At 37.6% G+C, this 55,003-nt stretch overlaps 5 protein-coding genes and 1 long non-coding RNA gene across 6 annotated transcripts; 2 read left to right on the top strand and 4 right to left on the bottom strand.

Moving 5' to 3' along the window:
- The first annotated feature begins 7,625 nt into the window (after nucleotides 1-7,625).
- LOC125236838 (chymotrypsin-1-like) lies at nucleotides 7,626-13,580 on the top strand. Its single transcript, XM_048143774.1, has 5 exons — nucleotides 7,626-7,697; nucleotides 8,732-8,912; nucleotides 11,189-11,441; nucleotides 11,985-12,095; nucleotides 13,400-13,580. Exons 1-5 carry the CDS (start codon nucleotides 7,643-7,645, stop codon nucleotides 13,544-13,546), a joined length of 747 nt encoding a protein of 248 aa, XP_047999731.1. The 5' UTR covers nucleotides 7,626-7,642; the 3' UTR covers nucleotides 13,547-13,580.
- Nucleotides 13,581-15,691: 2,111 nt separating this feature from the next.
- On the top strand, nucleotides 15,692-21,239 carry LOC125236839 (chymotrypsin-2-like). Its single transcript, XM_048143775.1, has 5 exons — nucleotides 15,692-15,748; nucleotides 16,357-16,537; nucleotides 18,053-18,305; nucleotides 19,401-19,511; nucleotides 21,083-21,239. The coding sequence occupies exons 1-5, from the start codon at nucleotides 15,700-15,702 to the stop codon at nucleotides 21,230-21,232; spliced, it is 744 nt and encodes a 247-aa protein (XP_047999732.1). The 5' UTR covers nucleotides 15,692-15,699; the 3' UTR covers nucleotides 21,233-21,239.
- Nucleotides 21,240-24,092: 2,853 nt separating this feature from the next.
- On the bottom strand, nucleotides 24,093-28,241 carry LOC125236834 (chymotrypsin-2-like). Its single transcript, XM_048143770.1, has 5 exons — nucleotides 28,115-28,241; nucleotides 27,227-27,392; nucleotides 26,470-26,737; nucleotides 25,119-25,250; nucleotides 24,093-24,278 (listed from the first exon to the last, which is right to left on the bottom strand). The coding sequence occupies exons 1-5, from the start codon at nucleotides 28,176-28,178 to the stop codon at nucleotides 24,126-24,128; spliced, it is 783 nt and encodes a 260-aa protein (XP_047999727.1). The 5' UTR covers nucleotides 28,179-28,241; the 3' UTR covers nucleotides 24,093-24,125.
- Nucleotides 28,242-35,815: 7,574 nt separating this feature from the next.
- LOC125236836 (chymotrypsin-2-like) lies at nucleotides 35,816-41,494 on the bottom strand. The gene is made up of 5 exons (XM_048143773.1): nucleotides 41,413-41,494; nucleotides 40,064-40,226; nucleotides 39,582-39,852; nucleotides 38,412-38,522; nucleotides 35,816-36,296 (listed from the first exon to the last, which is right to left on the bottom strand). The coding sequence occupies exons 1-5, from the start codon at nucleotides 41,471-41,473 to the stop codon at nucleotides 36,135-36,137; spliced, it is 768 nt and encodes a 255-aa protein (XP_047999730.1). The 5' UTR covers nucleotides 41,474-41,494; the 3' UTR covers nucleotides 35,816-36,134.
- A 3,416-nt stretch (nucleotides 41,495-44,910) lies between these two features.
- LOC125236781 lies at nucleotides 44,911-45,324 on the bottom strand. The gene has a single exon (XM_048143706.1). It carries the CDS (start codon nucleotides 45,322-45,324, stop codon nucleotides 44,911-44,913), a length of 414 nt encoding a protein of 137 aa, XP_047999663.1.
- A 1,256-nt stretch (nucleotides 45,325-46,580) lies between these two features.
- On the bottom strand, nucleotides 46,581-50,638 carry LOC125236840. Its single transcript, XR_007178236.1, has 4 exons — nucleotides 49,485-50,638; nucleotides 48,907-49,036; nucleotides 48,318-48,455; nucleotides 46,581-47,865 (listed from the first exon to the last, which is right to left on the bottom strand). It is a non-coding gene; the product is annotated as an uncharacterized LOC125236840 (long non-coding RNA).
- Nucleotides 50,639-55,003: the final 4,365 nt, after the last annotated feature.

Below are 55,003 nucleotides of genomic sequence, written 5' to 3' on the forward strand. Positions count from 1 at the left end.
TTATCAGAGCGGGAAGCCACCGGATTCGTATGCAAGGCGTGCGTTGACATGATTCCGTAACACAATTCATCTTGGTCAGTAACGTTAGCAGCAATTTAATTTTCTAAATTATTTTCTGGTCCGTCTTTATTTGGAATTTTTACAGTTAAAACGACTTTATCTAACAAAAATGTTTATATAAACACATAAAGGCATTTAGGAGACTTGAAAAATTCACACGTGGCTTAGTTGGCAGAAGTTACTGGACTAACATTCCAAGTGTTTTAGTCATGTAGGAGGTGTATTTTTCTTGTATTTTTGCTTTAATAAAAATATAAATATTGGTGGTGTCTTAGGACTCAACCATTTGGGATAACTTTTTCTGGGGAACTAATTAATTCTACTTATATGTAAAAATTAAATATCAAACTGGATATCCTCTCTTCTTCTTCATCGGATCGAAAGTCGCACGCTCTTACCGCTAGGCCACAAGCGCTTACAACACGCCATTATCTTCTAGAACATTACCTGAAATTTTACCTAGCACCCTTACACATCATGATCGGCGCGAGAGTGTATCGTCGTGAGATAGATCACACGTCTTCTTCTAATCGTATTAACAACATGATACTCGTATAACGGTGCTGTTACACGGGCAACACAATTGCCAGTTTGTTCAATACACACCAACTAACTATGGAGCAAACGCGGCAATGGTATGTAAATTGCTGGTAATTAATTGTGTTGCCCGTGTGACAGCACCTTAAGGACGGATTGTCTATCTCTACATACTCTCGCGCCAATCATTTCATATTATCCGATCCGATATCGGATGTAGGACCGATATCCCATATATTTGAGCCGCCATCTTTGATTTTTGTCTTTGAAATCCTTCTTACATCCGACATCGGGTCGGATAATGTGAAAACGCACTAACCCTGCTGGTTGAAGAAATCAGCAAGAAATAAAACTACTTCCTCCAACGAATGCTATGGACTTTGACAGATGACAGCCCGCTAACCCTGAGTTAACCGGTTGCTGCAAGTGGGCCTTAGCCCCACTTGCACCAACCACTTAACCCAGGGTTAGTGGGCTGTCATCTGTCAAATTCCATATAAAATGGTGGGTTAACGCTCGAGTTAACCCTCCATTTTCGTTGGTGCAAGTGGCCCTAGAGGTCTATTTAGATTGCCTGAGTTATTTTGCTGACGCTACAGCAATGTCCAAGCCTTAGGTTGCAAAGTTTCAATCCCGTTTCCCGACTCGAGGCTTTCGTATACGACACGTCGTATGAATATTTTATGAATATGAATATATTACAATATAATACTCGTACTGTGAATAGGCGAGACGACTAAAAAAAAACTAATTAGTCCGTCAGTTAGATTATCAAAGAGTTTAAGACACGTTTTTTTTTTTCTTTTTTCTCATAAACGAAAAACGTCTGTACAGAGCGTTGAAGTTTCGCGTGACGTCACGCCTAGGTACAATTTTGGCTTAGAAGTGACGTCACAAGCTCCCACTCCGGAACTTTGATGCTTATATCTTTGTATTTTTTCATTAATTAGAAAAAGTATTTTCGGACGATCTACCTGACGGACTAAACAGAATGCCATTTTTTTTTATATAGTCGTCATCTCATGTCACTCATCGTCTTTTTTTGTCATTCAAAATGTACATATTTAGGGGTCAGCTTGACCACTCAAACCTCGAATATTTTGTTTATTTTTCCCCTCACTAGCTCGGAAACACGTGTTTTGTCCTTTAATACCAGCGGGTAAAAACGCATTTTATCCACTAGTGGGTAAAGTAATTTGACCTTGAATAAAGCCAAATTAACTGCTTTAAAATTGATAAAAGTAGGTGAATCTAGTAATAAAGATGATTTACCACCTGCGGAACTACTGCAAGCAGTGGTAAACGCATTTTTTGCGTTGTACTTTCCTCGCTATAGTGAGGGGAAAAGTTTTGTGTTACACTCGGGTGCAAATGTATTTTACTTCTCGACACAACTTTACCCCCTTGTATAACAAATAACTATTACCCTTTTCTTCAAATAATGTGTTTTGGGAATTTAGTGACTTTTACTGCCGGTCATTCAATTATTATATTTCAGTAATATTATTATGAAATATACAAAGTATAAGTTTATCTTATTTCTTTTACTAAGTGATTAAAATGTATGCGTCGAGTTTGCGACAAAAAGGTTTTAAACTTCCAAAAAACGTTTTATCTGTTCTCGGGATTTTTTCGGTCAGTGTCTTTGCTTATTTTATCTGTTCCATATATATTTCCATTTTGTCTGTTCTCGGGAGAATTTCGGTCAGTGTCTTTGCTTTCAACTCGCACACTCGCCAGTGAGACAGCGCCCTATATAATAAAGCCAGTGAATTACTGCTAATAACAGTCGCACTGCAGTACTGTAAATAGTAGATGAGGACCAAATTACGGCGCCAACCTAATGTAGGCGCTGTCAAAATTAGGCCCATACTCGAGTTAGTTAGCAGACCTGACGTTACGGCATAGATTAAAATATATAAGATCATACCATCCCATACATTAAAATGCGACCGCATAACGCGCAATGTACACTACAAAACACATAGATGGCGCCACAAAAAATGTCTTGTAGCTTTCGATTATACTTGTAGATGGCGTTAAGTGTCACTTTTGACCACAGTATAATAAAGAGTACTATTGTACAGTATGGCCACTCCCGCTCCCCGCTGAAAGTGCCGCCCACCCCCTCTCGGTTACCTCACAGTTACCGCCTGTCAAAAACGAACAGTCGACTTGTCATATTTCACTCATACAACTAAAGTACGCGTTCACCTACAAGAGCTTAGACTGTGTGCTAGGAACGCGCCTCTTTCATATATTTGATCGGCAGTGTCCGAGGTGTGCTTTTGACATAGATTTATGGCTAGAAAGTGACACTTAACGCCAATCTACAAATAATCGATGGCAACAAGGCATTTTTTGTGGCGCCATCTATGTGTGGTGTAGTGTATGTGCGTTCTTAGGCGGTCGCATTTTAATGTATGGGATGGTATGATCTTATTATATTTAATCTATGTTTACAGCTTACAGACAATTGTAATTTGTATGTTTTCCCCTCACTAGCTCGGAAACACGTGTTTTGTCATTTAATCAGGTGGTGGTGGTTATCAGGTGGACGTCGTGTACACAGATTATTCCAAGGCGTTTGATAAAATATCCCACTCTCTACTATTACAAAAATTGGAGTCCGTTGGATTGCATGGAGACCTCCTGCGCTGGGTTACTTCTTACCTCCGCGACCGAAGTCAAGCAGTGGCGGTTAAAGGCTTTTGTTCCAGTTTTATCCCTGTATCTTCTGGCGTCCCTCAAGGCTCGCATTTGGGACCTTTGTTTTTCAACATTTTTATAAACGACGTTACTTCAGTCTTTAAATCATCTACCTGCCTACTTTATGCTGACGATAAAAAAATTATGAAATTAGTGAGGAATATCGATGACTGTCATGCATTGCAGGAAGATTTGACAAGGTTGTACACCTATTGCCAAAAAAATTATTTACATTTAAACACAAAAAAATGTCACATTATAACTTTTACCAGAAAAAGACAGGTCATATACTTCAACTACCATTTAAATAATGAAGAAATACGTAGAGTCTCTGATGTTAAAGATTTAGGCATACACTTAGACAGCAAATTATCTTTTAGTAACCACATAGAGAACATAACAAGTAGGGCATACAGGCTACTTGGCTTTGTTTTGAGAACCACTAAAGAATTTAAGGAAGCTGATACTTTACAAATGCTGTTTAACTCTTTAGTCAGGCCAATTCTTGAATATGGGTCATCCGTTTGGAACCCTAGTTATAAATGCTACATCAAAAGCATAGAAGCTATACAAAATAAACTTACGAAACATTTAAATTATAAAGCCTCTAAATCCAGCCAGCCGCATAACGTCCGAAAATTGGTTTCGCTCGAAGGTCGACGCACGCTAAAGGATCAAACTTTTCTATATAAAATCGTAAACAATTGTATTGACTCCCCTTATTTAATAAGTAAAATTTGTTTTAGAACTCCTCGTTTGAACACACGACATCACAAACTCTTTCACATTCCCTTTACACGAAAAAGGTATAAATCCAATTCCTTCATTAATAAAGCGTGTAAGTTCAATAATAATCTTTTCTCACACATAGACATGTTTAACATTCCGTTAGGTAAGTTTAAGTATATGGTACTTAGTGTTTTGAATGAATAGCTTGTAATTCTTGTAATGTAATGTTAGTTTGTTTCTTTCTATCCGTAAGCAATTTTCTTGTATGTTTGAATTTATTCATATTGCCGACAAATGTTTGTTATCTAGATGTAGTTGTTATTTCGTTCCGATTTCGTACACGTAAATGCATTAGCAACTTGTGGCATCTTCATTGGTTTTTGTATTAACTGATAACATTATTTTATAAGATAAATTGTACCGTTTGTGCCCTAATAAACATTAAACATTAAACATTAAACATTAATACCAGCGGGTAAAAACGCATTTTATCCACAAGTGGGTAAAGTAATTTGACCTTGACTAAAGTCTAATTAACTGCTTTAAAATTGATAAAAGTAGGTGAATCAAGTAATAAAGATGATTTACTACCTGTGAAACTACTGGAAGCAGTGATAGACGCATTTTTTGCGTTGTAGTTTCCTCGCTATAGTGAAGGGAAAATTTTTGTGTTACACACGAGTGCAAATATATTTTACTTCTCGTGTGTTGAAAAACTCGCAAGCTCAGGATTCTATTCTCGAACCACTCGCTTCGCTCGTGGTTCTTTGGTGGTTCCGTGGTGACTCCTTTCGCTTGCTCGTTTTTCAATTCCACACTCGGCGTTAAAATACAACTTTGCACTCTTGTATAACAAATAACTATTACGTAATTGAACTGTTACAAAACCTAATTTAAACTGCAAAAAAATAGCGCAGGTGATACGATATCCATACTAATATTATAAATGGGAAAGTGTGTGTGTCTATTTGTTTGTCCGGAAAACGGAGCGACAAATTGACGTGATTTTTCAAGTGGAGATAGTTGAAGGGATGGAGAGTGACATAGGCTACTTTCTCTCTCTTTCTAACGCGAGCGAAGCCGCGGGCAAAAGCTAGTAGTCTATATTTTTGATAATATGCATATAACAAATAAGTGTAAGACAGAGACATCTTTGCCTTTAGGGCTAAAGTTAAGGCTAAAATAAATATCAGGCATCAAGCGAGTTAATCCGTCAATCTATTCTAAATGTTGATACAGACATACGGACTGCAATCTAACTGCATCTTGACTGGCAACTGCATGCCGACATTACAAAAATTAAGATAATTACTTAACACGTATGTGACAGCCTTTACCAATTTCTAATGTTATTTGTTTTGACATGTGCCGTCAATCACTTGACACTAGCTTGAATGTAACGGTTAAGGGTCTCTCACACTAATAAATTCATTTATTATGTATGAAAACGATGAATTTTTTTTGCGAATTTAACTAAAAGTGATATACAGGATGGTTCCTGATAATGAACCTAACGACGTGTCGAATTTAACGGAAAACACAAAAAAAACACGATTTTCTTTATGTCGGTTTTCTAACCCCCTTTGCTAATAAAGTTCATAAAATATGACAGCCAACTCTGCAGTCAAATTTGACAGCGGTACACTCCTTCATTAGTGCGGCTCGTAATTTTAGCCTCATCTACTATTTAACGTACTGCAGTCCCATTCGGGTAAATGTTAGCCTTGTCTTGCTTTAGACGATTATTCAATTATCTTCAAGTTGCAAAGAGGTTGCTTTAAATCTTGTATTATTTATTTTCTTGTATTTGCCCGGTAAGGGCATTTATTTGTGTGATGAGCACAGATATTTGTTCCTGCGTCATGGATGTTTTCTATGTATATAAGTATTTATATATCATATATATCGTTGTCTGAGTACCCACAACACAAGCCTTCTTGAGCTTACCGTGGGCCTCAGTCAATCTGTGTAAGAATGTCCTATATTTATTATTTATTTATTTATTTAGTTAGATGTGCTACTAATAGGTACGACATTTTCGCGAGAACAATCACCAAAAATATTATTTTTTCTAAGGTAGGTAAATTTTATGTTTGTCCTACTCAGAATCACGAGCCCTTTCGATCTAGCACAAAAAACAAGAGACAAAAATTGGTCCCAAAATTTTCTATTATTTTGCATACTTTTTCTACTTTGTAACCGCTGTACAAAGTGTTTAAAAAATGGTAACGAAGTTGAAAATTAAATTTGGGACGATTTTTTTCCTAGTAGGATTCTGAGTAGGAAAAACATTAAATTTACCTAAATAAATAATAAATAAATAAATAAGTATTGGGGACACCTTACACAGATCAACTTAGCCCCAAACTAAGCAAAGCTTGTACTATGGGTGCTAAGCGACGATATACATACTTAAATAGATAAATACATACTTATATATGTATATAGAAAACATAAATGACTCGGGAACAAATAACTGTGCTTATCACACAAATAAATCCCTCACCGGGATTCGAACCCAGGACCGCCGCTCAGCAGGCAGGCTCACTACCGACTGAGCCAGATCTATTTTAGAAAAAAAAAGTTTTTGATTCTTTTTTCGCGAAAATGCTCAACCGGGAAAGATAATGAACTTAAATTGTGTAACTTTGTTAAGATCGAAAAGCTTAATATCTAAAAAACTTTTTGAAATAAGTAGGTACATAATAATTATAGAAGATAAGATAGATCGACTGCAACGCCGGGCAGTGCTCGTTGACATTACCATCCCCCATGATGAGAATCTCGTGAAAGCCGAGAAGGACAAGTCCAGTAAGTACCTAGACTTGGCTCACGAGATAACCGCCATGTGGGATGTTGAATCAACGATCATTGTTCCGATAGTCGTTTCAGCGAACGGTCTCATAGCGAAGAGTCTCGACCAACATCTTAAGAGACTCTCGCTAGGTGGCTGGATCAAGGGCCAGATGCAGAAGGCGGTGATCTTGGACACAGCGCGTATAGTCCGACGGTTCCTCTCTCTGCAGCCCTAACCACCGGCAGCTTGGGCCCTGCCCCGCTGCTGGCGGCACCCTAGGTTAGGTTTTTTATAATGTGTTTATATATTTTGTATTGTTTTGTATGTGGTTTTGTATTTTACTTTTATAATCATATTATAAAACCTAGCCTAAGAATTAAAATGAATAAATAGAAGATAAACTTTCATGACGCATACTTGAAACTAGATTTTTCCCGCGGCTTCGCCCACGTATTTAAAAGTAATCTTATTCAAACGTTGAACTTTGGACTCCCATTTCACCCCCTTAAGATGTGAATTTTGAAAACTCCTTTCTTAGTGCTCCTCTACACCTTATAAGGAATCTACGTGCCTAATTTGGAATCTCTAGAACCAGCGGTTTCGGCTGTGCGTTGATATCTCAGTCAGTCAGTTTTTTCTTTTATATATTAGGTATTTAGATATCTGCGTTTTACTAATTACATATTCGTACCTACAATTATCAAAAAAATGACTATATTTAGCAATCAATACTGTTATCATTATTACAATCAAGTTCAAAATTTAATTTAAATTTATATCAGTGGCAGTTTTTATCACGCAAGTTTAGCGATGGCTGTACTGTGGGTCGTCGTTTTGTGGGTGTTACCAATGATATGGGGTTCTGGTGAGTAAATTAGCTAATATAGACGGTCAACCATATCTTGTCACTACTCAGCTTTGAAAATGCAGAGCGAAGGTTTATCGTGACATAGAAAATTTCGCGCCTTTATTTTAATGACAAGATTTGCTTGAATTTACTTCTTTATTATTTGTAAAGCAAGGCATGCGCTTGTAAAATAACTGATAATGCCAGTATCCAGTCATCAGCGGCGATTTCAGTGTTATGTAGAATTAGCACTGTGCTTTAAATGATTCACGATTAAAGTCGCCGTTAATAGAATTTGTGAACAATGTAAACAAACCTTGTAGTCAAAATTTCTTTAATTTCCATTCTAACTCATCAGATACTGGCTAAATCCGTGTGTTATTTATCAATTCATCTCACATTATGATCCACAACCTTTAAAACAATAAACTTGTGCTAGAATATTGATATTTTATAGAATGGTTTGTTTACATTGTTGACAATTTCTATTGACGGCGATTTTAGTTTCATTAGACTTATATTGACCGGTATACAGACCGTGATTACCTTTTTAATTTTTATTGAGCTTCCGATATTTCGACATTTTCGACGCAGTTGCATGCATCATGATCACGGGAAACTGAAGACGGCAAGTTCAAAGTTGCTTTGACATAGACGGCGCGCGATCTACTTACCTACATTCGCGCGCGTCGGCTGCGTTTACTCTCAGCGTTACCACTGGTCATGTTCAATGTTCAACACACCACTTTGACATCCACCCGCTGTCTTCAGTTTCACGTGATCATGATGCATGCAAATGCGGCGAAATACCGGGACCTCAATGAAAACCAAAAAGGTAATAGCGGTCTATATTATCCCGGTCAATATATGTAAGTCTAATGCAATTATATTCTTTGTGACTTTGTGAGTATTATATTCCTTGGTCTAGTAGCACTGTGCTTGTCTAACTTCTTAGATTCGTTGACACTTTGGGCCGATATTACATCCTCCCAGAGCTGGGTCTAAGCTTTTACTCCTTTCATTTACTTTAATTTGTTTTATAATATTTTCAGGTTTAGAATCGAATACCGTCAATAATTATGGTATCTACGGTGGGCATGAGATCCCTATCGAAGATGCCCCCTATATGGTGGGAGTATACGCCAGTACTTTCCTGTATTGGGTGTTCAGATTCAAATGCGGAGGTTCTATTATTCATGAGAAGTTTGTTTTGACGGCTGCTCATTGTGCTGTGTGAGTACTTATTAATATATATTTAGGGAGTATTTTTGTGTGGATTTTTTCTATGTATTAGGTCAGCAATTCCCGAAAAGTTGTTGTTGGCAACCACGTCTTTGCCTCGACGAGTTCGGTTCGTGGCCATAAGTAAGCCCATTTATACCTGAGCAATTCCCGAAAAGGTTGTACATTTGGATCACGTCTTTGATTTTGATAAAAATTGGCGGGCTGATGTCCTAGGTAGTTTGTATGAAACCTTATATTTTTGTTACCAGATTTCTATACATTTTCGGTAACACATTTTGGGAAACTTAGTGGATCTTGCTCAGCATCATGGACTCTATCAGCCTAACGCCGTGTTTTGCGTGGGCGACGGCGATGCGACGCATACGAAATCAAACCTTATCGATATGGAAGTATGAGACGCGACGGCGACGGTCGCGCGACCGTCGCCCACGCAAGACACGGCGTAAATTTTTTTATCAAAATCAAAGACGTGATCCAAATGTACAACCTTTTCGGGAATTGCTCAGGTACAAATGAGCTTACTTATGGCCACGAATCGAACTCGTCGAAGCAAAGACGTGGTGGCCAACGATGGAGCTCGCTCAGGTGGAGAGGAATAAGCTCTTGAGCACAATCCCCGAAGTGCAACCTGTAAAATACCGACAAACTGAAAAACAGCTTTTATAATAATTTGGTGAATTAAAGTAAACTTATGTGATAAAAATAACTTTTTTTAAGGCTCGGCGGGTTGACCGTCCCCACGCGCTGAGTACGGAAAGATCGTCTAGTGCTCGTTGTCGCGTAATTTCATATGGAAATAAGTATCAAATTATACCTTTTTGAATTAAAAATGCATACGAGTATAATAGGATCTAAAATCGACTTCAAAGCTTTTTGTCGTCATAAAGAAAATTCATTTGAAAATCTAATTAACGATGTGCTAATGAGCAAACAAAGTTTGTTGACAAAATTAAGAGGATACGGTAGCGAAAATGCTAAAATGGAAAGGAGCCCCTTTCAACTTAGGAATTGTAGTTAAATATACAAGTGTTATTAACTAGATTTATCGAAAAAAAATTGTCCATTAAGAACAACTCAGTCATAAGATATTTCAAAAAAATCTTTAAAATCCAGGTTCCGCTCTCGTCTCTTTCCTCCTTCAAAACTTAATCAATCGGAACGAAATTTGAGAATCTGAATAACAATGAAATATTCTATGTCGGACCGTTTAGCTTTTTTGGTTAATTGTTACCAATCTTGAGTATCACACCTTTTTTTGCGCCACAATGAAAAAGGCCGTTTTTAGAAATTTTTGATTGGCTCTAGAGTCTTTAAAAAGCAGAATATCAAAAAAATCAAAACGGTCCGACACAGATAAAAATAATAACAATCTGTGTTGAAAAAATCATTGCTCTATCTTCAAAAACCAAGGAGGAAATAGTCGAGAGCGTTTGTATGGAGAATTGACCCCTACCGTATCGTCTTAAATCTTCTTGACCCCTACCGTATCGTCTTAAATCTTCTTGACCCCTACCGTATCGACTTCTGTTTCTGGCGTGTGCCATTGTTTTTATTATTTATGTATGTTTTTCTTTCTGTTTAATCAAACAAACCTACGTCGGAAAGGGACAATAGTACATTGTGCAACAAGGGGAGGAACTTGAATATTACTAACGACATACTCCCCGAGTTACACACAATGTTTTTCATCACACTTGCAATATAAAAATATGTAAAAATAAAAAAAAAGTTAAATACGGTACTAGAAATTTCATAACTCCCTTGGGAGAACGATTTTTCTATAACTCACGCTCCGTCTGCGTGTAAAATCATATTTAATGTGCGAGTGTGATGAAAACAAACTTTATCAGCTTGATAACTTTAGAGTACGTTTATGAATGAGCAATTCTTTTTTTTCTGCCACTTTTATGAAGTGTGATATTTTTGACAAAAAAATATGCTATTTCTACTCAGAATTACTAGCTTTTTCAATCCTAGTAGTCAAAAAAAATGTCACATACGATTTTTTCTTTTCCGTACATGTTGTATGGGGTAACAAAAGAGGAAAGTAATAAAAATGTATAGAAATTCTGGGACACTTTTTGTCTCCCAGTGAGATTGAAAGTACTCGTGATTCTGAGTACAATTGACCTAAAATTCCCTAAAACAATCAAAATTTTTTTATTGGCAAAAAGAAAAAAGAAATGCTCGAATAAGGGGGTTTATATTTTGGATTAAGAAATTTGTGCCAAGTTTTGGTTGACAGCGTATAAATATTTCAACAGGGATTTTTTATCCGTGAAAGTATCCATCGGATCAGACCACTTGGACCAAGGGGACTTCATAAATGTGGACGCAAGAATAACTCGAACTGACTATGACGACTCCAAACTCTTTGGTGACATTTGTCTGTTAAAACTGGTCAAATCTATACAGTTTGGGCCTAGGATGGCTGCGGTGAAAATACCTGATGAGGGATTCGAGCTGGATGCTTTTACCATGGTCAATGTGACCGGGTGGGGGAAAACTGAAAAGAGTGTAAGTTTGTTTTAATAATATTTTTTTTGCTTTCGTTGCAATGACAGGGTAGGTACTCGTAACCGTTGAAATTGCAATATTAGGAGCGTTTATTTTATATACCATCTAAAAAGTAATAATGATTTTAGTTTCGTTTTAAATGTATTTTGGGACATATTACTTCTTAGTGGTGGAGGCAGGTCGTTTAAAATTTTGGCTACTTTTTTTGAGATTTTTAAACTCTTTATAACCAATGATTATTTATATGTATAGGGTTTACAATTTTCATTAAGAGCCATCTATTAAATACTATCATAATTACACTGATGATGCCTACAATTTTCTTTTTTTTTTAAATGTGTATTGTCAATGTGTATTGACGTGATATCATGATACCTCTATTAAAATAAAAAAGCATGTCATTTGTTCTTATAAAAAATAAAAACGCGCAAAAATATTTGGGGAAAATATGATTTTGGCCATTTCCAGGCTGCGAAACAGCGCCATCTAGAAACGTAATGATTTGAAGATTATAGTAAGTATTTTATGTGTTTACGTTTACAGTCTATGGCAGCAACGACCCTTCGCCAAGTAACTATACAAGTGTTGCCAGAATGGTACTGCCCCCTGAACACCGTTATATGTGCCGGGACCAAAGGCGAGGGAACCTGCAATGTAAGATAACGTGTTAGGGCATTTTCAGAATTTGTGTCCCCCCGATTAGCGTAAGTTGTTAACAAAAATTAACTCACTGTCAGTTTTGTGACGATAATTAAACATGAAATTTCAATAAAAATATTGTTTTTGTGTTAATTACATAAACTTAAAGCGATAATCTACATTCAGAATGTGAAAAAAGTAAATTTTTAGATAGATTTTATGTTCAACTGTACAACTTACACTAATTGGGGGGACACAAATTCTAAAAATTCAGGCTCGAAAAAATTTATGGAAATCTTGGGACATTTTTTTTCTCCTATCAGGATCGAAAGAGCTCGCGTTTCTGAGTATTAAACGCGTAAAAATACCCATCTTACAAAAAAAGTGGATTGGACCACTTTGAAAAAAATGGCCCAGTTATGGATCGGATATGTCATAATAATGAATTTTTTGTTTGGAAGAATGACAATTTTGTCACTGACATATCCAATCGTATTTACAGCTGATATTTGACGTCACTATTTTAAAGTTCAATTTATGTGAAGTATTTAATTATATAAATTGATGTACCTATACTATAACAACATGCACCATGGCTATGTTAAATTCTGCACTTTTGTACGATACATAAAACTATTGTCCCAGATTTGTAAGAACCTCATTTTGACACATGACAGCCTCCACAATACGTCAACTCGCTCAACCTAATGAAATTTTAAATAAAATCCTGTAATAATATTTAAAAAAATCAAGTACTTAAAAACAATATTTCGTTTACTTTAAACATAATCTAGCACATGTTACATTTTTGCAGATCTTCATTAGTGAGTATTTTACGATATTAATTTATCACGCAGGATTTACTTATTATGGCATTTATCATTCATTTTTATTTTTAAACTAGTGCTGTGGCAGTCTGTCATTTCGATTCAAATGACATTTCAGTAAGTTGATAGAAATCGTATATTTGTTTAAGCGCCTCCTTATACATAGGGCCTAATCGATTCAACCAATTCGAAATTAATCATTAGATTTGGCAAACGATATGTCTTAGCCACATCGCAACATACTTCAAAACAAATGTGTTAAAAATGTGAACTTTCAAATCCGGGACAATAGACCCAGTGATGTTACGGGAACGGAGTGAATTCTTGAAAGGCATATCTATATTCTGTTTGGAATAGCAAAGTTTGCATTAATAAAGTAGAAATTCGAATTTATTATAATGAAATGTTTTTAACCGACTTCAAAGAAAGGAGGAGGTTATTAGTCGGGATTTTTTTTTAAGTTTCTTTATTAGAACCTTATTTTTTATGCAGGGTGACAGCGGAGGGCCCTTAGTCTACAACAATATCCTGATCGGTCTAGTCTCATATCGTCGGCAGGAGAACTGCGCTGGGCCTTATGGCACCGTGTACACTAGAGTGGCCAGATATTCTGAATGGATCAAAAGTCATTTACCTTAAAATGGTTTGTTTAAAAGTCAATAAAGTATGTAGACACGTATTGTTTTATTTTAATTAAAGTTACAGCGAGGAAAGAGTTTCGATTAGAAAATAATGTTAATAATAGGTAATGTTTTCTTTCTTTCTCCCCACTTTTTTTTTTTTTTTTTCTTACTTTCATAAACCTAAACAAAATTTTGTAATGCATGTTATTAGTTGTTAATCAATCATTAACGCCTGTTTGTCCTGCTAGATTGTAATATATAAGTACAGTGCACTACTGATGTACAACTTTCTAAATAGGTATAGTTTTTCAGAGCAAAGGAATTGTGTGTTAGCTTATAAGTGGAAACTGTTTTGGCTCATGATTTATTTATGTTTAACTTTTTGTATTATTATATGCTGTTTGTTTCCCAAATAAAGGAAAAAAAAAAGGAAATGTCGCCAGTATCCTTGGTACAATGCCTCAAGGGCCTATTTTAGACATTAGCTAGCTTTTAAGTTTAGTCTTAGTTTCTTATATAATTATGTAAATATGTTCATGTAAATAAAGAGATTAAATTAAAGTTTATGAAAGCACAAAAGCATTCTAAGCTAAAGCCAGTTCAATTTTTTTGCGTATCAAGTGAGATATGGGTCTCTTTTTTCTTCCTTACGAGCAAAAAAGCTGTCCAAGGGTAGCAGGGGTCCATTTCACGAAACATATTAATTTAATATCAGTTTATCTGTAGTCATTGTACCTATACAATTTGAGAGTACACCTACTTAACTACTTCTTATATTAGTAACATTCAAGAATAGGGCCCAGTACAGCAAGATTCTTCACATTTATTAAGAATAAATGTGAAGAATCTTGCTGTACTGGGTTAATATTAAGAATATTTATATTTATCTTTTGGGGCTTCCAGCTATTCTAGTCGTTTAACTAAGTAATCCTCTTAATCAGTCTGCTTGCTCATCATTTATTGCTTTTTGATATGTTGCTCTCAACAACACGTTTTCCTAAAATCACATAAATTACCTGTGTGGTGACGGCTTAAAAATTTCACCACCCCCTTTCTTCCCGTGGGTGTCATAGAAGTCGATTGTGGGATATTGGGTTAAATCGTGGCGTAGGCGAGAGGCTGGCAACCTGTCACTGCAATGTCATAATTTGGATTTCTTTCAATTCCTTTCTGCCAAGAGTGGCACGGAAACTTAGTAGTTTATGTGCTCTGCCTACCCCTTTATAGGATACAGGCGTGATTATATGTATGTATGTAGGTACGTACATAAATTATAACAAATTCATTTAATTTACTCTCTAATAAAAAGTCATATATGTAAAGTCAAATATATAAGTATATGACTACATGCCATGTTGCTAAATAACATTACGCCGTGGCTTGCGTGGGCGACGGTCGCGCGATGGTCGCGCGACGGCGATGCGACGCATACGAAATCAAACCTTATCGATATGGAAGTATGAGACGCGACGGCGACGGTCGCGCGATGGTCGCGCGACCGTCGCCCACGCAAGACACGGCGTTAGAACTATTTTATAATAATTAATTCTGGTTTCATCCACTACCATTGGGTTATTGAGCCTTTGCCTATTATTGGGTATGGCCTACTCTTCTTGCTTTATTGCCGTATCCGAACAAAGCTTCTGAGAAGAATATGTGGGTAGGATGTAGCGATATGATCTCTCAGTCACAGTATAATAAAGAGTACTATCGTACAGTATGGCCACTCCTGCTCCCCGCTGAAAGTGCCGCCCTCCCCCTCTCGGTTACCTCACAGTTACCGCCTGTCAAAAACGCGAACAGTCGACCTGTCATATGTCACTCATACAAGCGTAGTACGCGTTCACCTACACGAGCTTAGACTGTGTGCTAGGGACGCGCCTCTTTCATATATTTGATGGCCAGTGTCCGAGGTGTGTCTCATTGTCAAAAGTGAGGTTTTTTATAATATTCTTAATACTCCTTAATAATCCATATCGTATTTGGATCAAATATTTGATTTATATATACCTAACTTACTCATAAAATTTAAACTCGTATAAATAATTATCAAAAAAATAAACAAGCTAATATAATTAACGTTATCAGGTTATTATTTAAGTTAAATTTAATGAGAACAAAAATAAGAGGAATTACTGGTGTTTTTTTAGTGAAATAATAATGGCTGTGATGTGGGTGGTTGTTTTAAGCGTTTTAGTATCAGAAGTGTGGAGTTTTGGTGAGTACAGTTGCTTACAAATACATATTGTAGATGCTTAAAACTTATTTAACATCAGAACAATTCACTTTTTAATAGTTTCTTTAATGTATATTCAGAGAGGAAAACTTCCTTTGTATGGAAAGCCAGTCTTTCACCCTTTTTCGCGTCCATACGTTTGTATGTATGTATGTATGTGCTAGTTTTTGCCCGCGGCTTCGCTCGCGTTAGAAAGAGACAAAAAGTAGCCTATGTCACTCTCCATCCTTTCAACCATCGCCACTTAAAAAATCACATCAATTTGTAGCTCCGTTTTGACGTGAAAGGCGGACAAACAAACAGACACACACACTTTCCCATTTATAATATTAGTATGGATAAGTTTCATTGTACATGAAGGAAACAAAAGAGACACAGTTACAGAGTCAGTAATATACAATGTAGGCGGACTTGTCCCTTTATGGGATCTATTCCAGTCAACCTTTGAGGACATGAGTAGAAGTGAATTAACAATGAATGACAAATAAATTTAAAAACGTAAGTACAACCACAAAAATAATGAAATTCAAATTTGAATATCATGAGTTACAATTTGATGCTTATGACCAGCGTGGTCTTCATAATTTCAGGTTTACAAGCAAACACAGTTAATAACTATGGCATTTACGGTGGACATGAAATATCTATCGAAGAAGCCCCCTACATGGTGGGGGTATATGCAAGTACGGTCCTTTATTGGGTGTTCAAATTTGTATGCGGAGGTTCTATCATTCATGAGAAATTTGTTTTGACCGCTGCTCATTGTGTTGTGTAAGTACTTATATAAATACTAGCTTTTGCCCGCGGCTTCGCTCGCGTTAGAAAGAGACAAAAGTAGCCTATGTCACTCTCCATCCCTTCAACTATCTCCACCTAAAAAACCACGTCAATTCGTCTCTCCGTTTTGCAGTGAAAGACGGACAAACAAATAGACACACACTTTCCCATTTATAATATTAGTATGGATTTGATGATGATGATGATGATGATGGTAATGATGATGATGATGATGATGATGATAATGATGATAATGATGATAATGATGTGTTCCTGGTATTCCTCACTAGGGACATAGGGCTCTCAGAAGAATCTTCCACTTTTCACGATCCTGGGCGACTGCTTCCAAATCCTTCCAGCCTAGTCCACTTGAGCAAGCGTCCTTCTCCACTGACCCCCTCCACGTGGTACAAGGCCGTCCTGACCGTCTACTGCCAATTGATTGCCAGCAGAGACCCGCTTATATTTTACTGTTTTCCATTTATTTACTTAAATTTTATTATCACCTGACTAGACGCATTTAGCAGCATTTTTAAATTATAAAATTTTTCACCACACCAACTGGTAAAGATTAATTTGCTATTCGAAAACGGATAGCAAAATTGCATTTTATCCACAAGAGTGCAAAGTAATTTCATACAAATGTTAACTTGATGCCTTGAGCTGGCTGGTAGAATTTACCTACAAACGATTGTTTTGAATCATAAATATTGAATATATCGCTGGATTTGATTTAGTTTGATGTTTTATACTCAGTATTTTGATCATGTTAGTGTGGTGAAAAATATTTGTGTTTCACTCGGTGGCAAAGTTTGTTTAACCTAGCTACGTGCCTTGAAAGTTGAAAGCCTCAACTTGAAACCCTCGCAACGCCAAGATTCCACTTTTTGAACCACTCGCAACGATTGCGGCCAAATATTGGAATCTTTCGCTTGCTCAGGTATCAATATTGGCACGTGCGGATAAACAACAACTTTGTTCCTTTGAAAAACAAATAACTAATCTTGACGGCAGCTCACAATCACATTGACAATTACTGTTGTCGCCCGACAGAGACACTTCAACAAGACCATAATATTGACTTGGGTAGATCTATATTCTGTCAAACAAGTCTGTCAGTAAATAAGACCTAAGAAAACTATAGGTAACCTTTTCTCTAGCACCCTAAAGAAAAGGTTGCATATAGTTTTCTTTATTCTTATTTACTGACAGACTTGGTTGACAGAGTATAACAATGTTATTTACCGACCCAGAAATAGGCACAGAATTGTCAATATCAACTTCCGCCAGCTTATTACGCTTCCAATGTCATCACTTATCTATGTAGATAAAGTATCCGTCACGCTTTGGCAAGCATGTCAGTGTGAGAGTGACAGATGTCTTATCCACGTGGGTAAGTGATAAAATTGGAATCATAATACGCCAGCTAGACAGAGGTATTGGATATTTTTTCTCATGTTGGTAGGATTAAATTGATTTCAGTTTATTACCAAAATTTTATACCATCAGGGATTTCTACTCAGTCCAAGTGGCGGTTGGATCAAATCAAATGAACCAGGGAGATATCATGGCAGTAGACTTGAGGATTACTAGAGAAGATTATAACAACAAAGCATATTTTAACGACATATGTTTGTTGAAACTGGTGAAACCAATAAAGTTTGGGCCTAGGATGGCTCCGGTTCAAATACCTGAAGTAGGATTTGAACTGGATTCTTATACTATGGTTAATGTGACCGGGTGGGGGAAAACGGAAACTGAGGTAATTTAACAAAATACTTTAGTCTATATATTTTTACATTAAAGAAAAGATATATTAATTTACGTGACAAGAAAAATCAGTCTTTTTGCCAGTTTTCCATAGGTACAGTCAACCAATGGAACCCTAGGCCACTGTAGAACTATGTCGTAGTGACGTTATAAATAAGTTGTAAGAAATCTCTTACTGCTTGTAATTTTGACATGGTTGTAGAGTGGCCTAGGATTCCAATTAGTTGACTGTACCTGGGCCATTTTTTTCAAAGTTGTCCACCCCACTTTTTTTGGATTTGGAAAATTTTATATGGTTTCCACTCAGAATCGCAAGCTCTTTCAATTCTAATAGGAGAAAAAAGTATCCCAAGATTTTTTTCCTATTCTGTTACCATTTTTTCATACATTGTGTATGGCGGTAACGGAATGGAAGGTTCGAAAAAATGTATGGAAATCTTGGGACATTTTTTTCTCCTATCAGGATCGAAAGAGCTCGCGATTCTGAATATGAATCGCGTAAAAAATACCCATGTTAAAAAAAAAGTGGGGTGGACAACTTTGGAAAAAAATGGCTCACCTATTCTTCGTCTTCTTCGTGTAAAGGGATCAATTTAAACGATATTTTTGTTTGCCAATGCTTTGCAACTTCAAACTATAGGTACCTATTGTATTCAACAAAAACTGTGTATCTTTAGATTTTGTATTTTCCTGTAGTTATGTATTTTTTATTGTAGTTTGTCACCTTTTGTCACAACTTCTATTCTTACGTAATTGTAATTAGGCATAACATGCATCTTCTGGGCGAGCTCACTCCATCGTAGGCTACGTCTTTGCCTTTGGCTAGTCTGTGGCCAAGAGTAAGCCCATTTATAATAATAATAATCTTGGGCACGGCGCGGATAGTCCGACGGTTCCTCTCTCTGCAGTCCTAACCACCGGCAGCTTGGGCCCTGCCCCGCTGCTGGCGGCACCCTAGGTTAGGCTTTTTATAATATGTTTATATCTTTTTATATTTTATTTTTAAATACATATTGTAAAATACGTAGACTAAGAAGGAAAATAAATTTTAGAGTTAATAATAAAACATTGACATCTCTGTATTCAGGATCCGGTAGCGAAGACCCTCCGACGAGTATCAGTACAGATCTTACCAAAACGGTACTGCCCTCTGGATACCATCATTTGTGCTGGCTCTGTGGGCGAAGGAACTTGCAATGTAAGACATAATTAACGGATACAGTTATTTGGGCCATTTTTTTCTAAAGTTGTCCACTCCACTTTTTTTGGATTTGGAATTGTTTACACAGAATCTCGAGCTCTTTCAATTCTAATAGGAGAAAAAAGGTGTCCAAAGGTTTTCTCCCCATTCCGATGCCATTTTTTCATACATTTTGTATGGCGGTAACGGAATGGAAGGTTCGAAAAATTGTATGGAAATCTTAGGACATTTTTTTTTCTCCTATCAGGATCGAAAGACCTCGCGACTACATAAATTAAATATCGTTAGTTATACACCCTATTTTTATTGAATTTCGTTAACTTTAAGGGAAGATGCTTTAGTTCAAATACAATCAATTTCTCTAAGCAACTTAACTCTTACGGTAATCGAATTATTTAAAAAAATAATTTAATTACGGAGCTTGTGTGTCATCCCTAGCTTACTACCTTACCACTTCCTAATGTTATTTTTTTGACATGTGCCGTCAAACATTTGACAATGATTTTAATGTTAGATTAAGGGCCTCTCACACTAATTAATCCATTTATTATGTATGAAAACATTTTTTTTTAACCCCCGACGCAAAAACGACGTCTGTCTGTCTGTCTGTCTGTCTGTCTGTCTGTCTGTTTGTCTGGTGTGTGTCTGTCTGTGGCACTGTAGCTCCCGAACGGGTGAACCGATTTCGATGTAGTTTTTTTTTTGTTTGAAAGCTGAGTTAGTCGGGAGTGTTCTTAGCCATGTTTCATGAAAATCGGTCCACTATGTCGCGGTCGGGGGTTTTTTCAAAATTTTAATTTTGTGGTTAGGTTAGTTATTATTTAACAAAAAGCAATATACAGAGTGGTTCCTGATGATGAACCTAACTGCGTGTCTAATTTAACGGCCACTATTAGAAATGCAATTTTTATCATACTACTTTAGTGGCAAACAAGCATACGTTCCGCATGTTTAGAAAGCAGTCACCCTAACCTATTATGGACGCCTGTAACTCAAGAAGTGTCACATGCGCGTTGCCAACCCATTATAAACTTGTACACTCCTTTTTGCTAATGTGTGTTTTGTGTTAGTGTGAGAGGACCTTAATCTTAACATTAAAGTCAGTTTCAAGTGTCTGACAGCAAATGTCAAAACAAATAACATAAGGAAGTGATAAGGGATGCCACAAATTTTTTTTTTTTCAATAATTCGATAACCGTAAGAGTTAGGACGCTAGTTTCTTAGAGAAATTATTTGTTTTTAGATTATCTAAAGAACCCTCCCTTAAAGCACACCTCGGACACTGCCGATCAAATATATGAAAGAGGCGCGTTCCTAGCACACATTATAAGCTCGTGTAGGTGAACGCGTACCATGCTTGTGTGAGTGAGATATGACAAGTCAACTGTTCGCGTTTTTGACATGCAGTAACTGTGAGGTAACCGAGAGGGGGTGGGCGGCACTTTCAGCGGGGAGCAGTAGTGGCCATACTGTACGATAGTACTCTTTATTATACTGTGCTTAAAGTATAACGTTATGTCTTCGACCTTTTTTCTTTTACCTTTTTTCTAATTTTATATTTCTTACAGGGCGACAGCGGAGGTCCCTTGGTGTACAACAATGTGCTGATCGGTCTAGTCTCCTACCGTCGAGAGAAACGTCAATGTGCTGGCCGATACGGCACAGTCTATATGAAAGTGGCCAGTTATTCCCACTGGATTAATAGCCATTTGCCTTAAAATTGCATTTATACACCCACAGAACTTAATTTAGATAGAAGAAACAAATTCATATATTTGTATAGGGGCCGAGCGTGTCAAATTTTGTATTGAAGTTGATTCTTGCCTGTAATTTTAAATATGTCTCAGGCTCTTGATTGTTCATAATTTTTGTGTTGTTGCAATTGAATATCACGTAACGAGGCATTTTTTATGTTTTGGTTGACTTCAACTTACAAAAATTGACGCCCGAAAGCTGCAAGCTGCGAGTAAAGACGGACAACTCAGTGGATTTCATTGAGTTCATTTGACACGCTAAGTAGATACGTTTGCTTGATCTATGGTATATATGACATCTGTGTATACACCCTATTTTTATTAAATTCCGTTTACTTTAAGGGAAGGTTTTTAAGATCAAATAATATTAATTTCTCTAAGAAACAAACGTCTTAACTTTTACGGTTATGGAGTTATTAAAAAAATTTAGATAATTACTGAACACGTGTGTGACAGCCTTTACCAATCCCTAATGTTATTTGTTTTGACATGTGCCGTCAATCACTTGACACTAACTTGAATGTAATTCTTAAGGGTCTCTCACACTAATAAATTCAATTATTATGTATGAAAACGATGAATATTTTTTTTGCGAACTTAACTAAAAGTGATATACAGAATGGTTCCTGATAATGAACCTAACGACGTGTCGAATTTAACGGAAAACAAAAAAAAAAACAAGGTGTATAATGGCAATATCAGAAACAACTAACGATATTTAATTTATTACGGAAAATAAATAGTTAAAAAAAAACAGTCATTTTAAAACCTTACCAAGTCACTAAAGTACTCATGAAAGTGTAGGTGCAGTCGACTACAAAGAGATGTATCCATGTTTTCACCTTATTACAATGCAATATGGTGAAACAGTGAATGGCCATTTTTTTTTCAAACTTGTCCCACCCCTTTTTTTGTAACATGGGTATTTTTTATGCGATTCATACTCAGAATCGCGAGGTCTTTCGATCCTGATAGGAAAAAAATTTATCCCAAGACTTCCATACATTTTTCGAACCTTCCATTCCGTTACTGCCATACAAAATGTATGAAAAAATGGTAACGGAATGGGAAAAAACCTTGAGACATTTCTTTCTTCTATTAGGATTGAAGGAGTTCGCGATTCTGAGTGGAAATGACATAAAAATTTCCAAATCTAAAAAAAAGTGGGGTGGACAACTTTGAAAAAAAATGGCCTGGATACATCTCTTTGTAGTCGACTGTACAGCTTTGCACTTTGAACACAGCTTTAACCATCGCGTCATTGAAATAAAAGGCATTGAAAATGCAAAGCTAAACTAACAAACATAAAAACCATACCGTTAACTTTTACGGTAAGGTGCATTAGAGTAATTCCGAATGACAGAAATCCTCGAATAATTCCGAAAGGGGAATCTTAGTATGATGGAAGTAATGGTGATTTTTATGTGACTTTCGTAATTAGACGACTATCGGAATTACCCTAATGCACCTTACGTTTTTTTTTTCATTTGCTGCTGTAGGTATGAGAGAAAAACAAAAAAACAACCTTTTCGACTTTATATGTGAGTGTGCACGGGAAAACGTCCCACTTTGTCGATTGCTATAAATTCGCTTTGTCAGTTAATTCATATAAAGATACAAGTAAATCTCTCCTTAATGGTAACCGACAAAGTGGGACGTTTTACTAAACACACTCACATACCACAAACTTTATTTTCTTGGATATAGAAGGGGATAAACAATAAAATTGTTAAACTACAATAAAAGTTTACCTGCTGAGTTTTTAATGCGTAGCTCGATAGCGATAATGTCACCAAACGAAAATGTAGACATATTTTTAAATTAAAGGAAAATTGGAAAAATTCACACCTCCGGCAGGACTCGAACCTGCGACCTTTGGTCTTGCCCGGGCCATCGCGCTTCCAACTGCGCTACGGAGGCCTGCTGGATGTGTGCGAATTTATCCATGCCTTCCCTCAATTCTCAATCGCCTTAGGGTGGCGTTATAGCAAACATCTACCCGTAAGAATAAAAACAAAAAAAAAAGAAAATGTAGACACCCACGGGAAGAAAGGTGGTGGTGAAATTCTTAACCCGTGACCACACGGAAGGCGACTGTGGGATAAGGGTTAAATTGTGGCCTAAGCGAGAGGCTGGCAACCTGTCACTGCTATGTCACAGTTCCGTTTTTTTTTTCAACCCCTTATTTGCCAAGAGTGGCACTGAAGCTTGTGTAGTTTCATGTGCTCTGCCTACGCCTTCATGAGACACAGGCGTGATTGTATATATGTATGTATTTAAAAATGTAGACGTTTAATTTTTGGTTCTAGTAGGTAATTAAACAGTCGTTTATAGGGGCACTATTCACGAATAAAAAACTCAATACACAGAGGTACCTATTAAAAATGTGTTGCTGGTCTCAAGATACAGCCTGACAAAAAGGGTTGCAATAAAAAAGTGGACACATCGTCTCCTTTTCTCACACATATTGATAAGAAAGGGTCCCCACAATATTCCTGCTGGGGAGTAAAGCTGCCAGAGCTCAACGAGGATGCGGTGTGCCGGCAAAGGAAGGGCCTACGGGAACTACTTAATTTGTTCCGTCTATTGTCCTTTGAGTCGTCGGCAACCCGAACCCTCCTTAGAACTTATACACTCATTTTGCTGTGTATTCAACACAGCAAAACAAGTTTCTAATGGGTTGGCAGCGCGATGTGACACCCCTTGAGTTGCAGGCGTCCATAGGCTATGGTGACCGCTTTCCATCAGGCTGGCCGTACGCTTGGTTGCCACCGACGTAGTATAAAAAATTATGTTGCCCCTTTTTGAATGTGTACTCTTTTTGTCAAGCTGTACGTTATTTTATTTTATTTTAATTTCAAGGCAGATTTTCGTTAATAGCCTCATGAATCCAGTCCAAGTAGCTAGAGACCTTGGTGTAGACCGCACCATATTCATCGGAGCACCCATCACTGCTGGTAACCACTCCGACTTGTACGCCGTTGCTGATTACTGGTCCTCCGCTGTAGCGCTGTATAAACAGTTATTTATTTTAGTATTTTAAAATAACCACAAAATTGGAATTTTGAGAAAATCCCCGACCGCGACATAGTAGACCGATTTTCATGAAACATGACTAAGAACACTCCCGACTAACTCAGCTTTCAGAAAAAAAAACTAAATCTAAATCGGTTCATCCGTTCGGGAGCTACGATGCCACAGACAGACACACACACAGACAGACAGACAGACAGACAGACGCGACGGACCCCGTCGTTTTTGCGTCGGGGGTTAAAAACATCAAACTAAATCAAATCTATCAATTTATTCAATATTTATGATTCAAGATCATTATTTATAGTTAAAATCTACCAGTTAGCTTAAGGCATCAAGTTAAAATTTGTATGAAATTACTTTGCACTCTTGTGGATATAATGCAATTTAGCTATCTGTTTTCGAATAGCAAAGAAAGCCTTTACCAGTTGGTGTGGTGAGAAATATATTTAACCATAGATCAGAAACCGAAACACGACCGAATCAGAAACACGGAACTACGCTCCAGAACTGGAGTTGTAGATGTGGGCGTCAAGACCGCTAAGCTAAAGTGGGACTGGGCTGGACATGTCTGCCGCATGCACCCGGAAAGGTAGGCCAAAATATTTACAGACTGGGACCCGCGAAACACCATAGACGGGGCAGGCCGGGGTGCAGGCAGACCAAAAAGGAGATGGCGGGACGACCTGGACGCATTCTACCCAAAATGGTGGGAAAATGCCAACAACAGGGTCGAGTGGAGAAAGCGAGGGGAGGCCTTTGCCCAGCAGTGGGACACAAAAGAGGCTAATTAAAAAAAAAAAAATATTTAACTTACACTGCAATAACCTTGTCCATTAGATCCGGCGCAAAACTGACTGTTGGTCGTGATATTTGGGTAGTTTTTGAGGCAGCTTTCATCCGACATGATTGACTCTGTTCCTTGCTGGAGATTGATCACGACGTTGCTCTGAATAACAAACATAAATGAATGAACACTAAACAATGCACCGAAGACAATGCATAATCACTCGTGTGGCGTCGAAATAGGGTTCATTATTGGAAACAGATGTACTGTCTGTAGGTAGTGTATCTAACAGGTAGATTGTTATTTTTAGCTATGATGGAGCGCATCGCCAACAAACTGTTTTACAGTTTGGCGAAACTTTAATGATATGCTTGTGTACATTGTCTTTTTTTGTTAAATAATAAAAACCGGCCAAGAGCGTGTCGGGCCACGCTCAGTGTAGGGTTCCGTAGTTTTCTGTATTTTTCTCAAAAACTACTGAACCTATCAAGTTCAAATAATTTTCCTAGAAAGTATTTATAAAGTTCTACTTTGGTGAATTTTTTCATATTTTTTAAACATATGGTTCAAAAGTTAGAGGGGGGGGGGGACGCACATTTTTTTCCTTTAGGAGCGATTATTTACGAAAATATTAATATTATCAAAAAACGATCTTAGTAAACCCTTATTCATTTTTTAATACCTATCCAACAATATATCACACGTTGGGGTTGGAATGAAAAAAAATATCAGCCCCCACTTTGCATGTAGGGGGGTACCCTAATAAAACATTTTTTCCCATTTTTTATTTTTGCGCTTTGTTGGCGTGATTGATATACATATTGGTACCAAATTTCAGCTTTCTAGTGCTTACGGTTACTGAGATTATCCGCGGACGGACGGACGGACGGACGGACAGACAGACATGGCGAAACTATAAGGGTTCCTAGTTGACTACGGAACCCTAAAAAAGAGTAGTTTTTGAAATTGCGTATGTTGTTATCATAGAGGAATAAGTAAGGGAAGAGGCATCTAGCGACAGTCACGCGTCAAATACCTACCGTGAATTATCAGTATACACTGAAACTTGGATAGTTTCATGTGCTCTGCCTACCTCTTCATGGGACAAGATAATTACTGAACACGTGCGCCGCAGCCTTTACCAATTCCTAATGTTATTTGTTTTGACATGTGCCGTCAATCACTTGACACTAACTTGAATGTATTTCTTAAGGGTCTCTCACACTAATAAATTCATTTATTATGTATGAAAACTATGAATTTTTATGCGAATTTAACTAAAAGTGATATACAGGATGGTTCCTGATGATGAACCTAACGACGTGTCGAATTTAACGGAAAACAAAAAAAAATATTAATATAATAAGTTAACGGTACTTACACTGTTCTCAGTTTTATCCCATCCAGTGACGTTGACCAGCGTACCTTCTTCCAACTTCAAGTCCTTTTCTGGCAGTTTAATCGGCGCCACCTGACTTCCAAATTCCAGTGACTTATTTAATTTCAACAGACAGATATCATCATAGTAAGGAACTGTCGTGGAAATTCTTGTACAAAACTTCTTGTCCACTGTAAAGTCTATTCCATCTTCGTTATCTAAATCGTCAATGCCGACAGCGCCGCCTGCATTTAGAGGGTTGACACTTTTCCTGTATTTAATGAAACAATGAATGGGTCAGATGGCAGTCGCTTTCGTAAAACTAGTGCCTACACCAAACCTTGAGATTAGTGGTCAAAATGGCTCTTGAAAAGACGACAAAAAGACTGACAAACAGACAGAACTGACAGAAGGACGGACAACAGAAGTTGTCATGTAATTGGTGCGATTTTTTACACCTGACACATTTACATTTGACGACCTGTCTGGCCTAGCACGTAGTGACCCTGCCTGCTACGCCGTGGTCCGGGTTCGAATCCCGGTAAGGGCATTTATTTGTGTGATGAGCACAGATATTTGTTCCTAAGTCATGAATATTTTCCATGTACTTAAGTATTTGTCTATTATATAATATATATCGTTGTCGGAGTACCTCTGCAACACAAGCCATCTTGAGCTTACCATGGTACTCAGTCAATCTGTGTAAGAATTTCCTTATAATATTATTTTTTTACGTACTTTAAAAATGATGATACGGTACCTGAAGCAATGACCAGCAGTCAATATGAATTTCTCATGAATGATAGATCCCCCACAAAACGTGATCTTATTGTCAGTAGTTAAGATGACCATTGCGACCATAAAGGAAGCATCTTCAATAGAGATGTTACGCCCGCCGTTTATACGCAAAATATTAATGTCAGTAGCTGAAAAGTTAAAAATAGTACGATACAAGTGCGAAAAAAAGCAAGTAAAGTGCGTAAAATAAACACCATTACAACCTAGTGGATCTTACTCAGAATCATGGACTCTATCAGCCTACCAATTTTTATCCAAATCGGAGACGTGATCAAAATGTACAATCTTATCGGGAATTGCTGAAGTAAACAATAAATATTTCTCACTTTGGGATTTTACCAATCGGTATTGGTAATATCTTGGATTAACCGGTAAAACCTAGGTTTTTAACGTACTTCGGGCTTTTAGAGTGATATATACATTTATAATTACCTACTTAAAAACATATACACCCCGTTTTTATTGAATTCCGTTAACTTAAAGGGAAGGTTCTTTAGATGAAATACAATTAATTTCTCTAAGAAACTGGTGTCTTAACTCTTACGGTTATTAAGTTATTAAAAAAATATAAAAAACGTGTGTGACAGCCTTTACCACTTCCTAATGTTATTTGTTTTGACATGTGCCGTCAATCACTTGACACTAACATGAATATTATTCTTAAGGGTCTCTCAAACTAATTAATTCATTCATTATGTATGAAAACGATGAAAAAATTTTTTGTCGAATTTAACTAAAAGTGATATAGAGGGTGGTTCCTAATAACGAACCTAACGACGTGTCGAATTAACGGAAAACAAAAGAAAACACGGTGTATAAATAAAAAACACATAAATTCTTTAATAATTACCGAAAGTCCATATTGGTTGGATACTAAGCGTTAAAAGTAAAAACTGCAGTAGGTCAACCATCATAGCCTGCGAAACGCAAAAATATACCCAAAATGGTGTTTAAAATTTGTGATACTGCGAGTTTCACTAATTAATAATTGTAATCAATTTATTGCACTATCAGCGCCCGTTATTATACTCACAAAATATGAATTTTTAGATAAGATTATTCTTGTTTTAATTATAATAACATAAGTACCTATATTAAAATTAGGGTCCCCATGTCCTCGCGAGCGTAGCGTCGGGCCAACTGTATGAAAAAAGACGCCGCGTCGACGTCGCGCCGACGCGGCGTCAGGCTTTGCCATACAGTTGGCCCGACGCTACGCTCGCGAGACGCTAGATGTGGGGGGACCCTTAGGCCTACAAGTGCGACATTTTAACAAACGTATTCGTAAAATAAAAACATTTGACGCCGATTGCGACATCACTATTTATGACTATAGGGACATATTCAGAATTTAGGACCCCCCAATTACCGTAAGTGCGTTTTCACATTATCCGATCCGATATCGGATATCGGACCGATATCCCATACATTACAGGCGCCATCTTGGATTTTTTCTATTGAAATCCTTCCGACATCCGATATCGGATCGGATAATGTGAAAACGGCCTAAGTTGTTAACAAAAATTAACTCGCTGTCAACTTTGTGACTACAATTAATAGATCAAGAGCCCAGGCCCGCCAGACCTTCCTCAAATTCTCAAGGATGAAACTTTGGGACAATGTAGAGTTCACATCGGCGTTTAATGTGTGCATATTTTCTAGTTCGGCCCATCGGCCAATTTTTTGCTATCAAGTGATGAAGGTGAAAAAAAAAAGTGCTTACTTTCCTTAAATTCTCAAGGCTGATTTTTATATATGTGTTAGAGCACGTTGTTAGAAATTGGTTATCATCAATGCCAGACCGTTTCCGCCGGCCATAACTTTTACCAGACGCGACAAAGTTGGCAAAAAACGACTCTAACTTACCTCATTTTCTCAAGCCTGATTTTGATATATGATACGCAGGGACCTGTAACTAGACCGTTTGTAAGCAGCCAGACCAATCGGATGGACCCAACCATCCGCCAGACCGACTTAAAGTTTCGATATGAGCATTAGTAGAATTGAAATATTCCGGGTCTATAAAAGCTAAAAACTTGAATTTTCTACATTAAGCTACGTGTATATTGTATACTTGACGTAATAAGCGACTTTCAAAAATTTTACTTCTAAGGAAATAAAAAAATGAAAGTTTATATGTGGTGCAAGATTAATTTTAAGCTATGAATTTTATTTACACTGCGTAAGTACATGTGTATTTTATTATAAATATAACTTTTACCAGACGCGACAAAGTTGGCAAAAAACGACTCTAACTTACCTCATTTTCTCAAGCCTGATTTTGGTATATGATACGCAGGGACCTGTAACCAGACCGTTTGTAAGCAGCCAGACCAATCGGATGGACCCAACCATCCGCCAGACCGACTTAAAGTTTCGATATGAGCATTAGTAGAATTGAAATATTCCGGGTCTATAAAAGCTAAAAACTTGAATTTTCTACATTAAGCTACGTGTATATTGTATACTTGACGTAATAAGCGACTTTCAAAAATTTTACTTCTAAGGAAATAAAAAAATGAAAGTTTATATGTGGTGCAAGATTAATTTTAAGCTATGAATTTTATTTACACTGCGTAAGTACATGTGTATTTTATTATAAATATAACTTTTACCAGACGCGACAAAGTTGGCAAAAAACGACTCTAACTTACCTCATTTTCTCAAGCCTGATTTTGGTATATGATACGCAGGGACCTGTAACCAGACCATTTGTAAGCAGCCAGACCAATCGGATGGACCCAACCATCCGCCAGACTGACTTAAAGTTTCGATATGAGCATTAGTAGAATTGAAATATTCCGGGTCTATAAAAGCTAAAAACTTGAATAACGAATTGAATGTTATATTATAAATAACGTAAACAAGGAAAAAACAAATTGGTACAGTGCATTATAAATTAAATATTCAATTCAAAGAAGTAAACAATCAATGTTACAACGGTATATAACTAAACGAATTTCCTTTCTTCTACAAAACATGGTAACATACCTAAGTGACGAACTTTAGAATTACAAGTTTAGGAAGTTTAAACATTTGTACTCAATACGAACATCATCAACCCCGTTATAACCCATGTCGGAGATGCTGAATTTTCAGACACGAATACATTTTTGGCATTCTTTAAATACATGTATGCCGTTATAAAAAGTTTAGAATACTTTACGTGTGTACACAACATATACACTTATACTTTCCACCTCATTTTAACTGAACTTATATAAATGCTTAAATAACTTTTGTAGTATGCGAGGGATTTGATATTATATGCAACATACACATAGTGCCTTTATACATAGTGTGAGGTCCCTCGCCCACAAATTAAAAAGGGTCGATCTTAAAACTAATTTTAAACCACCTTGTTCGACGACCGAAAAAAAAGTTTAATTTACTTTTCTTCTTTAAATTTATAATAAAATACACATGTACTTACGCAGTGTAAATAAAATTCATAGCTTAAAATTAATCTTGCACCACATATAAACTTTCATTTTTTTATTTCCTTAGAAGTAAAATTTTTGAAAGTCGTCAAGTATACAATATACACGTAGCTTAATGTATGAAATTCAAGTTTTTAGCTTTTATAGACCCGGAATATTTCAATTCTACTAATGCTCATATCGAAACTTTAAGTCGGTCTGGCGCATGGTTGGGTCCATCCGATTGGTCTGGCTGCTTACAAATGGTCTAGTTACAGGTCCCTGCGTATCATATATCAAAATCAGGCTTGAGAAAATGAGGTAAGTTATAGTCGTTTTTTGCCAACTTTGTCGCGTCTGGTAAAAGTTATATTTATAATAAAATACACATGTACTTACGCAGTGTAAATAAAATTCATAGCTTAAAATTAATCTTGCACCACATATAAACTTTCATTTTTTTATTTCCTTAGAAGTAAAATTTTTGAAAGTCGCTTATTACGTCAAGTATACAATATACACGTAGCTTAATGTAGAAAATTCAAATTTTTAGCTTTATAGACCCAGAATATTTCAATTCTACTAATGCTCATATCGAAACTTTAAGTCGGTCTGGCGGATGGTTGGGTCCATCCGATTGGTCTGGCTGCTTACAAACGGTCTGGTTACAGGTCCCTGCGTATCATATACCAAAATCAGGCTTGAGAAAATGAGGTAAGTTAGAGTCGTTTTTTGCCAACTTTGTCGCGTCTGGTAAAAGTTATATTTATAATAAAATACACATGTACTTACGCAGTGTAAATAAAATTCATAGCTTAAAATTAATCTTGCACCACATATAAACTTTCATTTTTTTATTTCCTTAGAAGTAAAATTTTTGAAAGTCGCTTATTACGTCAAGTATACAATATACACGTAGCTTAATGTAGAAAATTCAAGTTTTTAGCTTTTATAGACCCGGAATATTTCAATTCTACTAATGCTCATATCGAAACTTTAAGTCGGTCTGGCGGATGGTTGGGTCCATCCGATTGGTCTGGCTGCTTACAAACGGTCTAGTTACAGGTCCCTGGGTATCATATATCAAAATCAGGCTTGAGAAAATGAGGTAAGTTAGAGTCGTTTTTTGCCAACTTTGTCGCGTCTGGTAAAAGTTATGGCCGGCGGAAACGGTCTGGCATTGATGATAACCAATTTCTAACAACGTGCTCTAACACATATATAAAAATCAGCCTTGAGAATTTAAGGAAAGTAAGCACTTTTTTTTTTCACCTTCATCACTTGATAGCAAAAAATTGGCCGATGGGCCGAACTAGAAAATATGCACACATTAACCGCCGATATGAACTCTACATTGTCCCAAAGTTTCATCCTTGAGAATTTGAGGAAGGTCTGGCGGGCCTGGGCTCTGGGTCTATAAGCAGAAAATCTGTCTACAAAGTTACTTTTTTCACATTCTGAACACAAAAACAGTATTTTGATAGTTTCATGCTTAATTGTCGTCACAAAACTGACAGTGAGTTAATTTTTGCTACAACTTCGCTAATTTTTACCAAATTCCAAAAAGGCCCATACCTTAATACAGCAGTTCTCGAAAAGTTTGTACAAAAATTAAGGGAAAAGTTAAATTTGTTTTTATTAATTCCTATTTTGTTACCAAGATTTTGTTGATGAATTGAGATTTTATTAAGTTTTATTTCGTCATTAAGGTTCTCTAGTATCTATATTTTCTTAATTATAACAATTATCCTGTATATATCTTACGAAAGTCGAATTATATTACTAAATGTTGGTAACAAAATAGGATCAATTAAAATTTGCTGACGTGGCATTGTACAAAGTTGACGGGAATTGCTGAATATTAGGCCAGTATTTTTTTCCGGAGGAATAATTCCTAGCGATTACTTGTCTTAATTATGAATGCAAATGCATGTTATCCGAGTTCTCTCAAGAGTTGTGGTCTTTTTTAATTATATTTTTTTATTAATGAGATTCTCCTGTAGCCAGGGGCGGCTCACTCCGCGTTTCTTCCGTACATTTCGACGCTCGCGGCCTATAAAGTTTGACAACCTTCACGCTGCGCAATAGCACTCAATGTCGCATGTAGTCCGTTGACAGGTTGTTGAGAGTGAGCCTTCTGTACTTGTACTTTTATATTATATTCTGTGCTGTAGCTACGAGTAACAACGGTACCTACGTTCGATAGAAAACAATGACCTGTTTTCGTCTCTTTAAGGAAGGGTATAAGGCTGGTGACGGTGGTGGTGGTAAGGTGGTGGTGGTGGTGGAGGTGTGGTGACGGGTTAAGAATTTCACCACCCCTTTCTTCCCGTGGGTGTTGTAGAAGTCGACTGTGGGATATGGGTTAAATTGTGGCGTAGGCGAGAGGCTGGCAACCTGTCACTGCAATGTCACAGTTTCGTTTTCTTTCAACCCCTTATTTGCCAAGAGTGGCACTGAAACTTGAGTAGTTTCATGTGCTCTTATGCTCTGCCTATCCCTTCATGGGATACAGGCGTGATTGTATGTTGTATGTTGTATGTATGTTATAAGGCTAACGCTGAGGGGGGAGGGGTGGGGAGGGTTGATGAAAAATAACTTCGATCTATAACTTACATTATGCCTTACAATTATGCCGTAATTTTAGCTAATTTTCCCGTATTAATGATTAAAGGAGAGCTCTTAAGAAAACAGTATCTAAATTGATAAATAAAGTTAAAGATGGTTGCCACATTGAATCATTAAATATGGAAAAGTAATTAAATATGGAAATAATTATAAATGTTACAAGTAAAACAAAATAGGAATCTGTCATAATAATTATATTTTAATGAATTACAGTCTGATTAAAAAAAGCGCTGGTAGCCTAGCGGTAAGTGCGTGCGACTTTCGTTCCGGAGGTCGCGGGTTCGAACCTCGGCTCGCACCAATGAGTTTTTCGGAACTTATGTGCGAAATGTCATTTGGTATTTGCCAGTCGCTTTTCGGTGGAGGAAAACATCGTGAGGAAACCGGACTAATTCCAATAAGGTCTAGTTACCCTTCGGGTTGGAAGGTCAGATGGCAGTCGCTTTCGTAAAACTAGTGCCTACGCCAAATCTTGGGATTAGTTGTCAAAGCGGACCCCAGGCTCCCATGAGCCGTGGCAAATGCCGGGATAACGCAAGGAGGATGATAAAGTGAATTACAGTCTGATTTTAATGGTTACTTTATTACTATACCTATAAGTCATAAATCTAAAGGATCTGAGGGTAGATTTTAATTTACATTTAAGTATTTAATTAAGTAAAGATACATATGATATAGTCTATAATTCCCCCTTCCCCCCAAGCCGATAAATTTCGTTTGTCCCTTTCTATCACACCTATACATCGGAAAGGGACAAACCAACTTTATCGGCTGGATAACTTTAGTGCACGTTTATGAATAAGGGGGTGTATCTGGGCCATTTTTTCAAAGTGACCCCACTTTTTTGTAACATAGTTTTTTTTTACGCGATTCATTATCCGAATCGCGAGGTCTTTCGATCCTGATAGGAGAAAAAAAATGTTCCAATATTTCCATACATTTTTCAGATCTTCCATTCCGTTACCGCCATACAAATTGTATGAAAAAATGGTAACGCAATGGGAAAAAATCCTTAGGACACATTTTTTCTCCTATTAGGATTGAAAGAGCTCGCGATTCTGAGTGGAAACCACATAAAAAAATCCAAATCAAAAAAAAAAGTGGGGTGCACAACTTTGAAAAACACATTGAGTAATTATTACTTCGTATAGAGCAGCTATAGCAAACAACGAACGTGTCACAGCCTGTAAGCTGAAGGCGGGGCGAGGGGGCGGGGTGTGAACCAATGGCCTGCTTCCGTAACGTCGCAAGCGCTACGATTTTACTCGGCGCTTACGACCTTTCGGTCGCGATGATGAGCCCTGCATAGAGTGCATAGATTAGAAGTCGTAGTATAGAAGTGACATGGGTTTACATGGGCATTTTTTAAATTTATGACTCAATTAGCGTGAGTTGTTAACAAAAAACATAAATCGCTGTTAGTTTTGTAATGATAATCAAGCTTGAAATCTGTATTTAAAACTTTTTTCACGTTCTAAATTTAGATTATAGCTTAGTATAATTCACGATGTTTTTATTGAAATTCCATGCTTAATTATCGTTGCAAAACTGACAGCGATTTAACTTTTTTTTAACAACTCTGTGAGTCCCAATTTTTTTAAATGCCCACATTTCTTAAAGCTGCATACGGACTGAGCGTACATGTGTACACGTAGCCGCAACTGGATATTAGTTATTTATGTGACATTTGCATAATGGTAGGCATTAAAACATAAGTGTTGTTTTTGTTGTGTTAATAAGATAACATGAGTGTTTTAATGCCTAATTATGTATAGTCGCACACATAACTTTATCTACATCCATGTATGTATGGGCGCGGGTTTATCGTCCCATATAAAATTTGAATTTTGCGCGTTTTTATACTCTCATAATTTGCTTGACCGTCTACCTACCCAAATTCATTCAGGCATGTTAGGTACTGCACTTACATTTACATACTCACATGAAATTCGACACGCGTATTGAGAATCTGTTATAGACCGACATGTCGGAAAACTGCAATTCTGACAATAATAATTAAATAACCTTTTTTGCGTCGATAAATGTATATAATTTAATGTATGATAGGAAACTTGAACTAACTTGCGATATTGTCACGTCTGCTTTTGTTGCATTTTTTACTCTTTGGTTTCAACGAAACATGGCCGCCGCAACATGGCGCTTCGGCATGAGTTTATATTGATACATTTTTTAAAAAGTAAGCGTGTTTAAACAAAAATGCAGTAAACCTACGTATGAAAAGTCACTCCTTGGCTTTTGTTACATTTTCCTGAGTTTGTACAGTACCTCACTACACATGACGGCATTATTTAGACGAAATATTTTTCATTGCGATACGTCAATCTACCACAGCCGTTCGGCACAGACTAAGCGCGTTTGTGCTGATCAGCTCTAAGTGTTGTTACACAAAATCAAGTTGAGGTGCCCTCTCTAGTTAACATAATTACTCAAAGGAAAAACATGGCCAACAAAATCTAACCTCAAAAGGCTTCTCATGCCAGTAGTGGGTAAATGAAAACATTATACGACCAAATAAGAAAGTTAAAGACAGGTCGCTCAGTGGCAGATCCGAATGGTTTTTGTATTTTGTTGGTTAACCGTCAAATGTTGTAACTACCCGAAAAATTCCAAATTATTTATTTACGCTCTCTTAAAAACCTAAAAGTACAGGTGCTATAGCCGATTGGCATTTATGCGACGCGAAACGAAACGAAACGCCGCGAAATGTAGTCTGGCTCTGTCACACCAGCACGCAAGAGCGATAGAGATAAATATCTACGAGCGTTTCGTTTCGTGAGCGTTCGGCCAGCTTTCGTCATTGTCTTAGGGGACATTCATCTTTATGACCATCGCAATCCATTTGGCGTAGATGGCGACACTTGTGAAGATGGTTCCGTGTGCTTCTGAGCATTTTCCTCCCACGCGGTGGTGAGATACTATCCCGATCTGTATGTTGTAGTACGTTAGAGGCCCGCCGCTGTCACCCTGTTGAAACAAACATTTTTAATTATTTAACCCCCGACGGAAAAACGACGGGTAATACGTTTGACGTGTCTGTCTCTCTGTTTTTTTGAATCTATCTGTCTGTCTATGTGTGTGTCTGTCTATGGCTTCGTAGCTCCCGAACGGATGAACCGATTTAGATTTAGTTTTTTTTGTTTGAATATCGAATGTAACTTTTATTTTTTGGTTAAGTTAAAAAATTTAATTTTGTGGTTAGGTTATTAAAGTAAGGACAAGGGACCATTTAAAGATGCCTCAATTACTAGACGTAGCATAGCGTAGCATTTAATTTCAGGGCGAATATGCTGGCTCGTAGATTTGCGCGATGTACGAGAGAGGTCAAAGTGACTCTATTCCGAGCTTACTGTACCTCGCTATATACATGCACCCTGTGGGCTCATCATACGCGCAGGTCTATCAGCGCCCTACGCGTCCAATATAATGATGCATTCAGGGTGGTGCTGGGGTTGCCGCGCTACTGCAGTGCATCGGGCATGTTTGCGGAGGCGCGCACCGCGTGCTTCTATACCACTCTGCGCAGGCGGTGCGCGTCCTTGCTAAGCAGAGTGCGTGCTAGCCCCAACACCATCCTGAGCATGATATCCAGCAGGTTTGATTGCCCTTACATAAATAATTGCTTGTCCTTACATCTAAGTAGAAATGTCAAATAGGGGTAGAAATGTATATTTAATTTAATTTAGCTTTAATTTTTGTAATTAAATTTAAATTTAATTTTATAATTTAAATCAAATGTAATTTTATACATTGACTTATAATTATAATATATTTGAATTTTAAGTAGCCTAGGACTATATGTAATTCTAATTTAATCTGTGAGTTTTTATGATTTTATCTTTTAAAATGCTATAATATAAACAGAAAAAAAAATGTCAGTATTTATTTATTTATTTATTTAAACTTTATTGCACAAAATATACAAAAATGTACAAATGGCGGACTTAATGCCAAAAGGCATTCTCTACCAGTCAACCATAGGGCCAGACAGAGATTCAATACAAATGGTGCAGTGAGAAAACAAAAAGGTGATTTACTAAGAAGAAAAGCAAACTATATATATACATATACAGCATATACTACACATACTTTTACATAAATAGATATTTACAATAAATATTTTAAATATTACATATAATACATACAATGAAATACATATAGTATTGTCGCAAATATAATTTTAATTTTTGAAATTACTGGTAAATTATGTATTTTTTATTTTGAACTGTGATTTATTTATTTTAATTGTACTGTTATTTTTAATTGGACCATATGTTGTCTGCAATAAACGGATTTATTATTATTATTTAAGCCCAAGCCCACCACTTACGACCCGGCCACGTCATTGGACTGTCTTTTCACATTATCCGATCCGATATCGGATGTAGGACCGACATCTAATACGTTTAAGCCGCCATCTTTGATTTTTGCCTTTGAAATCCTTCCGACACCCGATATCGGATCGGATAATGTGAAAACGCACTAACGCCGTAACTTGGATAACCGGGGATGCCGTTGCGTCGTATAGCATCGCCTGTCATCCATAGTTCATCGAGATCGCCCACCTAAGACACTTTCATAGATATCGAAGGTTTGATTACGTCGCGCCGCGTCGCATTGCATCGCCGTCGCATGCCCGTCGTCACGCAAATGGATGATTCTTTCGATTTCTTCTAATATAATCGGATTCATGAGGAATTGAGGAAACTCCTCAAACCTTAACGTTATACGTATATTGATTTGTGTTGCCATCTAATAATTAAAGCATTAAAAGCAGTTTGAATACTTACACATTTCTACATAATCCAACATTCGCAAGTAGCTTTCACCAGAACCCGAAAGGCGACGGTTTTTTTTTTTCTTAAAAATATTTTTTTTAATTATAAATGGGCTTACTCTTGGCCACAGACCAGCCAAAGGCAAAGACGTGGCCTACGATGAAGTGAGCTCTCCCAGAAGATGCCTCTTGACCCTTGATTTGTAATAATAGCTGTTTGATCTCCGTAACCTAAATATCGTGCTCCTCATTTCCCTGCTTTTCTCCTGGTTGTCTCGATAAAATAGTAGAGACTGTTGGCTTACATAGCAAGTGCCGTGGCCTAGTGTTCCAGCGCAGATGTTGCGGTCTGCTATCGGGCAGAAGTCTTTTGGGACTATGGGGATTGTCACTTGGCGAAGACTCTCCAGTGGGTCCTGCAATACATTTCGTTTTAAACAATTGTTCATAGTTTTGTGCGTGAGATATAATAGGGTTCTTCTAAAATAGAGGCCTGACGTCTCAGCCACGACATTGGTAGCGCGACAGCGGTGAGCGGTGGCCATACATTAGAGCGAGACACAGCGATGGGACTTTTCATTCGCACGTATGGTTGCCGCTCACCGCTGTCGGGCTTAGACCAATGTCGTGGCTGGGCCGTAAGACCTAATTACTAAGTGACTACTTCCCTCGTAATTATTGGAAGGAAGAATAACAAACACGCGTGCCACGCCACGCAGCAGTCTAGTTCGCCACCATGCGTCTACACTCGTAACATTTCGTCGTACTCGTGGATTGTGACCGTGTCAGCACAACCTAGATCGTCCACATTTAGCGTAACATATCCTGTTCGATGGCTCTTAGTCCGGTCCGTCGACATGTTACAAGTGTGTAACCATGACTAAGTGTTACGTGTAAAGTTGCAAATAGAAAAAAAAAAGTTTTTTTTTTCAGAATTATGAAAAAAAAACATGTAAAAAAACCAAGCGCCATGGTTTTTTTCTAAATATGGTTTTTTCTCAGGTGAACAAATAATACAACAATAACGGTTTTTCGTGATTTGTAACGGTTCAATAACAAGAACGTACATTTTAATTCAATAAACACTCAGTATACAAACATTTATTGGGGAATCCCCGATGCAACATGGAGCGTGGAGAGGCGATGGTGTTGCCAACAGTAAGTAGCGATAACTACTAACTACAGATTATGTAAGTGTTAGTTTTATAAAACCAGAAATTAAAGTTATTAAATTAAATTTGTTTAATAGTTAACATAAAGTCTAAAAAACCCTATAAAAATATGAACTGTTCCGCAAATTTTGAGATTTCGACCTTTAGAAAAAAAACATACTCCAGAAAAAGAACTGTTTTTTTTTTCACGGTCTTTTTTCATGTTTTTTTTAAGGCAGAAACAAACCGTTTTTTTTTAACCCTAGTTACGTGCTGTCAGTTGGAAGTCGCACTAGAAGTTTCACTTCAAAAAAGATTACTTACATTGTTTTCTGTGTCACCCCACCCCGTAACATTTACCAAAGTACCCTCTTTCAACTCAAATCCTTCATCGGCCACAGTTACGCGACCAATCTTAGGCCCATACTTCAAAGGTTTGGTCAGTTTCAGAATACAGATGTCGTTGTAAAAGTATGGTTGCGGCAGGTATTTCTTGTGACAAATCTTCTTTTCAAATTTAATAACCTGCCTCTCTTTATTGAATAGGTTGTCTGTAGCGACGTAGCCCCATGATAGTGATAGGTCGATACTGTTTCTGAAAAAATCAACAAAATTTCGAAATGTCAGGTCGAAATCAGAGAGACATCTGTACTAAGAAACGTCGTACGATACACGTGTGAAAAGGACATTCTTAACTCATGTCGTTAAGGTACTCCTTTGGTCGTGTTTTGAGTTTTTGTCACTCGTTCCGAATTTCCTCTTTCCACACTTGTATCGTAATCTACTAATTCTTTCCATTTACATACCTTAGACAATGCGCAGCAGTTAGTACAAACTTCTTATGGATGATAGAGCCTCCGCACATGTATTTTTTTCCGTCAGTTTTGCGTATAAATATAGACACCATGTACGGAACAGTCTCGATTGAGACATTTTTGCCTCCATAAATACCCAACTTATTAATATCGGCTGTAAAAAACGTTATCTATGTAGATCTTAGTCAGCTGAGTTAATACATTTTATGAATTTTATGATAAATAAAGAATAAACATATAACATTTATAATCACGCCCATAAAGGAATAGGCAGAGCACACACGAACTACTCAAAGTTTCGGTGCCACTCTTGGCAAAAAGGGATTGAAAGAAAACGAAATTGTCGAAACTTCGGATTGCCATCAGGGTGGCTAGCCGAATGGCACAATCGCTCACGAAACGCTCACGAAACGAAGCGCTAGTAGATATCTATCTCTATCGCGCTTGTGTATTGGCGCGACAGAGCCAGCGGCGTATCGCTTTCGTTTGGCGTCGGAGAAATGCCATTCGGCTACGGGGCCTGTACTGAAAAACGTCTCCTCGTGTATCGTACACGTGCGAAAAGGAAATTCGTACCTCGTGTCGATTTAAAACACTCCCTTCGGTCGTGTTCTAATTTATCGCCACTCGTCTCGAACTTCCTTTTTTAAGCACTTGTATTTTGTCAACACACAAAAGTATGTTCTATTGTCATTTTTGGGTATCATCAGAGCAGCCATGAAGGGAACTTCTTTAATCGAGATCTTTTTGCCTCCAAAGATTCCTAAGTTGTCAGCAGCTGTGTGAAAAAAGAAGAATAAAAAATCGAAATAAGATGTCAGGATGGATGAGAGGAGAGTAACGAAGAAAGTATATGAAAAAACAGTGGAAGGGTCAGTTGGAAGTGGAAGATCTAGGCGAACTTTTCTTGTTCAAATCGGGGAAATATTGCAAAAAGGCCAGGTCAGAAGTACTCGAAACCGACGAGCGTGTATGAGAAACGTTATGAAAGTGTGTGAAGCGAAAGTGATTTGTCAGGATCGTAGTAAATGGAAATCCGTGATCTCTGCCTACCCCTCTGGGAAACAGGCGTGATTGTATGTATGTATATTAAAGAAAAAATGACGAGCACCACCAGTGGTCAAGGCCGGGTGGGAGTTTATGGTCACCAGTGTGGTAACGGGTTAAGAATTTCACTGTCGTGGGTGCTGTAGAATTCGACGTTGGGATATGGGTTCAATTGTGACATAGGCGATTTCTACAAAGAGTTGCACTGAAAATTGAGCAGTTTCATGTGCACTGTCTACCTCTTTTAGGAATACAGGCGTGCGAGGTTAAAAAGTTGTACTGTTGGCACCTACCATAATTCCGTGATACCTGAGATAGATTTATCACAAGAAGTAACAAGAGTACACGAGACATGTCTAAACACGTTTGAATTGTATTTTGACTGGGTACGTTTCAATAAATATTCACGTTTAAATATTGCACAGCATAATAATTACTAACATATGGAATTGTGTTGAATTATTAATTTGCTTTATCAATAATTTGTTAATACATACGTTCATTGAACTGCTTGTTTAAATGTAAAAACATGTTTAAGGTCAGTGTTGGGAAGACCCGTTATTAATAGTAGTCGCGATCCATGCAAAATCGACAAAAAACATACTTTTTTTCTCATTCCCTGGGATTTTATACAGGGTAATGATAATATTCCTAAGCTTTTTGAAGTAAATTAATTGAAATTGATGCCTATTCGATAAATTTAATATGCTTATTATTAAATATAATTTCACATTTTGTTACAACTAAAAAGAAATTTGTTTAAAAAAAATAGGCCAAGCCCGTTAAGCAAGCAGAACTTGCGGTAACATTGCTCAATGCTACACCTGGGAGCTTGAAACTTACAATTGCAAGCTTGTAACGTTAGAGCAATGTTTGAGCTATATTGATGTTAAACGCTTTCGGCCGCGCTGTAGATAAACCCTGTAAGTTTCCCAGATCGGAATTTTACAACTTTCTATAACTTTGAATAGCAATGTTGCTGATACATTGAAATATAAACTTACTAGAAAGTTATGACGAAAACTTTTAAGAAGTTCATTTTTGTACATTGCAACAATAGCACATATGCAACTTGTGCGTAACTTACACGCTATTCATTACGGCAAGGTTACATTTGTAATAAACCAAAAAGTTTGAAATTGTATGTTATATAAATTTTTCACTGGCACCTTTTAATAAGTTACAAATGTAACATTGCTTTAACAACTCTAGTGAAGTTCCTTGCAAGTTACACTTGTAATGTACCTAAAAGTAGCGCTCATAATGTTTCTGGTATATAACCATTTGGTATGTTGTGTCAATAAATCACTGGCAACTTACTAGTTTAGTCAAAAAATAATATTGCTAGAACTTGCTAATTGCACGTCATGAGAAAGTAACTCGTGAATCGTTCGCACAACATTTCATAGGGATATTGCAGGGAAATTAATTTTTGTGGTTGATAGGACGTCGCAAATACAAATGCACGCAAGGTGCTCTGCGAGCTGCGTGCGGACCGCAGCGAGCCTGGGTGGGCGGGCGGGCTCGCCCAGGCTCGCTGCTGTTCGTGTGCAGCTTAATAACTAGAAACAAATAAAGTCAAACTTTAAAAATACCACACACAAAAATCATTGATGTTTATAAAACAAAAACATGGATATACAGCCAACATAATTTATTTCATTTTTTTTTCTTTTAACCCTTCAGACCAAACCAGCACCATACTAATGTACAATGATAATACTTATTTATACTAATGGTGTTACATATTTGAATTGACAATGACATATCTATTATAATACACACAAACACATTTTAAAACAGTGTGCGTGAATACTACTACTATTATTTAGTGCCTAAAAAATCGAAAAAATCAAGGTTTTGTTCTCCACTGTTTCGTTCTCCAAAACCTAACCAATCGTAATCAAATGTTTAAATCTGGATGATAATGATTGTCTGTGTCGGACTGTTTAGTTTTTTGGACAGTCGATGTCAGATTTGAATAGGTACCACGCCTATCTTTGCAGCTGTGTCAAAATAAAATCAAAAGAAGCAAAACAGTCAGACACAATATGAAGTATTGGTAAAAGGGGCATTCCACGAGAATGTCCTGTACAAAATACAATTATTCTAATACTTCTGACAACGCTAAGAAAGCGATTTTGTGCCTGACCATCTTTCATGACTTAAGAGTATTTTCTCGAGCTTCACTGACTTGATTGGAATAGCTGCCTTATATACGTATTTCGTAAAGGATATTCTCGTGGAATGCACTAAAAACCAAGCTCTAACTTAAAAAAAACCAATGAAAGATACAGTCGAGAATATTTGTATGAAGAAATTACTATTCCTGTTTCCTCTTAACTAATACGCACATAAGTTTTCATGAAAACATGTTTTTTAAATCATAAATACAAAATACAAACATTTATTCAGCAAGTAGGCCACAAGGGCTCTTATACACGTCACTAGCCACAGCACATGAAATATACATAATAATATGTTTAAACTTTCAGACTGAAATACATGATAAACATTTACATTACATAACATGAAAAACATTCAGATATAAATAAATACAACAGCCAATACCTGGGTACACTTTAAATTGAAGTCTAGTCTCGATGGAGTTTTAATAAGCTTTATAGTCAGTGATCGGAATAGGCAGAGTACATTTACCTACACTTGGTAGAACATATAAAAAGTAGATTTCCTTACGACATTTTTTTTTTGCGTAACTAACGTCCCGGGAACCTTTTTCGGAGTGGTAAAATGCGTTACGCATTCCCCCCGGCCAGGGAAGCCATTGGGGGGATATGTGGGACTCCCTCCTACTTACCGCCCTCTCCAAGGGAGAGGAGGAGAGGAGGTATACCCACTAAAAACCACTCCTACGTCGCCCTTCTTCCTGTTATGAAGGAGCCATGGGATGCCGGAGATTCTACCACGACTCCTTCCAGCGGCCCTGGTCTAGTGCCAGAGTCCCTACACCGCTGAAAATGAGGACCAGAACTTCGTGACCCTCTCCTGGCGAGCAACGCCGTGTAAAGCGGGCTCCCACAGCCCGCCGACCCTGCTAGGGATTTATTCGGGCGGCAAAACGTGCCCGTCTTCTTCCCCGCCGTCTGCGTCGGTCCGGGTGCGCGTCAGCTCTACTTTCGCGCTCCCTTTCCGCGGCCTCCTTCTGTGAGATGACAGTCTCACAGAAAGTGGCAACTGCTTCCCATTTTTCTTCGCTGTGCAACATAGCCGCTACGATGTTGCGCAGCGAAGGATCTCCAACTCCAAGCTCCGCGATCATGACGTGACGTTCAACAGCCCAACGACTACATACTTCGAGAGTGTGTTGAGCTGTGTCATCCGGCGCGCCACATTCATGGCAAGCTGAGTTGGCTTCCTCTTTATTTTACACAGGTAATGACCGAAGCACCCGTGTCCGGTCATTACCTGTGTCAACCTAAAAGTCATTGCTCCGTGCGATCTTCCTACCCACTCCATGAAGGACGGGAGGAGTGCCTCTAAAGTATAAGTTCCATAGCGACAATCCTCCAAGTCCTCCTTCCACCTTTCCTGGGCCCTTGTGTGGGCTTGTTGACGCGCCCTCCGCAGTTCTTCAGGCGCAGGGAATTCATTTAGAGCCCTGCATCTAACCCTTTCCCTATGCGCATCAGCTAACACCTGAGCTTCTAGCTCCCATGGTAGAGTACCCGCTAAGGCGCACGCCGCCGCCCAAGACACTGTGACGTAGCCCCGTATCATTCGAATAGCCACCACCCTTTGTGGTCTCCGCAGCAGGGCTTTGTTGGTTGTGTTCAAGCGATGCGCCCACACCGGAGCACCATACATCGCCATACTGCGAGCCACGCCGGCATACAGGCGGCGGCACGGAGCGCCTGGCCCCCTATGTTAGGCAACAGTCGGCCTAGTGCAGAGGCAGCACCTACAATTCTCGGAGCCAATTGGAGGAAGTGCTCCTCAAAATTCAAATTTTTGTCCAAGACAATGCCCAGATATTTGATATGGGGCATTACTTGAACCATCTCGCCGCTTACAGGAATGGTTGTCCCAGCTGGAACTCTCCAGCCTCTTTTCTGGAAGACGATAGCCTCCGTTTTGGGCAGAGCCACCTTGAGTCCCAGTAGTCTGATCCTGCTAACCATCAAGTCTGTCGCTACTGCGGCCTTTCTTAGGGTTTCCTCCAACTGAGCTCCTCGGACAGCTACCATCGTATCATCCGCGTAGCAGATAACAGTTGTCCTAGGAAGTAGAGTCGCTCTGATTGCCCAGTCAAACGTCCCGGGAACCTACCGTAATTAATATAGTTCTAAATAGGTCAAAATACACTGCAAACTGACCTAACTCGAAAATAAAATATTAAAAAAAAACGTTAAACTAATGTCCACTAACTTTTTAACAGATAAATAGTTAATTAAAGAAATTTAAAAACCGTGACGAGTGGCGGAAAACAGGGTAGCACGCCCAACTTTTAACTGCCTGTCGGGGGAAATAATTCGTGTATAAGCGAATTTTGGCATAGTTGTAGAGAATGGTGTCTTAATTCACGTACTCAAAGTACTCTTGGGTCGGGGTGGTAATGGTAGTATGGAGGGGAAAAGACGGACAATAATAGTACATTGTACTAACGAGAGTAAGTTGGCTTGCTGGAGCGATTTAAAGAGTCGAGTTAGTAATATTCATACTTCCCGAGTAACGCACAATGTTTTTCATCACACTTGCATTATAAAAAAAAATCTTCCCTGTCCATCTTTTCCTATCCATATTTCATGATCCCAGATAAAAAGTGAACATATTTTTCTTTGTAGAGAATTTTCTGAAGATTACTTGTGTCTTGAAACATTTTTTGCTACGTGGCACAGTTTAAGAAGTATTCACGAAAAACTAAAAAAAAGGGACTTTTTCCACTCCCCTCTACCCGTTATCTCCACCCAAACCCCCGAGTACTTTGAGAATGTGGATTAAGACACCATTCCCTACAATTATACCAAAATTCGCTTATACACGAATTAATTCCGATGAGGTAGGCTTCGTTGAGTGTGCTAGGGGAGGCCTTTGCTCAGCTGTGGGACACAATATAGGCTGTTAAAATAGTATCTTACGACGTTTTTCAGTACAGATGAGCCTCCGAACGAGACTTCGGAGTCCGAAGTTTCGACCTGGCATATAATGAACCACTTCTCGCACTAGTGCGTAAAAAAACCACCATCTGTACTGAAAAAATAGTTAATTGTTTTACAAGGGGGCAAAGTTATTGTTTAACTGCACGTGCCAATATTGATACTCGAGCAAGCGAAAGATTCCAATATGGCAAAATAGTACATTACGATACAAGTGCGTAAAAAAGGAAGTTCGAAACGAGTAGCGATAAATTAAAACACGACCGAAGGGAGTGTTTTAAATCGACACGAGTTACGAATTTCCTTTTCGCACGTGTATCGTACGACGTTTTTCAGTACAGATGAGCCTCCGAAGTTTAGACCTGGCGTATAATGAACCACTTCTCGCACTAGTGCGTAAAAAAAAACACCATCTGTACTGAAAAAATACTATCGCAAGGAAGTCATTTCGTTTAAAAATAAATATATCTACTCTGCCTATTCCGATTGCTTATAGTACAAGAACTTATTTAGTTAAAAATAGAATAACTAAGGAACTTATAAATTTGGTCTTCTAGTAAAATTTACCGTGTAACAACATGCACTGTCGTCTGTCTAACACAGTCCGTTCTCTATTGGGAAAAGGTGAATTTTTGAGTAGGGCATTGGCGTTTGGTATGGGTATTATACACGTCCTCCCGAGTCAAACAAGACCGGTAGCCACTTTGAACTCCGTGTCCGAAGGGGGAGAGGGGGTCAAAGTATGGAGCTCCTGCTGCTCAGAAAAAAATTCTGGCCGATTAGTTTGAGCTTTTGAGTCAATTTTAGTGTCAGTTTTATGTAACTACTTTTTTAGGGTTCCATAGCAAAATATAGCACAATATTTAATATAATGAATTTTTAGTAGCCACGAAATGCAAACAAATCCTCATATTTCCATATTTTTATACTAATCATGATTTTTAAAAAATATTTTTAAAAAGCCTATTTTATTAGTAATCTTTGATGATTCTAATATTTGATGTAAAAAAAATATTGAAAGTACTGCAACGATCGCCATCGCAGCATAGGGGACAGCATAAAGATTTTTAATAATCATTATACTGCGCCCCGAGTGTTACCCACGATCAAGAAGAAGCGACGTGTTAACTTAGGGTATATCTTACTTCCTCCATACTTAATTTTATAAATAATATTTGTTAAGGCACTTGGGCGTGGCGTGAGGAAGTAACAAACACAGTATGCTCACAAACTTTTGCCTTAATAATATTACTGTGATTTTTAATCTTCTTCAATTTAAAAATGAAGCGAACAGTTTACATAAAAATGACACCAAACTTGACTCGAAAGTTCAAAACTAATAGGCCAGAATTTTTTTCTGAGTACCGGGAGCTCCATACTTTGACCCTTTCGGACACGGAGTTCAAAGTGGCTACCGGTCCTCTTTGACTCAAGAGGATGTATATAATACTCATACCAAACACCATGTCTGTACTCCAATATATATACCTCTCCATACAAGCATGCCCAATAGAGAATGGACAAAACAGTACAAACTGACGTCTCTTGAGTTGGGTCTCAGCAGCGTGTTGAAACCATTACATGTCTCGAAACTTTCCTCCGTTACATTTGGAAATGTCTGCCTTACAGCACCTGTAAAATTTATAAAATGTTAGGAAACCTTTAGATATATTATTTTAAATCAATTTGGACTAAACGCATATGAATAAGTCTTTTGCAAAAACGTCTTTTTTGGCACAAGCTTTTTTTTATTGCCGACTGTACCTTTCTTTCAACAGTTGTCTACTGCTCTCCGAGATGTTTCTAAAAACCCCTTTTACTCAATGGGGATACGACGTTTCATAACAAAGTTCCTATGACCACCTTTCTGCTCCATCATCAGATCAGCTCCATGATACCATAATATTGCATTGTCACATGATTTACATATGCATGCAAAATTTCAGCTCAATCGGAAACCGGGAAGTGGGTCAAATTTAGCTTCTACGTTTTGACCCAAACTAACACACTAACAAGGCAAGTTGAATAAAAGCTTGTAATAAAAGATGGACATTGCCCTTTATGAAGGGTTCATAAGTACTTACGTTTTAGAACATTCGTCAGTATTAGGGTAGATGATGAAATTGTTTTTTCCCTGTCCAGAAGTCATCCCACAAGATTGGTTCCAAACAGCAATTGATGCAGTCCCGTTCCTTGCCTCCTTCTGTTTGCCTTAGCATATCCTAAAAAGAGAAAAGAGAGTCAGTGTTATTCAATCCATAATTACTTCAGCAGAAACGGGCGATTTACTACAGCAGGGGTCAATTCTCCATACAAAAGCTCTCGACTATTTCCTCCCTGGTTTTTTCAACACAGATTATTATATTTATTATCGTTTATATATGTGTCGGACTGTCGTAGGATAGTCAAAATGGGTCAACAATTAGCCAAAACAAAAAAAACCAAACGGTACGACACAGATTATTTCATTATCATTCAAATCCTCAAATTTCATCCTGATTGATTAAGTTTTAGAGGAGGAAACAGTTGAGAGTGGAACTTCAATTTTTATACTATAAATCTAGTTAATAACACAAACTAGTAAGAGATTTTTGCTATACCCTTTTCAGGGTCCAAATATGTACATATTGTAAAAATTATATGGTATGCAAATAAAGAACAATAGTATATTACCTAAGATTCTCTAATTGAAAGGGGGAGCTCCTTTCCATTTTCGCTCCTGTTGCCCTTCAATGCAGCCCGTGGAGCAGCTGTGACATACTCCATGTTATTATGAGCAAAAGTAACAAACTCATACCTAAAGCTGAAAACATAAAATTAGTTGAATAAATCAGCATCATTAATATATTTACACAAGTAGAAGTAGTTAGTTTCAATTAGATTTGAATGGTTTTCTCCTCATACCATAAAATTTATTCTATATCTAATCTATCTCATATAATCTAATTAACAGGATAACGTTAGATTCTTCACTCCTACGGTTGCGCCTAGATCAGCATACCTAGGGCATTTTATTTCTTAAATAACTAAAAACTAAACCAAACAAACAAACTCGACCTAAATCAATAAATAACCAGAACTGGCAGGCAAGCATGGTCGTGCGATAAATGATAAAACATTAGGCCATCCCATGCTTGCCTGCCTGGCGCTAAGAATAAAACACATGGACGCCTAACGCAAAGTGCAGTTAACTCGATAGAACTCATTTCATTCAAAGAATCCATACAAAACTTAAGAAACAAAATACTTACTATATGATCCTGGTCTGCATTCCGTGGGTTTCCACTCCGTTCTATATGTGGCGGTTCTGTGCCAGTGCCAGGTGGGCCCTGCCGTTTTTTGATGTCATCCGACCATCTGCTCGTGGTTTCCCGCCACCTCGGCCACCCAGGCTAGGTCTCCACAGCAATACTAGGCGACCCCATTGATCGTCATCTCTGCGAAAAATATAGCCGGTCCATTCCCACTTGAGTTAATCCTTTTTGCAACGTCGGTAACTTTATTGCGTTGGCGAATATCCTCATTTCGAATTCTGTCTCGCAATGAAATTCCTGGCATCGCGCCCTGATAGCTCTTTGCGCCAGTCTGAATTGACGAATTCTTCCAACAGTCAGCGTCCATGTCTCCACGTGTCCACTAAAGTAACACAATTTGTAAAATACCAAAAATTACTTAAAAAACGGCACGGTGGACGTCGGCAAAAACTAATTACAAAATTTACAAGTCAACAATCAAAAAGGTAAGAAAGATGGCGGACTGGTGGCGCACTCGCAGCTCGCTTGTCGTGGCGTCACAAGGGGCGTCAGGGTTACCAACTTAAATGTTTTACCGCTACTTTTTCGTTTTCGCTACAATCCTTACAAAATTTTATAAAAGCAATACTTTGAGAACGAGGTATTTATTTCATTTATTTGTGTGGTATTTAATATGTATTTAATACGAAATTGTCTATTTTGATTTGATTTCCTAGTAATTAGTCTCATTTATTAGTAAGTATATTTAAAGAAGTACGTTACGTAAAATATGCATGCAATGCAATTAAGAAATAACTGACAAATAGTTTTGATACTTATAATTTTTCCATATTTATTCTTTATTCAATTTTTTTTTAACACGGAGTTTGTACTAACGGTATCTCGAATAAAAGATAACATATTAAATGATAATGAAAGTTGGAATGCACTGCACTGCACATATTATGTGCTGAGCTGTGCAACAATAATAATTATATCAAATTCAAGCACATCTTATAAGACTGGGGCGCTTGGTATGAGCAACTGATGGGAAGGCTATACGAGTACATTACGTTTAGTTAGAAATTGAAACTTTCTGCCCGTACATGGAATATAATACAATCTTATACTTTTAAACGAACAATTCTTGTATATTTATTTATATATTTATTTATACTGACGATCTCGGAAACCGCTCTAAAGATTTCGCTGAAATTTGTTATGTGGGGGTTTTTGGGGGTGAAAAATCGGTCTAACTTATCCTTAGGTCCGGAAAACGCGAATTTTCGAGTTTTCATGCGTTTTCTTCGCGCGCCATCTCATGTGCAGTAGTTGTACTGTTAAGACAGAATTCTTTCGGTCGATGTAAGTACTATTTATTGCAAACACTAGATGGCGACACAGGTCAAGGCTAAAATGAATAGAAAAATACACTATTTGAGTTTTAATGGCGAAACGCGCGCCATCTCGTGTGGAGTAGTTGTGTTGTTAAGGCTGAGAATTCTTTCGCTCGATGTAGGTACTATTCATTTTTGAACTAGATGGCGACACATGTCAATGATACGAAACAGAACCAAGCGAAGCTCGGTCACCTAGATATTTATATTAATAAGTGACACATTTACACTTTGCTACACCCGTATCAGGGTCCATGTATGTACATATGTATGTGGGCCTATGGGTGTACAGAATGAATGAGGTATGCAAATAAATTCTCTATTCTCTATAATATTTTCAAGTTCCTATGGGTACAAAATATCGTGAGTGTTTTTTTTATGTGAACACTTAATGTTATTCTTCACATAATAAAAAATTGTAACCGGTTATGAAATTTGGTCGGTTATTGCATTCCCTAGTCTTAGGCACGCCATAGACACTCTGAGAAATTCATAATCTTAAAAAGATTTGCATCCAACCTGTCAGTTCATACTGACAGAATTTTCAGATTGAACTGACAGGTTGCATACAAAAAAAAAAGGTTGCATATAAACCTTTTTTTCCACACTGTGGCGTGGTGTGCCTTAATTTATACATGCAGCTGAATAGGCAGATTTCTAGCAAGTAGTTTTTTTAAGCTGTCACTGTAGTATCTAAGTCATAAAAATAATGAGTTCAAGTTTAATTGGTTTTACATGAAAACTAGTGCCTGTGCTATGAATGCGTCACCTACAGAGCTGAATTTTTTTTTTTATTTACAACATATCTGTTAAGGGTGCGCGGCTCGCCCACGGTCGTCGAAGTTGCTCGGCAACTTACGTATTTGTATGAAAAGTTGCGTTGCTTCGTGAGCGATCTCTCATATGCATTTCTTATTAAACAGCGTCCATCAGCGACGCGTCGAATCGCATATGAGAACTCGATTCGACACAGTTCGATTCCGCCTTAAGCCTGGCATCCACTAAGGGCACTAAGAACGGCAACAGAGTCTGAAAGAGACAGTCTGAAAAAATCATAATCTGAAAAAAGATTTGTATGCTGACACTGACAAATCTGTCAGTGTACGTTTGAACTGTCAGTTATGCATACAGTCTTCATTTCATAATCTTAAAAAATCATAATATTAGCGCTAGGAGGTAGGGCATAGCGAATGATATTCCGCTTTCTGTGGTAGGGCACACGGATATCGTTTCGCTCGAAGCTAGAGCAGAGCCCAACTGGGGAAGTACCTCCGCCTAACAGAAGACCGCAGCCAAATAGCACTAGACCCTACTCATAGTGTTGTGTTCCTGCCGGTGAGTAAGGCTCCCAGAGCTCAACGAGGGTGCGGGGTGCTGACCACGGGAGGACTTAAGGAAATAATTTGTTCCGTCTATTGTCTTTTGAGTCGTTGGCAACCCAAACCCTCCTTTGAACTTGTGCACTCCTTTTTGCTGTGTACTTATTGTTCCAAACTCTGGGGAATAAGTTTGGAACAAAAAGAATTAGAACAATTGCCTGAATTCATCTCCAAAGGTTTATCACTATAACTGCTATCATTATAACTCAATCTGTACAAACGTCAGTCAAGCAAAGGAATGATTCATACCTTTGGTTAGCAGTGGCTACACTGCATGTATGGAATGACTGTTAGAGCCTTTCTCTAACCGCTGTCCTCGTTGCTTCCACACTGGTCAGCATGACTGGCATCTCAAGATCTGTATTAAAAAGGGGTAACTATGACTTACAAAGTCACTAAATTATCTCTATATAATATCACACATTTAGTTCTATGCAAGTATTATTACAAGGTTAATTTCATGTTATATTCTTTCCATTATAGGTTCTCAAATCTCACTGAAATCATTAATTCCAAGTTGCTTATTAAAGTTATCACAGTTCCAACTATTTCATCATCATCATCATTATCATTATCATGACCATTATCATTATCATGACCATTATCATTATCATGACCATTATCATTATCATGACCATTATCATTATCATGACCATTATCATGTTAGTTCCCTTTGAACTACATAAATGTAGTACTTAAATACATATGTAAAGTATCTCAAAGATACTTTCCAGTCACCATTATGGTGCATCAATATTCATACCAAAGTACTACACAAATAATGCAGTAAATCAGTAAACAAAGTCAATTTCTAACAACATTTGTCTTTCATTATAGTTGCTATTATCTCAACTAATGTATTGAGATATATCAACTTAATTCAGCATATTCAGGATACAAAATTCCATATATAATAGCCAAACTCAATATGAAAGCTTTGTAACCATTCTCTTACAAAGTACACTTCTCAAACATGTCTCTCATAAACACAACTAAGGCAAGTACATTAACACCACACATAGATCAACACATTACAGATTATTAGAGATATTTCATAAACAACAGAACACCTCTGTCGTACACATATTATCAAAGCCACTTATAGTTACATCATAGATGTTTCATAAGCCACAGAACCTCTCTGTGGTAACCACATTATCAAAGCCACTTTTAGGTAAATCATAGGTGTTTCATAAACCACATTATCATATCAGTAATTACTTTCATAAACATGAATTTAACCAACACATGAAAAACCCATAGGGAAATCAGGTAGTTCTTTCATCTGGCACATTACCAAATCCATCTTTATCAAATCATACATTTTCTTAGACACAATATACAAACTTAAAGCTATACATTTACATGGTGTCACAACGCTCCACACTAGTGGCCAACGCCTGACAAATATCATTATTAGACCCAAAATGTGTATGAAGGTTCGTCAACCCTCTCAGAGTAGCGCTAGTCTGTACACATGCCCGAGGGCCCTTACAGTGATCACCATCTTGGGGGTCCTCCCAGAGGATGCGTGAACCCATGGCCTTCAGGTGTCAGCGGCCAGGTCTCACAAACTCACTGGCGTTTACCAAGGCCTGGGGCGCGACTCCAACCCCAGCCAAACTCATAACTTTCCTCATATTAAATAGATAGCACAATTACTAAGGCTGGACCGCACCCCCAGCCCCCGGTGGCGGTCATACCAGCATCAGGGCTACCCGATGCCTGGTCCCAAACTCGTTGGGGCCGCGCTGACTTACAGCCACGTTGGCTCTTTCCCGCATTCAACATGCGCCATTTTGTGATGCAATCATGTTAACTACATGATCTTTATATGCATAAACGTGTAACAACTCCCTGCCACACTCATTTCAATATATCATCCATAACGGAAACACCATCATCGTAAACTTTGTAATAATGCATAGCAATAATATTCAATCATGAAAAGTTAGTTTTAGGTTAAATGTACGAGAACGTTTTGGGAAAATAACTCCTCTTTTATCATAGAGATATAAAACACCACTTAGCTTTCTTTGGTGACTCAGCTCCCCTTGATGAGCACTGATTCGAATATTAATTTAAGTTGTTACAATTCAACACGCCAAAACAATAGCTAGCAGAACTTTTCAAGTTCTAACCATAGATTAAATACCAGAACCCTTTAAACGGAAGTTGTTTCGTTCAGTTGGTAGTGTTGCCAGGTAACTCGCGAAACGTCGCGACACACCCGACGACGAAAGTTTAATGAAAAGGAGTTAGTGTAAGCAACAAGTGGCGGGACCACTCTTTGATCTTCTCCAATTGCTTGGACCGCTGTTGCTCTCTTTTGTCTCTCATCTCTAGGCGTCACTGACTCTATGCCATCTTGTGCAAATCACTCTGACATATTTTCAGAGGTATACATGATTTCTGTTTCATTGATGCCTTCTACTTAAGCCTATATCCACTTTATTTTATCTCTGAGTACTTATTATGTTATTATCCACTATCTCTTCCTTTGATCTGTTTTCCATTATGTTTCACATCTTCTCTTTGAACCGGTATATCTACTTCTATATCAAGATCCATCATTTCTTCCTCATAGAATGTTTATCATTTAATATATCCTTTGCAGGATCCACAGACACCATTGATTCTCTTATCTCAAGGACACAAATATATAGCAATATATCCTATAAATATAGTATTACCTAATTTGCTTTGGCCACTCTACATTGCCCATTTATTTCTGTAATTAATTTTGATATACGATCAACTT

Source organism: Leguminivora glycinivorella, chromosome 19, assembly GCF_023078275.1.
Source record: "Leguminivora glycinivorella isolate SPB_JAAS2020 chromosome 19, LegGlyc_1.1, whole genome shotgun sequence".
Lineage (NCBI taxonomy): Eukaryota > Metazoa > Arthropoda > Insecta > Lepidoptera > Tortricidae > Leguminivora > Leguminivora glycinivorella.

Bases quoted from the DNA above. Each gene is read 5' to 3' on its own strand.
- LOC125236834 (XM_048143770.1), bottom strand. From the start codon at position 28,178: ATGATGGTTGACCTACTGCAGTTTTTACTTTTAACGCTTAGTATCCAA. The intron at 27,393-28,114 runs GTAATTATTAAA...TTAACTTTTCAG, and splicing joins CCAACCAATATGGACTTTCG to CTACTGACATTAATATTTTG. The intron at 25,251-26,469 runs GTAAGTACCGTT...TTTGTTATTCAG, and splicing joins GGGATAAAACTGAGAACAGT to AGCAACGTCGTGATCAATCT.
- LOC125236781 (XM_048143706.1), bottom strand. From the start codon at position 45,324: ATGGTAGCTGTCCGAGGAGCTCAGTTGGAGGAAACCCTAAGAAAGGCC.
- LOC125236839 (XM_048143775.1), top strand. From the start codon at position 15,700: ATGTGGGTGGTTGTTTTAAGCGTTTTAGTATCAGAAGTGTGGAGTTTT. The intron at 16,538-18,052 runs GTAAGTACTTAT...TTATACCATCAG, and splicing joins ACCGCTGCTCATTGTGTTGT to GGATTTCTACTCAGTCCAAG. The intron at 18,306-19,400 runs GTAATTTAACAA...CTCTGTATTCAG, and splicing joins GGGGGAAAACGGAAACTGAG to GATCCGGTAGCGAAGACCCT.
- LOC125236836 (XM_048143773.1), bottom strand. From the start codon at position 41,473: ATGTCTCGTGTACTCTTGTTACTTCTTGTGATAAATCTATCTCAGGTA. The intron at 40,227-41,412 runs GTAGGTGCCAAC...CGTTTTTTACAG, and splicing joins TCAGGTATCACGGAATTATG to CCGATATTAATAAGTTGGGT. The intron at 36,297-38,411 runs GTAAGCCAACAG...TTGTTTCAACAG, and splicing joins TAGGCCACGGCACTTGCTAT to GGTGACAGCGGCGGGCCTCT.
- LOC125236838 (XM_048143774.1), top strand. From the start codon at position 7,643: ATGGCTGTACTGTGGGTCGTCGTTTTGTGGGTGTTACCAATGATATGG. The intron at 7,698-8,731 runs GTGAGTAAATTA...TAATATTTTCAG, and splicing joins ACCAATGATATGGGGTTCTG to GTTTAGAATCGAATACCGTC. The intron at 8,913-11,188 runs GTGAGTACTTAT...ATATTTCAACAG, and splicing joins ACGGCTGCTCATTGTGCTGT to GGATTTTTTATCCGTGAAAG.